Here is a 71,729-nt window from a genome sequence, read left to right as displayed (position 1 = left end):
CCCTCTGGGGCCTCCTGGGGACACGGCGTCCTCACCCTGCCAAGTCACGACCCCAGAGAGAACCGCCCACCCGTCAAACGGGCCCAGCTCTGCACTTGGCAGCTCTGCTCCGTGGACCAAGAGGCAATTTGCAGGGAAGGGCTCAGAACGACGTCCTGTCAGATACTGGCCGTTACCCAAAGCCAGGAGATTCTGCTCCTTGCTCGGCCCCTTTGCTGGCCCCTCACACGCCCCTCACACGCCCCTCCGCTGCCACCACATTCCCCCCCCCCCCACCGGGGAGAATGTCAGCCCACAGCCCTGCTTGTCAAGACACAGACAACCGTCCCGGCAGTGACACCAGGGAACGGGGGTGTGTCCGCCCGGACGTCAGCAGCGTCTTCTCAGGTGGTACCAGCAGGTGCTGTCAGCTGCATGGCCCTGTGCCCAGCCGTGCCTCTGCCGGGGACTGAAAATTAAAGCAAGCAACCCTCAGAACTCGTAGAGACAGGGATGCGGCCCCCCAGACTGGCAAAGGGTCCTACAGCAGAGAGGGAGAGCATGTTTTGTAGCCAAACAGCTCTGGGCCCATCCACCGGGACTGATAGGGTTCTCTGCCGCCTGGCACCGAAGGTCTGACCGCTGGGGTCTCCTGATGGGCCCCTGCGACACGTGTGTGTAGGAGAGAGTAGCAGAGAGCAGAAAATGGAAAGGCAGCCCAACGTTGGCTCATGCTTTTCCTTCAGACCTGTCAGATGACATATAGTAGATACTGATTCTCATGGGTGTCTGTACCTGTTGAACCATCAGATTTCAGCCCCCATGCCTGCCGCGGACCCACGTCTGTGCCCTTCCTCCCATTCCACTGACGGGTCCCACTTGACCACTACGTGGCGCTTGACAGCAGTGACTACTTCTTTCTTGAAACTGGCTCCCCCGTGGCTTCTACGAGGTCACTCTTTCCTGATTCTCCCCTGGGCTCTCTGGCCGCTCCGACTCAGCCCTCTGCCTTCCCTTTCCATGTCGATGCTCTTCGCGGTCTGCCTCGAGCCCTTCTCCATTCACGCACAGCCACGGCTCCACACATCCCCTCTGCCAAGGACTCGCACCATTTCTCTCTTCCCTTCTTGAGTACCAGAGGGGTGTGCCCCCAAGGTCAACCTGCCCCCAGACTGAATGCCCCCCCACCCTGCGTCTTCAAGCTCAGCCAAGAACGCTCGTTCCATCCTGTCGCTTGGGACGCCACCACCGTCCTATTTAGGACCCACTCCTCATCAGGGACCTGCCTCTTCGAGCTCCATAGTGTCTTTCAAGCCCATTCCTCCCTCGACATCCACACTGCAGCCCCCTGACCTCCAGCCTCCTCATTTGTGTCCGGGCTCCTGCGACGGTCTTCAAACAAGGTTGTCTCCTCCAGACACAGCATCCACCGCCCTTCTCCGCGGGTCACCAAAGCAGCAATTCTAAGGAGCAGACTGGATGTGCTCTTCCTCAACCCGCCTGCAAGCCCTGCACCGGGAAGCAACGCTTGGGTCTCTATCTGTCATGATGTCGTGAGTCTTGTTGAATGCGAGCAGGAGCGGGGGTGGGGGATCAGTCAGGGTCCAGCCAAGAAAATGAAAACTACTCTAGATATTTCCAGCGGAGGGAATTTAATACAGAGAAGTGGTTACGCAAGTGTTAGGGGGTCCAGGAGACAGCGAGGCAATCAAAGGATTAGCAAGAAGGAGGAAGCGTGACCCAAGCCCAGAATCCGGGGCCACCCAGCAGAAGGGATATCTTTAGGCAGGAGCCTAGAGGAGAGAGTCACTGCTGGAGGAGTTGCCTGGAACAGAGGGAGAACAGAAAACATCCTGCTTCTCCCAACTCTTTCCCCCCAAGCTCATGCCAGCCCCTCCTATTGGCCACACCAGCCGGAAGTCAGCTAAGGAAACCTGGGACATGCAGTTCACTGCAACGCAGAGCACAAGGGAAGGGTGGAAAGTAGATGTGACTATTTAAACAAGCAAAGGACTAGCATAGATATGTAGGGCATTCATACATCTGTTGGGGGGCGGGGGGTGGTTTCCCAGATAGAAAACTCAGTTACAGGACTGATTGCACACAGGACCTCGGGAAACCTGCCACTTCTTCAGCAGCCATGGCTTGTACAAACTTACCTTTCCAAAACTGCTTCAAACCAGGCAGCTCACATATTTGTCCCCTAGACATGGAATGAATTTTTCCTGGGTCAGATCCTTTCCTCCTGCTTGGAATAACATTCTTGCTCTCCTTTCTTCCTTAAATCCAACGCACCTTTGAAATCCTAGTTTACTTTCTATCTCTTCCGCTAGCATTTCCTGACCACTACCACCAGCACAGGGTAGACGCGTGTTACCAATTCTAGTTGAACGTGGTATGGCCGCAAAGTTGCAGGATACACAATTTAAATCTACTCGCTGTAACATTTGAGGGACTTCTGATGTTTCCGCCCATGTGACAGGACTTTCATGTAATTTCTGGCCTCTCTCCACCTCTTTCTCTCTCTGTCCAAGAGAAGATGGAGAGGTTTCTGAGAAGAATGTACTAGGTATGCTTGGCTCAGCTTCACCTTTTCTCTCCCGGAGTTGAACTTGACTGCAGGCGCCAGGAGTTCCCGGCTCCTCCACACTCTCTCACCTGGTCCTTGCCCACACGAATGTGGGGTAAGGATGTTGAATTTTGGAATTATTTTGCAGTCCACTTAGTTCTCCCGATGATCTACGCCTTCTAACTCAGCCTTTAATAAAGGACTATTGAGGCCCCATCTGCTACTCTGTCTCTGTTTTTTCAGAACTCGAGCAGGTTAGAGGGGAGCTCTTTCTCTGTCCCCCTAAGAAACTCTTACATGTGACTTTTATCTCAGACTCCTAGCCATAGATTCTTTGATATCCGCTTTTAGTTTTTTAATAAAATACATCTCAATCTCTGACCTACTTCTTTCTGGACTTGGGCTCTGACTTGGCATTTTTCTGTTTTGAAACATCAGCAAAGTAGACCTTCCTCTCTCCCTCTGCTATGATTACTCAGGTCCTGAGTAATCATATGATTACTATGATGGCTTCAGGTCCTGCTTCCTTGCTCTTTACTGGAACAACCAACCCCAGGGGGACAAGTCATTTCCAGCCCACAGGGATCTCTGGCTCTTTTGAGACCTTGGTGAGGCATCATAGTCTGGTGGTTAAGAACATGGGCTCTGGAACCAGACTGCCTGGGTCTGAACGGCTTCCCCACTTAACAGCTGTCTAGCCCAGGGCAAGACACTTAAACTCCCTATACTATGGCGTTACATAATAATTGTTCTTCATAAAGATGATGCGAACCACCAAGAAAAAGTCAAAATCTGTCCAACGTGCTTTGTTTAAAAAGGTAGAAAACACATTCTAGAAACATCTATATCTACAATGGTTTTCAAACTGCTGGTGCTTAAACGAATAAGCTTTGATTATCTTGAAAAACAATTTAGAAAGGATTCATCATTTCTTGACACAATTATATAACTGAAGCTCAAAAGCTGGAACTTTGAAGAGTCAACTTAGTACAGTGGAAGAGGTCTAGACTCAAAGGCAGACCTGAAACTGAATCCCATCTCTGCCACTTAGTGTGAAAATTCAGGTAAGGTATTTTACTTTCCTAAGCTCATACATAAAAGCGGGGATAGAAATTACTACCTTGCAAAATGGTCTTGAGGCTTAAATGAAATAATGTAGGTGCAAGAAGGCATGTGGGTGGGGAGTCGAGTGTTCTTAATGACCACACCCCCAATTCATTGAGATTTGGGCCGTGAGTGCTGTTGGGTGGCTTCTGTCCATCTACCTATTTGCCGCATAGAAACAGGAATACCCCTTGAAGAAAAAGAGGTCTCTTCCCCTTATAATTCAAAACCATTGAAGTTTGTCAAATGGCCTTGAAAGCACCAACCAAGGCCTGATTACACAGAGTACAGGATACTAATGTCCCTGAGAATGCTTCACGAGGGTAGGAGGAGGTGATTACAAATGTAAGCCTCTCTCTTATCAAGGGTAGAGAAAAGGTGACGAGCATTCACTCTGCGTCTGTGAGGCTTAAGCACCATCCTGACCCAGCCACCATGGTGACAGGCTTATGCCTAGATAAGAGGCCCTGCACGTGAATCTGAAGAGTTTTAATGAAGCCATATGAAACCCACAGAGCGCATCCAAAGCAGGGCTCCAAGGGAAATGTATAGCCTTAAATACAAGAAAACATGAAATAAAACATTGTTTGATGCAGGGAAAAGCAGACAAAAGGAATTAGTAAAGACAAAATAAGACATAAATTTTAAAGGAAAAAATCATAGAACTAGTAAATATATCAAAGAGTTGGTCATAGGAGGAAAAAATCCCTTTTTTCTATACCTGTTGGGTATGAATGTATTACATATTCAAAAATTAAATTATCTATCATGAAATCAAGAGAGATAGGTAGATAGATGATATGGACAGATGAGAGAGAGAGAGAGAGAGAGAGAGAGAGAGAGAGAGAGATGATAGATAGACAGACAGGATAGTTGTAGAGCTGGGACCCAAGCCTGGCTTAGCTCCCTTGAAGGAGATCCGAAATAAAAGAAGAGACAGTCCTGTCTTATTCTTAAACATGTGCTGCTACCATCTCGGCTTGCTAGCACAAACCCATTTTTTCAGGGGGAATGATTTCTTGAGGGCCCAACTAATGGGGTGGCCAGGCCAGCTTCCATCCACTTCTTTCTTTCTCTCACACCCACATCCAATCTGTCAGGAAATCATTTCTTCTGTACTTTCAGAGTATAAGAGAATCCGACCACTTCCCACCACCTCCATCACAGCCTCGCTGGGCCACCGTCTTCATCTCTCACCTGGATTACCGTCATCCTAACCAATCTGTCTATTTGCACCATCCACCTCTTGTTAACTGAGTGTACTAGGCAGGGTTCTCCAGAGAAACAGAACCGATACAATAGACGCAGGTTCACAGCAGGACCAGTATCATGAGGGATTTGGCTCAGGCCAAGACGGAGCCTGAGGAGTCTTGTGATCTTCCGTCTACACTCGGGAGGCCCAGGAAAGCGGCTGGTGTAATTCCAGTCCAAACCCAAAGAGCATCTGAGAGCTGGAGGGGATGGCCAACTCAGCTCAAGCAGGGAGAGTCAATTCACCCTTCCTCTGCCTTTCTGTTCTATTCAGGCCCTCAAGGGATTGGATGATGCCTGTCTGTATTGGTGAGAACAGTCTTCTTTACTCAGGCTGCTGATTCAAATGCTCTTCTCTTCTTCAAACGCCCTCACAGACACACCCAGAAACAATGTCGTACCAGGTCTATGGCCATCCCTTAGCCAGTCAAACTGACATATAAGATTCACTGCCACACCAAGGGAATAGTAATCATAATATATTTTTCCCATAGCAGTAGATGCCAGGGAAAACCTCTCCCAACCTCTTGTCCAGTATAATAATAGGATAACACGACAACAGAACAAATGGTCCTTTTGGTTTTTCACCCTGAAGCGTCTTTATAAGCTGATGTCAGATATGGCCTTTTTGGCCGGTAGAGGCAGGATCATTTCTGTCTTGTCTCTACAACCAGATTCTGAACATCTTGGTACGAGGCATCGTATCTCAGACCTTGTGCAAAGCTCTAGGATTTGATATTGGGCTCAGGGCATCACAGGAGATTCAACCATGGCATTTCTTTGGATTTATAGTTGGATTGGCTTTTCTCTGAAATCTGTCCCCGGACTTCTTGCTGTAGGAGACCCCACAAGCAATACAAAGGTTATAGCCACGTAATGATAATTTTTATATAAATTTCTAGGGTTTTCTGGTGTTGAAAGTCAAGAAATACGGGTTCCTGCCTCCAAAACTTTGAGAAATAAATGTTGCTGTTTAAACTTAAAAAAAAAAAAAAAAAAAAAGAAGAGGACTTCCCTTGTGGTGCAGTTGTTAAGAATCCGCCTGCCAATGCAGGGGACTCGGGTTCAAGCCCTGGTCCGGGAAGATCCCACATGCCACAGAGCAACTAAGCCCGTGTGCCGCAACCACTGAGCCTGAGCTCTAGAGCCTGTGAGCCACAACTACTGAAGCCCACGTGCCGCAACTACTGAAGCCCACGTGCCGCAACTACTGAAGCCCGCGCGCCTAGAGCCCGTGCTCTGCAACAAGAGAAGCCACCGCAGTGAGAAGCCCGCGCACTGCAACAAAGAGTAGCCCCCGTTCGCTGCAACAAAGACCCAATGCAGCCAAAAATAAAATGTAAATAAATAAATAGATTTATTTTTAAAAAAAGAATTATAACAAAAAGAAAAAGGAAGGAAGAAAGGAAGGAAGAAATATGGGTTCCACTGGCTCCTTCATGTCAATGATTTATCTGCCCCCTCCCCCCATGTTAAATACAACAGAACAACCCAGATCCTAAGCAAAGTCCTCATGCTTTAAGGAGAGTCTTGAGAAGCAAGAAGGGGGCTGGAAGAGTTTGAATCGGCTTTCAAGCCTACAGAGTAAAGATCCGTTTGACCATTTGGTTTTATTCTGGGTCTGAGTCCGCTGCATAATTCAACTCTGACCCCAGGACTGGCAACCTGAGTCCCTCCCCACCCCCAGCCCTCCCCAGAATATTCCAGCGCTGCTCTCACACACACACACACACACACACACACACACACACACAGACAACAAGGAGACACAGCCCAGCTGGGAGGCCCTGTGCTCAGGGCGCAGCTCACACCCCAGTACAAAATCCATTGTTCTCTTTAGAAGAGAAAATCTTGCAAACTGGAGGAAAACTGGCCTTCAAGAGGCCTCAGGCAGGCAGCTCTTCAGAAACAATTACCTCCCACACTGTGGAGGCATGTTTTTTTCTTTCTACTCTTTGGCAAGAGAGCCTTTAAGAAAAGTGACTTACTGTTGCCTAACAGGATTAAATTCTTAACTGAAGCATTTTCGTCTAATCCATCCACTACTTTCTAATCCCCTGTGAGTCAGAATGTAAGGAAAAGTTTCTATCTTGACTCAAAACCCACATTCTTAGAAGTCCTCACACCCCGGCACGCTTCAGACCCTCCTTGCTCAACAGAGCGACCCCACCGGCCTCTCCAGCTGGAGGCCTGGGGAAGATTCACAAAGGCTCTGGCTCCCCCCAGCCTCTCTGCTCTCTGTCTACCACCCGACCTTGCCTTGGGCCTTGACTTTTCTCTTTTCTTTTCGTTTTTTTTTTTTTAATGCACACACATCAGAGATGTTCCTTCTTGAGGCAAATAACATTCCAGGGGTCTTTAAAGGAAAAGGCCCCCTGGAGGAGGGTAGGTTCACTCCGTGTTTCATTCTGTGATACAGATTTTATTTTGAAGGTCTTAACCAGAAACATAAAGCAACACCAACTCATTCAGAATTCCCTATTATTAGAAATGTAGCCAAAATTGTATTGAAGTCGGAATTAAAACATCTGGATTTTTAAGCCCAGTTCTCCTACCTACCAGCTGAGTCACTTAATACATCTGAACCTCGGTTTTCTCAGCCATAAGAAGGGGCTAATCATACCCACCCAGGAATCTTCACAGATGGAGAAGATGATCACACTAGCTTTTGTATATGAAAGCATCTCCTAAGCTGCAAAGCACTCTGCAAATACAAGCCATCCATATTTTCCACTCTGAATTCTGCTCTTGTCTAAATTGTGTGGCGTCCCCTTCGCTTGATGTAAACACAGACTGTTATTCTAGTGTGATCTTCTGCAGGGTCTACCCGTCCACAAAAATCCCAGTTATCACGGATCCTCTGGGCCATCCTGCAGGCCTCCAAAAAAATAATATTAATGTTATTGAATCCTAGATTATCAAGCGTTTTCTGTTTGGCAGGTGTTACTGCTGTGTTGGCATAATGTTAGACTATTAGGCAAGGTAAATGTTTTACAGAAGTATTTATTTCTCTTGCAGAGCAGAAATTTGCACAATTAATTCACTGGAGAGATTCACATTGATATACACCATGAGTCTTCCCCTTGAAATATTGCCATTGCAAAGCAAAAAAGTAAAATCGATCCTTACTAATTGAGAAGCATTTTGGAGTCCCATTGAGGCAATGGGAGGGAAGAGAAATTTGTTCTGAATTTCACAAGTGTTGCTAGAGACAGAGTTCCTGGCCTTCTCTGTGCTGTACTGAGCGCTTCTTTTCCACAGGACACCCAGGGGCCTTGGTGGTTCCCAGCCTCAGACTGAAAGCACACAGACCCGTGTGCCTTTTTGCAGCAACTTTTCACCAAGGCACTTACAGTCCTTGAGAACAAGAAAAAGCACAGTGACAAATGGCAAAAGCCAGGCCACCAGGCCAGCAGGTGGTGTGTCCTGAGGTGTTGGGGCCCGGGTGTTCTTGCCCTCCTCCCTCTGGTTGGATCAGAGAACATTCTGGCTGACTTATGGGTGCATTTATCAAAGGACAAGATCCAGAACGTCCCAGCCACATTCATCACCCTCGTCCCCCTCAGCTGTGGAAAGACAGGCTTGCAAATTGTACTCATGACAGGTGGAGAGCCATGGCCTGCGTGTGTCTTGCAGAAGTGGTTAATCCACTTATGGAAAGAAAGTGGATTCACTTTCTTTCAGATGCTTCTCGGAATTATCATCTGATAATTCAGATGCTCTGGAGAGAAGCCATTTTACAGGAAAGGCAGGTCCCACGTCCTTTCTAGAGCCTCCTATAGGTTAATAAAAGTTGCTCTGTCGAGGCCTGTGGGAAACCTGTTCTGATGTCGAGGTGACATAAATCACACGTAGCCTCGCCATCATGTGTCTGTGCTTGGTGTTTCTCAAAACCTGTGTGTTCTCTTTGATCATCCTTCCCTCAACGATGGGCAACGCATAGTTATCTTAGCAAAGGCTGTCAAATATGCAAATGTCAGCTTCAGTCCCACGTCTTTTCAACCTGATTCATCCCCAAATCTGGCTTTGGGAGGTTTAAATTAATGAGGTTTTATCGTCTTCCAACCAGTGAGCGCCAGGAACCCAGTCTATGTGCCGAGTATTTACTGTCAGATGGTAAAGCGCCACATGAATCATTGATCCGTGTGTCCTAAGGCATGTTCTACTTTGTAGGCTACATGAAATTACTAATCCCTACATCTTTTAAAGGCATAAAATTTAAAACCCACAGATTGTTAATACCGGGTTCTTGTTTATTGTTTCATTATTTCTGAAATTGTGCTCTGGAGCAAAGGTTTCCAAATATATTTGTATGACTGTGCCGCCCTGGGAAGAAAAAACAAAAGTGAAATGGTCCTCTCACGACAATATGTGGCACAAGAAAAATCAGTTCCTACGGAATCAACCCCTGTAACGATTATCCCCTGATGCCTGTTTTGACTGCAGAACTGGTAACTGCCACCCTTCACCATCCTTGCCGGCATTTTCTTTGCTTGATTGCCAAAATCTTGCAAACAGTTACAGTCTACAGATGTTTCTTTTGAACTGCTTTTTATGATGGTTTCACCTGAGCCCATTTTTACCACAATATAGTCTGTTCCCTTATGTAAGAAAGATGCCAAATGCCTGTGGACCTTTCTGTGTGGAGGCAGAGAAGGTGGAGACTGAGGGGTCTGTCTTGTCCCCTCTAAAATATGCAGATGAGGAGAAAAGCCAGTCCCAGAAAACAGGGGCAAGTTTGCCTACGGAGAACTTTTATTTTTGATTCAAAGTCTACCATAAAACAGAAGGAACATGCCTCTCCACATAGGGCCAAGCCTGAAGTAGAACAGGTGACAGAAGCGTCTTTTGGTCTATTTTGTAGAATTCTCAAATGTCCAAAGTCCAAAGCTCCCAATTTAATGTCTTAATCTATTTTTTTCTTACCATCATTTAAAAGCATTTTTGTTGTTCATTTTGTTTTGCGATAGGGGGAAGGAGAGAAAAAAGAGTTGTACTCTATCAGTCTTAAAATTAGACATAGACATAAAATTCAATTTCAAATTTTCTGCTGTCTAGTAATCTACAAAAATTCCCTCGTTTAAATTTCTGCCTTGTCACAGGCGTTAATGCCACCATGTTCTAAGCTTAACTTTCTCTCACGCCAAGTATTTAATGACCTAATGTACAGCACCGCAAAATTCCTTCTTGGCTAGAATCTGCATCCAGCCATTACATCTGTCATTAACAGACTGTCAATGTCCATCGATAAGAGCTCCCACTGAATAGCTGCTACAGGTCTCAGGAATAATTCAGGTTCTGGCTTGTGTCAGGGTTGGCAACACACATCAGTGGAGACAAACACTAAACTAGATTTGATCAACAGGTAGTTTCGAACCTCATTTTCAAGCACCCAGGCAATCTCACCCATCTCTTGCCCGTGCATAAACTGGAATTAAACCCACAAAACAACTTTTTAAGAAGATTAAAGAGGAAGGTAGGAGGCTAAACTCTTAAATAAGACTTCTTCTTGCAAACCATGATACCATGTACCTACCAAAAACATTATTCCATATGGAGAAAAGTGGAAGGATTTATGTATTGCCTCATCAAAGTTGAGAATATGGATTACTATTCCGTAGAGTCCGTTGTACCTTACAAAGAGTGCATATCACTCGTTTGGATATAAAGTTTGCTAAGTCAAAATGGTCCCCTTAATAATTAATAACATATGAAGATGCTTTACATGGGAAAAAAAATGAATTCTTCCAGCATCAAAGGGAAAACTATAATTGTAGAAATGTGGCCAAGTTCATCAACTTGAAAAGTTAATGAACTTTTGGTGGATTGTATTGACTTCGTCTGTGCTCCTCCTCCAGAACGAGTTATAAACATTAAAGATTCTGCAGCTAAGGAACCAATCCAGCCTCTTAGTCATCAAGAAGGTGCGGGGGATGCGAGGGCGTGTTCTTTCTTCCAAGCTACCAGAGTAAAGTGATTTCACACCCTGAAAAATCCTCCAGCATTTTGAGGGGAAATGCCTGAGCCAAAGGAAAAGAAAGACATTTTTTAATTAAGAAGTCAATGTAACAGCGAAATGCCTTTGGTCCAGCTTCTCTCCCAGTCGCTAGGCGACGAGGGGACATGCGTGAGGGCTGAGCTACCTTGAATAATAACCCAGATCCTCCAGCGAGCGAGCCCCTCCTGGGTGGGCTTGCCTAGAGCCCCTCCCCCCTCCGCAGGAATGCGCGGTGACCCCTCGCGGCTCACCTAGGGGCGTCGTCTGCAGCCGGGGACGTGCGCAGGGGCGCCTCTCGCCGGGCGGAGAGGGGCGGCGCGGAGCAGGGGCTGGGAGAACGGCACCCGCCCGGGGCGGGATGCCCTTGGCTGTGACGCTGGGGGAAGCCGGGCCTCGTTCCCTCCGTCACATCTCGGAGGGATCCCGCCCCGCCCCCCGGACCCCTTTCCGCTGCTGGGATGGGACGTCTCCATCCAGCCTGGCAGGGGGCGAGGCGGGACCCCACCCAGGGCGGGGGACGCGGGGGTCGCGCCCTGGAAGGGGAGGCCCCGCTGTGTCTTCCAGATGCTGCGGCGACCAGCCTGGGAAGTTTCCTTCTGAACTAGCCTTCCCCCGCCCCGCCCCCGGTACTCCGAATGAAGTGAACCCGTTAATTGAAAACACAGCCCCGAGCTGCTGCCGGCCTCCGGCCCCGGCAGACGCCGCCTGGCCTTGGGAAGCCCGGCCGGCTCCGGGGCGCTGGGCCCGTTTCGGGAGCTTGTCTACACGGCTTCCAGCAGCGGCTCTCGCTGCAGGGAGAGACCCACGCAGACAGACAACCCTTTCCCTGACACACGGCAATTTGGGAGCATCTGCTCCTTTTTTTAATCATTTGGACTGTAAAGTAATTAGAGGGAGAGACATTCCCAAAAGAAAAAGATCTGCAGCCGAGCTTTCTAATTCGACCGTAAGCACACATCTCATTTCAGGCTCTCCCAAGAACCGAGGGCAGGTACGATTTCAATAATCAAAGCGCTTTGCAGACCTTTTCTGAGGCTCACTCTGGCCCCCGGACTGTTGTTTTTGAACTTCAGAGCTCACCGGTGGCACAAAGGGTGGGCTCGCATCCCCCTGCCGTCTCCAGGCTGCTTCTCTTCTGGCTCACAGCCGTGGTGTGCTCTGACCCACCCCGCCCCGTCCCCCAAAGCACTGCACGAGCAAAGGAAAACAGTGTTTTGGGGGGCAGAGTAAGGAGTGGTAATTATATTCCTAATCACATGTAATTTAAGAGAAAATGAGTAGCTGTGAGAGGCCTTGGAGCCCTTGCCTCAGTGTAATCCCACAGCCTGGGACCACAGGCACCACTGTCACCTGGGTCTCTCAAAGCCACCCTCAGCCCAGCAGCCAAACGGTTAATCACCACAGAGGCGCTGCCCCCCAGCGTCTGCAGGCCTGGCTGGGGAAACTGTCCTTAGACAACAAGGCAACCTTTCCCCAGACCGAGCCTTCCTCCCCAAGTGCGGAAGCCACCAGGGATGGAGGGAAGCACAAGAGTAGCAAACACAGATGCAGCCCACTTTGGGCTAAGGGCCTGTTCTAAGGACCTTAGCTGTGGAACACAAGTGGTTTGCACAATCCAATCAGTGAACAAATGGATAATGCACTGAGCACCTACTCACACGGCAACACCCTGCAAAGCAGTCATCTATGCTAGTTCACCTGGGAAGCCAGTGGAGTCCCTCGGCGGGGCTGCCGGAAGGCCAGACAGGATGATGCAGGAACACTGGGCCACCGCCCACTCCTAAGCGCCCTAGTAAGCGCTCCATGTTAACACTTCAGGGTCAGTGAGTCTTAAGTTGTGTGTCCAGTGTCTTCTACTTAGTATTTACAACAATATTATGAAGAAGATTCTATTCTTGTTCACATTTTACAGAAAAGAAAACTGAGGTTTAGAGAGATTTGAAAAGGTGCCAAGGTCCACTTAGAAGTGGGATTGGAACTCAGGAAACTTGGCTCAGCAGCCTATTATGAAATCAAAACATTATTGCCAACTATTACATATAGGATGGATAAACAGCAAGGTCCTCGTGTACAGCACAGGGGGCTATATTCAGTACCCTGGATAAACCGTAATGGAAAAGAATATGAAAAGAATATATATATATATATAAAACAATTACTTTGCTGTACAGCAGAAATTAACACAACTTTGTAAACAACTATAGCTGAATAAAATAAATTTTTTTAGGGACTTCCCTGGTGGCGCAGTGGTTAAGAATCCGCCTGCCAATGCAGGGGACACGGGTTCGAGCCCTGGTCCGGGAAGATCCCACATGCCGCGGCACAGCTAAGCCCGTGCACTACAGCTACTGAGCCTGCGCTCTAGGGTCTGCGAGCCACAACTAGAGAAAGGCCGCGCGCTGCAACGAAGACCCAACACAGACAAAAATAAGTAAATAAAATTTAAAAAATAAAATAAAACAAATGTTTTGAAAAATCAAAACATTACTCTCTTGCTTTCTCTCCCTCCCTGATCCTGCCTCTTTCTTATCTTCTACGTATAAATATACGTATAATGTCAAACATCTTTAAATGAGAAACCTCACACAAACGACCCTGTTGTTATTGGAACCTAAGGATTATTACTTTCCCTCAAAGAAATTCGCTTTTCTGAACTCACGGAGCATTTACTATCTCTCACATTACATATATATACGTGTGTGTGTGTGTGTGTATACATAGAGATTTATACAGCTATAAATCATGCATAGATTTTTTAATTACGAATCATGTTTTATTTGTATGTGTCTTAATCTCCAAAATCTTTCTGACCCCCTGGAGCAGCGGCATGTCTGTCCCTCTTGGTACACAGCCCCACACCTGGTACTTCATGTGCAGTAGGCGTGTGCATTAATTAAATTCAAAACAAATCGATAAATACGCATCGAATGCCAGTGGAAGGCACACTCACCATTTTCTTTTCATCCAAGGAATTGTAACAGACCCAGATATAAAAAATAAAGAGAACTTCCCAGCATTTTTCGCACTTGGAACCAATGCCAGAAGCCCTTAAATAAATATCATTCTTTACTTAAATGATGATAATCTTTTAGCTATGGGGGGACATGTGATACGGAGGGGATCCAATAACTTCAATCACAAATATTTACCAAAACTTGCACCCATGGCCGTGCACTCTAAGTGAAATGCTAATAATCCATTGATTTCCATGGAGAAAAAAGCAGGAAGAGGTGAAAGCGGGGAGCAGTAGGCATTTGGTGTTGCCCTTGTATGTTATGGTGACTGAAAATAAAGGGACACTATAATGGTAAAAGGAAGGACCTGTTTATTCAATATGTAAGTATCGATCATCAACTACGTCTTCCACATCGAAGGGGATGCAAAGACGTTTAAGACATGATTCTAGTGTTTACAAAGCCCTTTCACATTTTATTATCTGACTTCAGTACAGGAGAGTAAGCTGATCTTTCCATGGGCAGAATGAACACGGCAGCTTCCAGGGCTTTTCCTTCTTTCAATTCCAAGGAAGCTTTGAATCTGACCATGACAGTGAGGCTTTGCTCCTTGGCCATATTCCGGCACAGAAGGCAAAACAGAGGCTGTGTGCTATTACTAGAGGCCAGTGGTCTGGAATCCTCCGCTTGAGCACGTAGATTGAAGGAAGCCCACCCAATGTCCTCCACGCATTAATTAAACAAACATTTCTTGAGCATCCACTAAGGCAGCGATGATATCAGAAGATGGGCACATGCCATGAATAAGAAACCATCCTCTGCTCAAGGAACTCAGAGTCCAATGGCAGAGACGAACAATGACGACACAACGTGGTTGGTTGACAGAGATCGAACAGAAGGCCCTGAAAGTACAGGAGAGGGTCCCCTCTGCACTAAGAAGCTTGGCAGAGGAGGGGAAATTTTAATAGGGTCTTGAAGGCTCTATAAGAGCTGGCCTGGTAGAGCAGGAGAGAAGAGCATTCCAAACGGAAGCAACAGCATGAACACACAGGGAGAATAATACTGACGAAGCACTCTCACATTCATCATTTCATTGAGCGACTGCAGCAGTCAGAAGGACAAACATTATTATCCCCCATTTTACAAAGTTGGAAGTTGAGGGCCAGAGCACTTCACTTCCCTAAAAATTAGTAGCAGCAGGGCATTTAACAGCAAGTGCAGTGTTCCTTTCTCTAAGATAGACGTGAGCCTCTGATACAAAGGAGGAAACGTTGTTCCTGAGAGGACCATCTTAAATGTTTTAAAGTTGGAATCTGTCAGTGCTGGAAGGGACAGAGAATGTTCATAATTTAATGGGGCTTAATCATGTTATGGCTGCAGGTAGCGGGGGAAGGGTCTCTGGCTGGATGTGACAGCTGCCTAACTCTATACCCAGGTGTCAGAAAGGAAAGGAGGACCACTTCATCCGCTGTGCTTTCAGGACTCCCCGGAAGGGGCTACACTTTGAAACAAAAGGTGGTTTTAAGTCCATGCCTTTCTTGGTTTTGGCCTCGGTCCAGCCAATAACAAGTTGACGTTACCCGTCCCTCGCTTCCTCCTCAGCACCTGCAGGCGCTTCTTCATTTCTTCATTAATCATCCTCGTTCAATGCCTTCAAGAGCTGGATAAATAGATACAACACACATTTTTTATCAGTCAATGCAAAAATGAATTAAGCCCTTTATCACACGCCCGTGACACTGGAGTGGGTTTGATCTGGATTCCACTAAATCAAAAGTAACTTGATAAAATGATCCTTTGGCCGTCAAACAGTGATTCCTCATTACAAAAAAAAAGCTAGCTCAAAAAAATGTTGTTCTTCTCAGGTGATACCTCAGGAGGAAAATTCCATCGTTCTTCCCCAAATTCCAAGAATTTTTGCTTAAAATTTTACTTTCGGGGCATCAGAAAATTATAGCAAGGGTTTCTTTCATTTAGCTTTACTGAACTGTGAAACTTGCTCCAAAGCTAAGTTTTGCCATTGAAAGATGCCATTGTCACCTGCACACAGAGTAAACAGACCCTGCCGCATTGCTGGGAGGGAACCTGTCGTACAGACTTTACCTCTGTTCCAACCAAACGTCTCCAGACGGGGTCTAAGAGCTTGTTCCCAAGATTAGAGAATGAGTTGAAATAAAATTTTTAAATTGCTCATCCACCAGTGAACCCATTTTGCGATAGGCAAGGCCAATCCACTTTTTTTCAGACGTAGAAAACCAGTATTGCGGTCCACGTGTTTCCGAGCTGTACTTCCTGCCTTCGAATTAAAAAAAGCAATTCTTGTGTTCTTCTAGAGGAGGGTAACATCAACTTCATACAGCAGCTAGAAACGTGATAAATCCACCAGGGCCACGGCGATTCCTGCCTAAACTAACAATTCATTTCATTGCCACAGTTCACTGCTGTTGTCGTCACTTTCATGCCTCTAATTACCTTCCATCTGTTTCACGTTTGAAGTTTACAACACTTGCCCGCTTTGGCTGTGCTAGTTTACATCTAACGCCAAACACATGTTTATGTTTACCACATACCAGTTTTGCCTTCTTGGACTTAAAATTATGTCAATTTATAATCCCATTAATGGAAAACTTATGAGAAGGATTCGGCTCCTTTAATGAAACTAGAAAGAACAACCGTTTGGATGCTGTTAAGTACAAGTCCATACCGAAGGCCAAATGCTGCAATTAGGTGTGCCCTGCTCAGATAAGCGGGCTTCGAGAAACGCTATCTTGGCCGCTGTGTCCAGAGCCTTGGGCTGGAGGAGCCTGACGATCTTCCATTTGCCGGGACTCCACGCTCAAGCCCCCGTCTTCTGTGGCAAGATAAAGACTGATCAAAGTGAATCTGGGTGTGCTTTGTTCGAAATACATCCCATTTGAATTGGCATCCTTGAACTTGGCATTTTTAAGGTCAAGTTTGTGAACAAAAAAGGTTTTCAACTTGGAGAATGGAAGGGGAGTCCAACGAGCAGTGGGTATTAGCAGCTGGCGGCAGCTTCCCCATATATAGCTCCCTAAGACGGGGCTGCATACGTGTCTGGACATCTATATCTACTGCTGAATGGTTTCCAAAGAAAACCGCAGATAAGAACATTATTTGGATCTTGGACCAGTTCTAAAGGGTTTCAGCTCTAATAAAAAAATTTTGAAAAAAAAAAAAAAAAAACTTTGGGAAGTCTAAGGGATTAAATTCTGCTTCCTTCCATTTAAAGGAGAAACTACACTTTCCCTTCAACCTACTTTGTGAATTTCAATCCTTTTGGTGAGGACCTGGCATCCTGCTCTCTTTTAAAGCCCCACATCTAGTAACAGGAAACCTGATCTTCAAAACCAGTAAATAAACAGGAGGTCTGATGACCTTTTGATGATCTTTCTGAATAGCATTCCTTTAAAACAAAAAATAGCCTTCTGTCTAGAATAAACAAGTGGGTGGCTGCTGGTCTAGAAGTCTGGATGATAAGAGCAGTAGAATCTTGAGGGAAATGCACTTTGCAGTCTTCTTCAGCCTGCAAAGATGAATAAGCATTGCATCTTCTGTCACTGCCTCCCCTGGACGGGCAATGGGCCCGAGGGGCATAAGAATTTTACAATAAATATCACAGGCATCAAATGAGATCAGGGTTTGTCCACTCATATTATTCTAAGAAAGTACTGGCCGAAAAGCCACTCTGGGTCTGTCGGAATTTTATGGTCAAAAGCGTTTTCCTCTCACCTCATGGCCCACTCCACCGACACAGAATCTCAGCAGCTTCTCCACCCTGGGATGGATGGTGGGCCTGCCCATCTCCGAGAGGACTCTGCAATTCCTCTTCTGTGGGAAGCATGCTTCTCTGGGTCCTGTTCACCTTGCCTACCTATGCAGAGCCAGCTCCCAGTCAGTCCCGAATAAAGATGTCCTGGGCAGCACAGTGCAAAAGGCTGGAGGGACAAGACGGAGGGGACAGGTCCCTCTTCATTGCACTCGGCAGCCTGGGCCATGGGAAGGGGCACCCAGGCTCGTAAATCATGCTTGCAAAGCAGTATCTTTTCCTTTCATCTGGGATCCTTTCCTTACACCTTGGGGTTTTAAGTGGGAACCAGAAGATCCTTCCGGAGCCTATAGCCCTCTTAGAAATTCTGCTTAGACCTGAGAGACTATCTTGGGCTGTGGACTACTCAGCAGAATTCCAGTCCGGTACAAGTTTGAGCCTCACAGTACTTTATGAGACACCGTATAGCACTGGTACCCCCTATAGCACCTCGAAAGCACCCTTCCCCACCTTCCCCTCTTAGTGAAGGTGCATTCACACACACACACACACACACATGCATCATTCTTTAGAACCAGATGCCACACCCAGCCACCTGCAGACTCCTGCCAGGGGGTGTAAACGGGTGGAGCTAGCCCTACATCACACTCCTCTCTTAGAATGGAAAGCTACGCCTCAGCTCCAGAGAACAGGGCCTTGCAAAATGGACCCAGAGGTAGCAGGTCTTACACATGTCAAAGACATGCTGAAAATTTGAATTTGTTCATGAAATCTCCTGAGTTTAAATGTTGGCTGAAAAATAGCAAGCACTGTGCAAGGCAAACAAAAGGTATCAGTAAGCTGCCTCGACTGGGTCTTGGCCTGTCAGTTTTTCACTTTTGCTTTCAAACCTGGAGGCATTTTCTGGGAGAATCACACCTTTCAATCTCTCTCTCTTTCTTTTTTTTTTTTTTTTTTTTTTTTTAAGGTATTATCGGAATTTATTCTTTTATTTTTTTATTTTTTTTTATTTTTGGCTGTGTTGGGTCTTCGTTTCTGTGCAAGGGCTCTCTCCAGTTGCGGCGAGCGGGGCTCACTCTTCATCGCGGTGCGCGGGCCTCTCACCGTCACGGCCTTCTCTCTCTTTCTTAATAATAACTATTGCTGTTTATAACCTACTGATGATGGATGTGATGCTTTCACATGTGTGATTTCATTTGAACCTGACAACAACCCTACAAGTCAGTTGTTTTCTTTATTATTGTCATTTTCAGATTAGAAAACTGTGGCCCTACAGGCACAGGACATAGTGGTGGCCCACAGACTCAGCCGGGCCTCGGGCAGACTTACCAGTTACTAACTGGGTCACGGTGGCCAGTGTCCTCTGCGTCTCGAGTTCTAACATGGGGCTATCGTACAAAGTAGGGATCATGTAAAAAAGAACTTAGCCAGGGGCCCAGCACAGCATGGCTCATAAATGGTAATGAATGGTGGCTATGATGATGGGGACCAACCCCAAGGTCACAGAGCGGGGTCCGGTGGACCTGGGACTCCAGATTAGGTCTTCTAGCATCAAAGCCCTACCCTTCAAACGCGGGCCCACTGGCAGAGGCTGGGGAGGTGAGTAGCAACACTGCATTCTGCCAGGCTTGGTACCAGCAGCTAAGAAAATTCCTTGACAGTGAAGACTTGCCCGCTGCCTTACTGTCTTAGTCTATTCTGCCTGTTATAAGGAAAGACCATAAACTAGGTGGCTTAGAAACAGCAAACATTTACCTCTCACGGGTCTAGAAGCTGGGAAGTCCGAGATCATGGTGTCGGCAGATTTGGTGTCTGCGGAGTGCTCACTTCCCAGACTCCAGCGGTCTTTTTGCTGTAACCTCATGTGGCAGAAAGGGGCAGGGGAGCGTTCTCGGGCCTCTTTTATGAGGGTGTGAATTATGTCTGTGAGGACCCTGCCTTCATGACCTAATCACTTCCCAAAGGGCTCCCCCCTTCCTAATCACCTTGAGGGTTAGGATTTCAACATATGAATTGGGGGGACACAAATCTCCTTTCCACATAATTACCAATTGTGTACATTGAAATTTGTATCGATTTCTTCTAGATCTATTATATTTTACATAGAAAGATATGTATAATAATACACTGATCATTGAAAAACAGCTTTCCAAACAGCTTATACAACATGTAACCATGTTGCTTTTTTTACGTGTGTGTGTGTATGTGTGCGTGTACCAGTGTGTACATAAAAAAGATCTGGAAGGACAAATATCAGTGTTAACAGCAATTGTCTCTGGGTATTGAGATTACAGTGTTTTTTTCTAATTTTCTTCTTTTTATGTGTCTGTAATTTCTAATTTTGCTCAAATGCTCATGTAATACTTTTGTAATAAGAAAAAAGTTATTTTATCTGTTGAGAAATGTCTCTAGCGTGGAATTTCTGCCCAGCGGAACGCCTCAGGTTGGAGTTGTTTACAGGCACCGTGAGATTTTTAGAGTTTGCAGAAACTTCACTGTTGGTGCCAACTAAAGCCCTATCCCACGACACTTAAAAGGAAGTGGAACACAGCACCCACTAGGAAGACTTAAAAATCCTCATTTGAGACTCCCCAAAAGATCCACTTCCAGAAGCAGATTTTGTAACGGAGGGAGCTTCTCATAGAGAAGATCTGCTGCGAGCATCTTCGTGCTCGCATAAAGCATGAAAGCAGCCTGCCCACAAGACACGGTGGCCGTTCCCTTCCACGTCTGTCTCTGTGTCCCAAATGACGAAAACAGCCCCCGGAATCAGGGATCCGGGTATGGAGCTTGGCTTCTTCTGTAAGGACTCGCTCACTGGGGGCTCTGAGATTGCCTTCAGGGTGTCTTTCAATGAAAAGAACGCGTGACAATATTAACGAAGACGTGTCCTGAGCCCCCGGCTCTAAGGTGATGGGCTTGGGGTCCCTTTGGGGAAAGAACCAAGCTTCTCTGAAGGTCTCCAGCTCAGGCTTGTTGCTCAGAGATCCCCATCCTCAGGGTAGTTCCTCCTGCTGGATAAAGGTCTCCAGAAAGAGGACCAAGTTTATCCGCTGTGCTCATCCGTCCACCCGTCCAGCAAACCTCCTCACCTCTGGACACCTTCTAGCAAGAGCGCCAGAGCCTTGACACCATCTCCGCCCTCCCCTCCCCACTCTGCACGTCCTAGATCTAGAGCGGCTTCCTCTTGCCCTTTCTGAACCCCCCTGGGTCTCTTTCCCCTCGTCAGAATTCCAGCTCTCAGCTGACTTTCAAAGAAGAAAATAATGACCTTGTTCATTCTGAAACCGCCAATGACCAATGTGGGTTTATGGGTACGTGTTCTAGGGAAATTTGCTCTTAGAGGGAGAAAAAAATGGGAAACCAGAGAGAGCCAGGCCTAATCCTAAGAAAGGGGGGCTGAGGTTGTGCATGTGGGCATCTCGGGCGGGAAGAGGAAACTTTTGCCCACCTGCGGGGTCCAGGACCCTTGAACGCAAGCCACAGCGGGTGCCCGAGGTGCCCTGCCCTGGACACGGCCACTTCACGCTCGTGCTGCAAAGCCAGCTGCCGAGAGGACGCTGAGGACCCTCCTCGCTGCCAGGAGCTACGGGACCCTTAGCGAGGCCTCTTCCGCCCACTCCGGGGACAGCACGGTGCGGGAAGAGTCACCAGGCTGCTGCTGACCCGCCTCTGCACCGAGTCCACGACCCCGCGGGAGCGCGACGGTCTTGACCCTAGACCTCCACCGCAAAACGGAGGGACGGCGCTAAAGGGTCCCCAGACTCTCGGCTTCTGTAGCAAAACTTTAAAAAGAAAGCTTTTGGGGGGCTTCCCTGGTGGCGCAGTGGTTGAGAGTCCGCCTGCCAATGCAGGGGACACGGGTTCGAGCCCTGGTCTGGGAAGATCCCACATGCCGCGGAGCAACTGGGCCCGTGAGCCACAACTACTGAGCCTGCGCGTCTGGAGCCTGTGCTCCGCAACAAGAGAGGCCGCGACGGTGAGAGGCCCGCGCACCGCGATGAAGAGTGGCCCCCGCTCGCCACAACTAGAGAAAGCCCTCGCCCAGAAACGAAGACCCAACACAGCCAAAAATAAATAAATAAATAAAATTTAAAAAAAAAAGAAAGAAAGCTTTTTGGGAAAACTTTTATTTTGTGTCGAAAAAGATACTTTTTAAAAAATCATCTAATAAATGAAGGTATTTTATACCAAAAAGAGGAAAGAACAAAATCTGAGTCCAGATTGGTTCTTTGAATTGAGTAAATGTAGTTGCTTGGGAAAACCCACTATGGCCTGAATTTGGCTCTTTAGTTGGGAAAGGTAGACACTCTGGCCTGGAATGACCCCCGAGGGCTTTGTATCCAAGAGAAAGGAAAATGAAAAAGAAAAAAGAGAACCTTTAGGGCAGAGGCAGAGCAGTTCCTTCAAAGCCCAGGAGGATGCTTTAGAGCTATAGAGAATTTCAGGCTCTCCGTTTCAGCAGAGGCTCTGCAATCCAGTAAGACTTTAAGAGGAAGGATTTAAACATCCATCTGTTTGCCTTCGGGGGCTCGGAGCCAGAGCACAGTTTCAAGCCGATGGGCCCATGATATTATACCGTATTCATTAGGCAATAAAGGATAAGCTAGATGACTATATGTTTGAGGGTTACTCCAGCCTCTCATTTATACAGCTTTTAGGAAACTCACTTTATATGCCCTCAGCTGGAATGGCTCCTCCAAAGTCATCCCCCAGATTGAATAATTGTTCCTTAAATGTCTGCAGGAAGGCTTCCATCTGTAGTCACGAATCCCCATGAACATCTGTGGGAAAATATCTCTGCTCTTTCATTACATCTAAAATGTGATCACCCGATATGAAAACACAAAGAATGGTTACATTTTAAAGGTGAACTACAAAACTAAATTGAGAGTTGACTTAATCCCATTTTTATGGGCTGATTAATGTCCCGAGTAACCAGGCTGGGGAAGAAAGTTAATGCCTATTTCCTTTCATGGAATGCACCAGGCTTCTTGGCTTGTATCATGACAGCACGTCGCTGCCACTGTGAATTTGATACAAACAAGATTCAAAGCCATTGTCAGAACTTTCCTTGTGCCAAATGGAGCCCGAATGAATCACTCACCAAAATTCCTACCAGTCAAAGCTTCAATCCTTAAGGGAAAATAAAAAGTAAAATAAATCAGAGATTGAGACATCTTCACAAGAGGCTAAACAGGTATGTTGGCTAATGTGTATCTTTGTGAGAGCTTGAAATCTGAATTATGGTGAAAAGACGAATAAATTCTGCCTCCATAGTAATAATAATAATTGCTTGTCCAGTAGCTATTCTGTTCAAGGAACTGGGCCAAGTGCTTTGTGCTTTTCCTCGTTTAACCTTCTGAGATGGTGGGTACGAGCCCTGAGGAGGGTAAGCAACTTGCCCGAGGAGCAGAGCTAAGCCTGCCAGATGCACAAGGCCACGCGGGTCCCCTCCTGCTGGCTCCTGGGCTGTGTTGTCTCCACCTACCTGGGTCAACTTAGCTTACCTGCCCTTGAGCAGCGGTTCAAAGAAGACATCCTTTCACTCCTTCATTGATTCATCAGCCAAGAAGTAGAATTCTTCAGAGCTCCTTCCAGAGGCAACATGGCCAACAGCAACTTTCCTCCACACCCTTGTCCCCTGCCCCCAAAATTTGAAACATGGGGCTTTTCATTCCACCTTGAGGAAGCACGTCCATAACCAGCAGGCCACACTCATGCCCATTTTGAAAAATATCAGTTATCACCATAGTATCACCAAAACTTCTTTATAGTGCTCTACATGTCGAAGAACTCTTTCTCATCAACTATTTCATTTGATAAATTATCTTGAGCAGAGAGTGGAAGCAAGGAGATGAATTATTCGGGTGGGGATGGGTTCGGGTGAGTGGCCCTCATACAGAGTCCCCAGGCACACAGGGCATAGGAATGGCTCAGCTGGGTTGTTACGGAATTCAGTATGGTCACAGGTTACTGTCACTTGACTGTATAGTATTTTGGTTTCCAGGAGCTCCTACATTAGGCTAAATTGGGAAGGAGGTACCTACCATCTTCCAACACACCGGCCTTTGAACTCTGACCTTTTTTCTCCCAGGGTCAGTATCTCCAATATCCATCCCACCCCAACTCCTTCCTCTACCCTCCAGTCGCCTTAAAACTCACCTTCAAGAAAGAAGAGAACCTATTTGCACTAAAGTATAATAACTGGCAACAGACCAAAATGTTAGCTCTTGCCCCAGAGTTTTTAATAGGAGTTCAATGTCTTAATCTAGAGGAGTAATTTCTAAAGATCAACAGCCAGTAGGGTAGGGGAACAGAGGGGAGCGAGCAGCAGGGCTTCTGCAATTACCAGACGCACAGCTGCTGAGAGCACGGTCCAGTAGCAGCCGGCAATCTGCCTCTGATCAGGGGAAGCACGCCTGGTACCATGCAGAACCGCCAGCGAAGACCTAGCCAGGAGCCAGTCCACGGGCTCTGTCCGCGTCTCCACCTGCCCTGGAACTGACGGGACCCGGAGAGCAGGGCTGCTTCAGGCTCACAGTGATCCAGCATCCCTGTTGACCAGGATTTGGGGCAAAAAGGGACACAGAGCACTGATGCTACCTGCCATTTCCACCTCAATTGGTTGTTTTACAACAGTGGCAAATAAGAAGAGGTTACATCAACCTTTTTTAAATCAATGGTACCCTTAAAAAGAATAATAGTCCATAATATCTAGCATGTATTTAACATTTACTATGTGCCAGGCATTGTTCTAAGCATGTGGAATTCATTTAATCCTCTCAACAGCCCTTTGGTGTAGGTGTTATTATTGTCCACATTTTATAGATGATGAAACGGAAGCTCAGAGAGGTTAGGTGACTTTCCCAAAGACACACAGAAAGTGACAGCTGAGATTCAAAGGAAACGTAACTGAGTTCCAGTCCTAGCAATTCCCCTAAGTAGCTGTGTGACCCTGGGCCAGTCACTCAACCTCTCTGGGCCTATGAGAAAAGGGCATTGGACTGGTTTACCTCTCGCCATACTTAACTCTACAATTTGATGAATCTAAGATCCTTTGAGAAGTCCTTCACGCCACCCCTGAGAGCTGGATGGTAATTCATTCTCTTGGTAGGAGGTGTGAACCAGATCCTCCTGTTTTAAAGCCCAGTGGAATCCCAGGCATGACATGCATTCTATAAATGTCCAGTTGTTATCGCTATTACTACCGCTTTAATGGGAAACACCAGCACTAACTTCCCCTGCCCCCTGCAGGGCCCTGTCGTTCCCCTGGATCCTTTCTCATTCACCACTTAGATGATATCAAGGGCAAAGATGTTATTATTTGTGTTGAGCATCTGGCTTTGGGCTCTCTCCCCTCCCCGAATGGCCTCCACCTGCCAGCTCCAGTGGTGGATGATTTATTCCCGTACTGACTGCTCTTTCCATCCTAGGCTTGTAAAGAGGAAGCCGGCGTCATGCCCTTCCAGCTCACACTCAACCGTCTGGTTCATTTTCTCTTTTCTAAGTGTTTCTTCTCTCTTTTTTCAAGCAGCATCTCTGCTTGAAGAGTCGTACCCTTTGGCCACCCGTGAAGATCCCATGCCCAAATGTCTCTTTTATCACTTTTATATAATCCAGGTGAATCAGGGTCTAACTAAACTGAATGCGAAGCACACTGTGTCCCACGTCGGTCCTGCATTTGTCCCACTGGGGCTCTCTCTGCTGGCCTCCTGCCATTTCTGCACCAGGTCTGACCAGAATGAGGTCCCCCTTGGGAGCCCCATCCAGCAGCAGTTAGAATCTGGAATTTATTCTGCCATAGTGATGGTTAATTGCATGTGTCCATTGACTGGGTCACAGGGTGCCCAGATATTTGGTTGAACATTATTTCTGGATGTGTCTGTGAGGGTGTTTCCAGATGAGATTAGCATTTGAATTGGTGGACTGAGTAAAATAGATCATCTTCCTCAATGTGGAAGGTGAATTTGCTCTCTCTCTGCCTGACTGCTGAGCTGGGACATTGGTCTTCTCCTGCCTTTGGATTGGCACTCACACCATCATTGCTCTTGGATCTCCAGCTTACAGACGGCAGCTTGTAGGACTCCTCAGCCTCCATAATCGTGTGAGCCGATTCCTATAATAAGTATAGATATTTTTATAGATGCCTGTTTCTCTGGAGAACCCTGACCTATACATCACGCATGACCCATAGGCTGTATACATCCAGGTGTGCCCTAAGCCAGCCAACGGTGCCCAGGTGGCTCTCACACTCAAGTTAGCCGTCCATCCCTCTAAGGACTGGAAACCTGATCCCACCCCCCAAACCAAAATCATAATTTTATATTTTACTTTTTGAAGAACCACCAAACTGTTTTCCACGATGGCTGCACCATCTTACATTCCCATCAAACATGCACTAAGATTCCAGTTTCTCCACATCCTTCCCAGAAGTTACTTTCCACTTTTTTGTTGTTTTTTATTTTAATAATAGCCATCCTAATGAGTGTGAAGAGATATCTCATTACGGTTTTGATTTGCATTTCCCTGTTGGTTAGTGACATCGAGCATCTTTTCATGTGCTCATTGGCCATTGAACACTTCATTTCTCACTTACCTGAAGTGTTAAAGCACCTGAATTTGTCCTGAGAAGAAATTTTATTTTAAAGTTCAGAGTTAGAACGAATTTAATATACCATTCTCCCTGGGCCTGCATTTTTAAGTCACTAATAACAATCATTAAGAAACAAAGTAAGATATATAGAAGGACTGAGAAACTCCATAATGAGTCTTCCCTTGCCATCAATCAATGAGATCTATGTATTCATTCAACAAATATTGATCTATTGAGAATTATGTGCCAGGTAATACTGTAGGTCATAGAATGATCACAAGTGTGATCAAATTGAATAAAGTTCTGTCCTCATGGAGCTTTTGTTGTAGTAGACAAGCAATAAAGATAAAGAAAAGCATGTCAGTGACCAAGAGTGGGAAGCTAATCCAAATGCTGTTTCCCCTTTTGTGGTATGCAGCCTCCAAGGTGGCCCCAGTGATTCCCACCTCCTGAAATCCATGTCCTTGTGGAATCCCCTCCCCTTGAGTGTAGACTGGACCTAGTGACTTGCTTCTAACAAACACAATACAACAAAGTGATGGGATATCACTTCTGAGCTTAGGTTACAAAAGGACTGTGGCTTCTGTTATGGGCATGCCCTTCTGTTCTCTCAGCTGGCTCACTCTGAGGGAAGCCAGCTGCCTGTTGTGAGCTGCCTGATGGGGAGGCCCGCATGGCAAGGAACTGATGTCACAGCCACTCTGGTGAACTTGGAAACAGCAACTCCCCAACTTGAACCTTGCACTGACCGCAGCCCTGGCCAACACCTGGACAGCAGACTTGGGAGAGGCTATGAACCACAGGCACCCAGCTAAGCTGTCCTCATTACTCTTCCTGACCTAGAAGAAACGGTGAGATAATACATGTTTATGGCTGTAAACTGCTAAGTTTGTGGGCAATTTGTTACACAGCACAGGATAACTAATACACTTCTCATACTCATCAGCTACAGGGTATCTGATGTCACCCTTGAAAACTGGGTGAAAATAAACTATATTCTTATATCCGTCTAGAAGAGGATTGGAACCACACAGAAGTAGCCAAGGAATAGTCTAATCTCCCCATGAATCCAGTACCTGGTGCCCTGCCCCAGGACTGGGAAGGAACAAAGCAAACCCACCTGCTAATACCCTCATCCTGAAGGAGACTGGTTGAGGCACAATGAACTGGGTGCTGTTACACATGAAGCTCTCATATGGAATTTCATCACAGAATAAAACTCCTTGGGGTGATGTTTCAAGGTCTATGAGACCAAGATTCATGCCCAGCAACTTCTCTCCAACTGCCAGGTACAGGTCCCCACGGTCTCCCTCACTCCAGGGCTAGCGGCTCCCATGGGGCCTCGTGCACTGTCATTGGTGCCACGCCTGACACCTGGCCACTGCCTCCTCACAGACCACTGAGTTCATCTTGGTCTCATTCTTTGCTGCCCACAACATGGGAGCAGGGTTCACAAAACCTTGCCCCAGGGAGCAGAGCTTCAGTGTCTTCTGCTTCTCCTCTAAAGCAGCTATCTCCAAATTAGGGGCTGGGGCACATAGGATGGCAGGAAGGAAAGCAGGGAGGAATAGTATGATTTCTATTTTATTTTATTTTTAGCTTCACTAATATATACAACATATAGATTGATGGTAGTCATATGTATAATTTAGAAACAATTGGAGGATATTCGACCTTCTGGGTCCTTTGGATTCATCTTATTCAGAAACCTCTGGGCTTCCTAGATCTGCATGTCTGTTTCTTTTCCCAGTTTAGGGACGTTTTCAGCTGTCATTTGTTTCAATAAGTTCTCTGCCCCTTCCTGTGCCTCTTCTCCTGTGAATATTGGTCCAATTGATGGTGTTCCATATGTCCCTTAACCTACTTCACTTTTTCACTCTTTTTTTTCTTTCTGCTCCTCTGATTAGATGAATCCCACTGTCCTGTCTTGAAATCCACTGATCCTTTCTTTTGCTTGATCTAGTTTGCTGTTGAACCCTTCTATTGAGTTTTTCAGTTCGGTTATTATACTCTTCAGCTCTGTGATTTCTATTTGGTACTTTCTTACATTTTCTCTCTCTTTGTTGAAATTCTCACTTTGTTCATGCATTGTTCTCCTGTCCTCAGTGAGCATCTTTATGACCATTATTTTGAAGTCTTTATCAGGTAAATCACTTATCCCCATTTCATTAAGGTCTGTTTCTGGAGTTTTATCTTGTCCTTTTTGGGGAACATATTCCTCTGTTTCTGCATTTTCCTTGCCTCTCTGTGTTGGTTTCTGCACATTAGATAAAGCAGCCATGTCTCCCTCTCTTGACAGGGTAATCTCATGTGGGAGATGAACCTTATTGTTCAGCCCAGCCTGAGCTCTTGGTTGTCTCTCAAACCTTTGTGATTGTCCAACCTGCCTGCTTTGTTCTTAGTGGTTCCCCGTAGTTGGGGAAGTGCCAAGACCCATTTCATTGTGGGCCTTTTCTCATTCACCTGATGTGTGCACATCACCTAGTTTCTGGACTTCTTTCAGAGGTAATTATTCCATGGGCAGGTGTAGATTCAGTGTGTCCATAGGAAGAAGTGAGTTCAGGAGCTTCCTATGTCATCATCTTGCGTTTTTTCAAGTCCACACACCCAACATTCACCAATATAGGACATATTCTGGGCCATAAAACAAATTTTAATAAATTTTTAATATTGAAATTATACAAAATATGTTCTTAGACCATAATGGAATTAAATAAGAAATGAATTAAAATATATACTGGTAAAAATCCCCAAATATTTGGAAATTAAAAAACACATTTCTGTATAACCCATGGATCAGTGAAGAAATCAAAAGAAAAATCAGTAAATAGTCTTAATTAAATGGAAATGAAAACACAATATATAAAAATTCATGAGATACAGCTAAAGTAGTGTTTAGAGAGAAATTTGTAGCATTAAATGCTTACATTAGAAAAAGAAGTCTTAAATCAATTACATAGGCTTCCACCTTAAGAAGACAGAAAAGGAGAGCAAACTAAATCCAACACAAGCAGAATGAAGGAAATAATAAACGTTAGAGAATTAATGGAATGTAAATTTTTAAATAATAGAGAAAACCAAGGAAGCCAAAGCCATTTTTATATCAATAAAACTGATAAACCTCTAATCAAATTTAATGAGAGAAAAGAGAAGGAAGACACAAATTACTAATATGAAGAATAAGAGAGAACTTTACTACATATCTTACAAAAGTTAATGGGATAGTAAGGTAATGTTACAAATAACCCTATGCCCATAAATTCAACTTGGATGAAATGGACAAATTCCTTGAAAGACATCAACTCCAAAGATTACTCAAGAAGAAATGGGTGATTTGAACAGTCCCATATCTATTTAAGCAACTGATTTCTTAGCCTTTCAATTTAAAAAAAAAAAAAAAAAACAGAAAACAAAAAACCTCCAAGTCCAAAGCGCTTCACTGGAATATTTTACAGAACATTTTTAAAGAAGATAAATACCGATTCTACACAAACTCTTTCAAAGCAGCACTTCCCAACTCATTCCCATCTCCCAGCATTACCCAGATACCCAAACCAGACAAAAACATTGCAAGGAAAAATAACTACATACCAATATACATTATGAACATAAATGCAAGATCCTCAACCAAATACTAGCAAATTTAATTCAGTAACGTATAAAAATGACAACGTATATGAATAAGTGGAGTTTGTCCTGACCATGCAAAGCTGACTCAAAATTCAAAAAGCAATGTAGTTCATCATATCAGCAGACTAAAGAAGAAAAACCGCATGATTATCTCTATAGATGCAAAGAAAGCCTTGATAGAATTCGACATCCATTCAGGATAAAAACTTGCTGCAAATTAGGGATTGAAGGGACTTTCCTCAGTTTCATAAAGTACATTCTTCAAAACTACAGCTACTATCATACTTAATAGTGAAAAACTTAATGCTTTCCCCCTAAGATTGGGAACAGGGTGAGGATGTCTGCTTCCATCACTCCTACCCAACATTATAATGGAGGCCTTAGTCAGGGAAATAAGGCAAGAAAAAGAAAAAAGGTAATACAGATTATAAAAGAAGAAATAAAACTGCCTTACTCTGGGGTGACATGACTATCTCTGTAGAAAGTCACAAGGAATCTATTAAAAAAAACTACTAGACCAAATATAAGGTCACAGAATACAAAGATAACAATTTAAAAAACCAGCTGTGTTTCCGTATATTTGTAATGAACAATTGGAAATTGCATTTTTTAAGTGTATAGGAGTCCTAAAACAAATATGTTTGAGAATCACTGCTCTAAAGAATGCCACTCACTAGAGGTCATCGTGGCTAACTGCACTCTTCAGGGTGAGAAAGGTGTGACCCTCTTCTGCTTCATAAACTCCATCCACATTTGGAAGAGGGTGAAACCTTTTCCCAAAAAAATTATCTCCTGGTTCTCCAGAGCAGTGACTCTCAAACCATCTGTGATATAAAGCCATTTTTTTCCCAACTTATATCACAGACTGATATTTTGTAAAATATAATCAAAATAAATTACTGGCTGAAATTAAATTAAAACCAAAGATATACAAAATGAAGCCCTATTTTTTTTATTAGATTCAACAAACACAAAATGACTCCATCAAATTGTTAAAGAAGTTGCTAGACGCTTACTCCCATTCTGTGCTCATCTCATCATGAAGATGCAAAACACTTCACAGACCAGCTCCAGCCATGGATAACACTTCAAGTCACCTGGTTGTACAGTTTTGCCAGTGGAGCCAAGGAAAATGAAAGGAGCTATAAAAAATGGCGAGGAACCCAAGAGTCTAGAAGGGCCAGTGTCTAACTTTGCTGCAAATCAATACACACCCTGGGGAGAGAGTCTTTGTTGGCACCCCTGCATCTCTTTACACTGAAGTCTGATCGCTCAAAGCTCTAGACGCCAGATTTAATTGCTGCTTGGGAGCCCACGTGGGACCCTGGGGCTTGTTTTATTAAATGTTAATCTGTTCCTTTTGTTTCCTTTTTCCACGCCCAAGAAAAAAATTTAATTTCCTCCTAGTCTTCTAATATTCCTGTATGTTTTCCTTCTTCCCCCTCATTCTTTTTGTTTGTTTGTGTTCATTTCATCTCTCTCTCTCTCTCTCTCTCTCTCTCTCTCTCTCTGGATGTACATGCAACCATGGAATACAGAAAACCAAGATGAGGCAGGTCTGCGTACAGAGCACATGAAGTCTTTTTGTAAACGGTGCTTCTCATTCTCCATCCAGAGCACCTTTGAATGTGTCGATAAAACCAACCAAGAATTTTCTCTCTCTCTCTCCCTCTCTTATACATTTAATTTAAGCAAAACTTGGAAAAGTTAAACATTGACCTTTTATATGCTAGGCATGCTGGTGACCCTTTGTCTGTTAGACTCCATGTAACCTAACGTCTTATCTTTCTGATTCTAGCATTTTATCAGCACCTGACAACTCTTTTCATACTGCTTCACTTTAGTTCTGAAATATCAAATATTCATCTTTCTGTGAGGGGCTAAATGTCACTGGACTTTTTGATTATTCTGGCATGGAATGCTACTCTTCCATGAGTTGGATTGTATAAAAAGTTACCTATGTTGTGATCACTGACTGTAATCTGAAAGGAAATACTTTTCAGATAGCGTTATAAGTAAAGTGAATGAAGATGTCAAAGCACGACTGTGAAGAAAGCTGTTTGAGTCTCTTGCTGAAAAAGACACTGTCCAGATATAATTACAGTGTCTGAGTGCTACTGAGGCTTTAGAAATACAATTTACATGAAGTTTGACATTATATGACTTTGCAAAATATATCCTGATACTATTCACTGAAATTGTACCAGGAACCCCTTGTTCTTAGCAAAGAATTAAAAATCAAGACTAGTAATAAATTCAAAACATCATTTTTTTCCTACAAGTATGTCTATGTTTCCAAGGGGGAAAAAAATCTTTCAGGAAGGTTCACTAATATAAACCACAAAGGTCACTCAAATCAATAGATTTCTGCCTCTTTTGGCTAGAAGGGTGGTTTGTAAGAGGTAACCAGAAGTAAGAGAGGGGATGAGACTTTACTTTTACTCCCTCTGTCTGCTCCTCGCAAAGGCCAGAAAAAGGCAGGTTAAGAGCGGCCTCTCCTTATCTCCAGAGTGAGGGGGTCATCAGAGAGAAGAAAGAAAATACTTTCCCCATTGCTGCCAGAACAACATATAAAACATGGGCTCTTCCCTCGAGGAATTAAACCTGGAAAGAAGAGAAGAAACTTCTCCTCATTCCCCAAACCCCAGAAATAAGCTAGGCAGACAATTCCTTCCTGGCTCCACTGGGAGGGATGAGGTGAGACTTGGCAGAAATAATGTGGTTTGGGTTTAATGTGGTTTTGCCTTCCTGAAAGGTAGAGCCCCTATTTCACACAAAGTGCCATTGTCCAGTTTCCATTCAGAAATAAAACTTTGTGAACTTGATTTTATTTTTCTCACAATCTCTCAGGACCTGTTAGGAGAATGTGACCCAGGAATGTAGTCCTAGGCAGAAATCCCTGTTCACGGCATTTGCCTTGGGCAAGCCACTTAGTCAGTTTCTTCCAACTGTGGGGTAGGCAGAAAAAGACCCCAATCTGCAATATTTAAATATTAAACACTTAGGTGTAAGTGAAAAGAAAACATAAATATTTCTTCTTCTTGTTCTAACCATGACACAGTCTACTAATCTTAACATTTCAGCTAATTGTAGAAAATTTTCAAAAACAAAAGACAATTTCATCGCTATATAATATTTGCCTTAAGTAGCGGAAAAGTACAAAGGTTAAGGCGATTTTTAAGCAGAATTCTAAGGTTTTTGTTTTGTTGTGTCATCTTCTTTTTCTTTCCTTCCTTCCTTTTTTTTTTGGTTGTTGTTGCTGAACTTGATGTTTTGTTTTGTTTCATTTTTATTCAGGACATTAAGAAAAGTCAGCATGTTTGGTTCAAACTATACTCAGCGGTGCTGCTACCACTTTTGATAATTATACTGTTTGGACTTTTCTCTCTACCCACCTTGGCCCAAATTCTAAGCCTGAGGTTTTCTGTAAATGTAAATTCAATTAGAAACAATACTCCAAACAGGTAATGCTTGTATTGGTGGAAAAAAGGAAAGATGGCCCTAACCTTGTAACTGCTATGTAAACCATGTTCTGTCTCCTTAAAGCAAATTTTATGGTTTCATTATAAATATTAGCGAGAGGAGAAATGATTCAAAACCGATATTGAAAGAGTAATAGAACAAAAAGTATAAAAGAAATAAAAATACAGAAACACGAGAATCTTTCTCTTTATTTCAAAATAGTACCTTAACAGTGATTTTTATTTTATAGTGCCTTTCCCAAGGAGGTCAAAGGGCCTTGCTAGTCGTGCAGAATTCCCATAGCACACTTCTAAGGTGGGAAGGAAACAGTGTTATTGTGACTCTCATTTTACAAATGAAAAAAAAGAAGCCGAAAGATGGCATGATTGACTCAGTCTCACTAGTCAGTGTGGAATCTTTGAACAAATGGCTTCTTTTTCAAAAACTGAAAACAGACTTCATCATAGTTGCACCATAGTGAACAGGGGCCAAGAGAAAGATGTTAGCAGAGAAACAGCAGTGGCCGTGGTAGCTTTCATCGATCCCTGTGCTGTGCAGGGCATCGTGCTACCCGAGGAACGGGCCGGAACACGCAGGAAGGCTCTGCAGCCCCTCTCCACGGGTTGCCAAGGCTGCGGTGTGTCCTGAGGCCAGCGCTGCCCAGACCCCACCTTGGCACAGGGCATCAAGGAGCCTGCGGCAGAAGCCCGTGGGCTTTCTGGGGTGCACATCCCCACTAGGCCTGGCCAGGGCGGGGTGCTCACCCCCTCTGACAGCCTGGGCTTGAACCACCCCGCCAGGGGAACCAGGGGCTGACAGCCTGACCAGCTGCCTCTGTGGGCCAACAGTTCGGCCAGAAAACCTGTAACATCTCATCCAACCAGACCCCGCTGGTGGTTCCTGGGCCTGTGAATTCAGGTTGCCTCCAGCCACGGGGAGCAGGAGCTCTTGGGAAGGCTCAGGTTTCTCCCTTTCTCCCAGCTCTACCAGGAGCGCCCCCTTGACGCCTTAGCGAGGCCTCCCCGGTGGGTGTGGAAGAAGACTTACTCCTCCTTCTCACGGGCAACTTAACAGGCTGGAGGGGACGGGAAATGCCACCGACCCAGTTTCATCAGAGAACCAAAGAGTGGATGAGCCTAAATTGTTCTGCCTGCAGCAAGAATTAGAGCAATTATAACAGATTTCAGTGCAAACCGTCAGACCAGGGCCTGGAAAAAACGGACACCCCCTTGTGTGATGAGCTCAGGGGCCACCAGAGAAACTGTCAGTGTGTCCTCACTCCCAACGGCGCGGGTCTCCTCCCTCAACCACTGTCTTGGCCATGAGGACTCCAGCTTACCTCTGACCCCCTAAGTCCACAGGGTCCAATCCTACACTATCATTGGGTAAGGAACGCCCACCAGGAAATGTGGGGTTAGGTGTGTCTTGATGAGGTTAGTTAACATGTGACTCTTGAGTGTGAAGCCCAGTTTGCGTCTAAGCAAGAGTCCAGTGTTTCCAGGCCCAGGCAGGCAGGGTGGCTCAGGCCCGGTCCGGCACTGGTTGGCCAGCTTGACATCACGGCACCAGGGCTGACACAGAGAGCAGCCCAGCTAAAGCCGCAGTCAAAGGTCTGTGTCCAATCATATTACTGGAAGACAAACAGGCTAGGCAGAAAAGCCAAACCCAGAGACATGCTCACAGGAGAAACAGGACATTAAGTCAGAGCAAAAGGGCTCGAAACCGGCCCGATGCAGAACCCAGACAGATGGCCTGAGCTGTGGAGCGTCACAGACAAGACACCCCAAGCCTAGGGGGAGAGATGGGGGCCTGACGTTAATCATTAACAATGCAAGCCACATCCAAGGGGGTCTGAAGAAACAAGGGGCGAGACCTAGGATGGGGGGAACGGTTCCAGAGCTAAAGAGAAACGTGCTGCACCTGCCATCCGCGTCTCGCACGCAGGCGGTCCAGGAAGAGGCTGGCGCTGCTTGAAGGCGCTGTGTCGATGGACGTGGGACACACAGACAGAGCCCTGGGCTGGGGAAGCCCCGCTGACCTGTCAGCTTCTTAAGTGACATGCCCATGAGGCTGGCCTACAGGAACACTCAGAGACACAGAACGACAGGTGTCACCACATTCCTCATAAGGAACAATAAATGACAAATTGGTAGGTTTATGATTGGTTCTCCTATTATGAAAGCTGCAGTGTGTTTTTTTAAAATAAATATATTTATTTATTTTTGGCTGTGTTGGGTCTTCGTTGCTACGCGTGGGCTTTCTCTAGTTGCGGCAAGTGGGGGCTACTCTTCGTTGTGGTGTGTGGGCTTCTCATTGCGGTGGCTTCTCTTGTTGCGGAGCACAGGCTCTAGGCGCGCAGGCTTCAGTAGTTGTGGCTCGTGGGCTCAGTAGTTGTGGCTCGTGGGCTCTAGAGCGCAGGCTCGGTAGTTGTGGTGCACGGGCTTAGTTGCTTTGCCGCATGTGGGATCTTCCCGGACCAGGGCTCGAACCCGTGTCCCCTGCACTGGCAGGTGGATTCTTAACCACTGCGCCACCAGGGAAGTCCCTGCAGTGTGGTTTTAGGCCAACAGATTTCGTAGAAGCACAGATTCTCATGAGAGCAGTCCTCACTCAGCTTATGGAACCCAGGAACGGTCCGGAACAAAACCTTAATTCGCCTCTCACCTTCCGTGGGGATGATTCTCACCAGCTCGCGCACGGACCCCCGAGCGGCAAAACGGGGCCAGGCCACGTGCTTGCGCTACCTGGGCTCGAAGCTGTGGACTGCGGCCGGCCCCTCTGTCACTAGGTCAGCCGGGCAAAGCAGCACACTGAGAGGTGTGTATTCATTAACAGAAAGTGCAGAAACAGGCATCTGCCGTCAGGGAGCAGACAGCATGCCCTTCCGATCGTGGGGAGCGTTACACAATCTGCTCTGCGCTGCGGAGACGTCATAATGGCTCCTAATAAGTAACCTTTTCCCACAAGGGATAGTGCAGTTTCCATGTTTTTTTCAATTAAAATGAAGTACTTTCCTACTGTCCTGAGCAAACTATAAACATGGAAGGTTAACCTGGACACATTGAAGACACACATATAAAAACGACGTCACGTCACGGGATCTTTGCATCTATCCAGTCTGCGTCTCGGCCTGTGAGGTGGGCGTGAGGACCTCCGGGCCCCTGTGCGTCTGTTCTAAAAGCATCGTGAGGGTTTACGAAGGAACAACACCTCGTCCTAATGGCTAACATTTACACCTCCGCAAAGGACTGAGCTAAACCTTTGTTTTCGTTGTCTTAGTTAATCCTCCCAACAGCCCAAAGCGCTGAGAGCATTATTATCTTCGCGTGTCAGTGAGGAAACAGTGGTTAGTTAGGCTGCGGTCCCACCACGGGTAACAAGCCAAGTCGGGATGCAAACCCAGGTCCCTCGCAAGCCAAAACCGTACCACCCATGGCCCCTGTAAAGACGATTAAAACGTCAGGACGAGCACTTGGAGCGACTGCTTTTGACTAAAGCAAGTTCCCACAAAGACCCACCTAGGGAGAGACTTCACGGCAGATCTTCTTCAAGCCCGGGAAGGAGGGGCCTTTTCCCAGAATAGGTGGGGAGAGGAAGCCAAAGGAAATGGCCAATTTATTTTTTTCCAGACACAGTATTTATGTGATGGATATTCTGAGGACAGGAGTTTTTCCCCTTCGGTTGCCTGCTGCTTTGGTGGCTCAGGCCCAGCCGGGAGCACAGAGAGGAGCTCTGCCACCTGAGAGCTGGCAGGTCCTGGGGGCCCCTCCGTCCAGGTCAGTCCAGGGACCGGCGGCCGCTTCCACTCCTGAAGGCCAGCGTGAGAGAATGAAAAGGCCGAGGGTGTCAGTCACTGCTGGACTTCCTTCACTGCTGAGGGCCACGAATAAGAGCCCCATAAATCTTCCCCCACCGAGAAAAGGCCGGGCTTCCCACGTTGGGATAAACAAACTGAACACTTCAAAGCCACTGGTTAGGTACTCGCCCCAATTTGCATACAAATGCCAACCAACAGCCTCCTGTGGTTAAACAAGGTGGGTGAGGATGTCAGGGGTTTATGGTCCACCTCTAGTGCTTGCCACAAACCAGCGCCTGGAAAGGCTGACCTCCTAACCTGCTTCACAATCCAGTGTCAGGCCCGGGAAATGACCCTTGACGTTTAGCATCCCGAAGGGATGGACAACCCCCTTCAGACGGCCCCCGACAGCAGTGCCACCTCCGTGCTTTGTCCTCCTGTGACATCGTAGCGGGACACGAAGAGTCCCAGGGGAGACCCGCAGGATCGCTGCCACGGAGGGTTTTGCAGAAAATTTGCCTTTGAAAATGTTGGCCGATAACAGTGCTGCTTTTGAAGAAACGGCGCTCCTGTTTCCCACACTTCATTCGTATTTCTAACAAACACTGCTGGAAGCGGGTTGATGTTGCTTTGAGCCAGGACTCATGGAAAATATAAATACGGGTACATATAAAATGTTTTTAAATAAATAAAAGGAATATGGGAAACTAGAAATAATGTAAGGATTGGAAAGGCATGAACGATCACCCTCTACACATACATTTTTAAATTTACCTTTGGTTATTTAAGTTATCTATTTAAGTTATCTAAGTTTCTTAAGAGAAATAATATATATATAATAAACTATATAATAATAAAAAATAATGAAATAATAGAAAATATCAACTATATTATATATTATATTATTAATATATTTATATAATATAATATTAATAAAATTGTTATCAATGTTATATTAATTATATCATGTTATATTATATTGATTATAATATCAGTATAATATATAATAGTATAATAATTATATTAAAATAATAAAAACTATATAATAATGTAATAAAAGAAAGCTATTCAAAGTCTAAATTATAAAACTGTAAATGGATGCACCAGAACCACTTGACTTTTGAAGTAAAAGCATTTTCAGATGAAAATGCTAAACGCTTGAAGGGGGCAGGTAATTTATTTATAACTTTTGGTGTGTCCTTGAATAAAAAGACACAGCAGACTATTCTTTGCTGTTATTACAGCATCTGGTCAGAGGCTCATTTCCAGGAGAAGAAAAAGAATTCGCTAAAGTTGCCCCAGCGGGGCTGAGACAGGCCGTTGAAGATGAAACAGTGTATCCGCCTGCAGATTCCAGATCCTTGAGCTTTGCAAGGAGCCCAATTCTCAGGCGCTTATTCTTGACTCCTTAGAGAAACCATACTTGATGAAAATCTTGGATATTTAAAAATACTAACATGAAAGCACAGCTCTTGGTTTCATGGCGGGGGAGGGTATACTTTTTGGTGAGACAATCAGTTTCCTTCAATTAACCTGGAGGCCGTGCTAACGTTAAAAGGCGCCTGAGCGGATTGGGCCACGCCCCAGTGGTTTCTCCCTTCACTAGCAATCTGCTTTCCTTTAGGCTTCCCATAGAAAAAAAATTACACATCTGGGAAACAGTAGTTTGGGGTAGAGAAACAAACAGAAAGACAATGTTTCTTTATTTACTGACAGTCTAAATTCAGATGCCTGTTGACAAGAAGCCTTGATCTGTCCTTCATCTCACTCTCTCCCTGGATTGTGGAAACCTGCAAAGGTGACTGATGCTAGCTCCTGCCCGCTAGGAGTTCACAGTTTAATCCCTAAATCCAGGTGAGAAGTACCCCATTTGCCAAGGCAACAGTGAGTCAAAGTCTATGGTATCAAAATTACATCCACTGCATTTAGTAAAAAAGGTTTCCACCTGAATGTCTAATGCTTGAAAAGGCAGAAATGGCTTGAAGTGTGGTGTTTCTCCATTAGTCCCCAGGGAGATTCCAAGGGGAAGAGACCAGGGATAAGGAGTTTTCTGTATTCCTCTTGGTTTTGACTGCTAACACAATTTTTGTCCCATTAGGTTTGTAACGTGAGATCTTTCAGAGTAAACCCACACGACAGCCTCTGACTTGATTAATTCATCACAACTAACATAGTCTTCAAGTGTCTAAAAACAAATCACTGACAAATTCCAACATCTACTTACACGCCCCCCTGAAATTTGTTAAATGTAAAATCATTCCAGGATTACAAAGACCATTTGGCTGGCATGGCCTGTGTGTATACTTATGGTGTGTGATAAATAGTTATCGACTCATCTTACCAGGGTTCTGCTCAGGCTTAGTCCAATAGCAATCTACTCTGCAAGATACAGGCAACTAAATACACTTTGAAATAGCCCCCAGAGGCCATCTGGCCGCTGGCTACTAGGTAGACGGAATCTCCCTGAAGTCTTGAGGAATCTCCTTAAATGCCTTGAGATGTTACCTAACTGCTCATTCAAAGTATCTCCAAGATTGCTCATCAATACCTATCTGGTTAGCCCCGTTCATGTTCACATAAAGGGGAACGTTTGCAGCTGTAAGGTCGGTAGCCCTCCCCTAGTAACAAAAACTTCTAAAGGCTACAAAGCAGAACCACTGGAAAAGTGCTGCCTTGCTGCAAGTAAACCCTACTATCTGGTTAAACTCAGCTCTGTCCCCCTTCCCAATTCTATCTCCAAATTTCTGGAATGGCAGACAAGTGAACGATACCACCGCACTGCGGAACCGTGCAGTGTTAGCAGATTAACAATTAGAGGCTCTAAGGTTGTGGTTAGTCTAAAACTGTACCTCAAATAAAGAGTTGTCAAAACTTGAAAGAGCATTTAATTTCATTATTGCATTGGATCTCAAATTCTCAGACCGAGGGTCTGTTTTTTTTTGTCAGCAGACTGAGGGCAACATCCACAGAATGAATTGGGTGGAAGGAAGGGAGTGAGTTGGTGTTGCAGCAGTTATTTTTCTCATGATGACTGTGACCCACAGAGTAACTAACTAAATTAACTTCATCCAGGGAAATTAAGTAGATTGTTTACTAAGTAGGGTGCCCCCCCCAAAAATTCACAAAGTCCTCCAAAGCAGTGGAACCACTGTATTTTGTCGGGAACACCTATGGGGCAAATTGTAATTGATAGTAGCACTTGCTCAGAATGCATCAGACACAAACTGTTCAAGCAATTCTGACACACTCTGTCACCTAACTTGGCTTTTGTGGTTTTTTCAATGGATGAACCACCTGGAGCAGCTGAAACTCTAAGAGAACTTCCTTTTTTTTTTTTTTTTTTTAATAAGAATGTCTACTTTTTTAAAAAATTTATTTATTTTTATTTATTTTTGGCTGTGTTGGGTCTTTGTTGCTGCGCGGGCTTTCTCTAGTTGCGGCGAGCAGGGGCTACTCTTCGATGTGGTGTGCAGGCTTCTCATTGCAGTGGCTTCTCTTGTTGTGGAGCACAGGCTCTAGGCTCACGGGCTCAGGAGTTGTGGCACACGGGCTCAGTAGTTGTGGCTCGCAGGCTCTAGAGCTCAGGCTCAGTAGTTGTGGCGCACGTGCTTAGTTGCTCCGTGGCATGTGGGATCTTCCCGGACCAGGGATCGAACCCGTGTCCCCTGCATTGGCAGGCAGATTCTTAACCACGGCGCCACCAAATATCCAACGGAATAGGTACACACAGTGAAAATGTTCTTCTCAGTAGCCATCTAGATTATTACAAAAGGAAACAATTACAAACCAACATGATTTGTAGCTAGGAGAGGCTAAAAGCAGTCAATTGAAAGTGAATATTTAAAAAGTTAAATCCAGTCTGCAGGCAACTGAAGGGCTTGCAAACCTCAAATATGCAAAGATCTGAAATACTAAAGAGTAAAATAAAAATATCCACTGTATAAATAATAGGTACCAGTTCTCCAATTTTGAGGATTTGGTGGTGGGGGGGGGACTTGAGTTCATCCAAGACTCTTGTATTAGCAGGAATACCACCTCCTACACCTCCTCCCAACAATCACATAAAGTGTAATTACTGCCCCCATTGTGTGGGTAACCGAACTGAGTATCCAAAGAGCCTAAGTAATGTGCCCAAGTTCACACGTCTAGTGGAAACAGAGGAGCATAGGAACCCAGGCTGCGAGACCCCCAAGTGCTCTTGGCTGCTACCTTGGATGAGTTCAACCTCATCACACCACATAGCTTTTGTATGTTTAAAGTTATTTGGGCTAAGAGACACAGAAGAGGAACAATTAGAGGCTCTAAGGAAAAAAAGCTGTCCTGGCCCCAAAAAGGCTAGTTCCAGACTCACGATACTAGATGCCACTGCTTTCAAGCTTTTAGTCTATAATCAAGCCATATTGAAACCAGATTTACAAGCTCTTCAGAGGAGAGCTTTGTGATTTTCTAAAGCAGACATGTTTGGTATTTTAGGAGGGAGGTCAAACCCCCTATGGTGCAGTGTTTTTAATAAAATCAGTTCAGCAGAAATTAGAGACACACCAGTCAATTTCTAGGAAGCCTCTGAGACATTCAAAATAAGGGAGGAAAAATCACGTAAAAGATGTAACCACGGACAGATCGATTTTTTCAAAAGGGGCAGAATGTTTAAGGGGTGTACATACAGAAACATCATGGCAAATTTGGTCCCATTTGTCTCTGGTTTGGGCAAATTTCCACTTAGAAAGGGAAAATTACTTTTGGGGGGAGTTCTAGGTCAATATTAAACAAGGACCGTTCCCGGTAAGGCCAGCCGTGTCCTGACACCTCAGAGTAATGGCAAACATCTCTATGAGGGAAAGACAAACAAATCCATCACCATCCTTACATCACCGAATCAGCTAGGTCATTATTTCATGAAGGGTCCTTTATCTCCGCTCTTGGCAATCTCTACACTCTCGTAGGGAACCAAAAGTAGACACTATATTTAGTTCTTAGAAAAATCAAAGTGGAGAAACCTGCAATATTTTCGTCAGAAGTCCAAGTTATGTGCAGATCCGACTTTAAAACTGGTGGCAAGAACATGTACAAATACTAAATAAGGAGATAGCAAAGGGAGAGGGTTTGTTATTACGGAAAGAGACAGGCCCCGCCTATTACGTGGCTACAACTTGAGGACACCCTGAACACAGAGCCACCGTCCCACCAACAGGGAGGTGTAAACAGCCTCCTTTCCGGAAGAATGAACAGGAAGCAGCTCAGCCCAAACAGAACCACGTGGAGACACTTTGTATTCACCTGCCACTAAACTTCCGTGATCTTAGCACCAGCCCAGACCCAGGCCTTCCTGGAGGACGGAATTCACTGATTTCAAAGTGTTTCTTTCCAAGAGTATAAATTTCAATCCTTCACTGTTCTATTTATTTCCTAATGAACTCCTGAGTTCCTAGTTAACTGGTATTTGGAAGAAATGGGGTTTATAAAGAATAAGAGCAGGGCAAGCAAGGGAAGAGGCCACTTCAGAATCATGAGACTTGCACGACTCGCTCCCCGACATGAGAATGCAGAAGGGGCAAGAAGTCTTTCAACCTTCAGGCTACAAAATTACTGTAATTTGATCTAAAGCTTGGAAGAGGCGGTGAGGGTGGAAATTTCACCCACTGGCCATTTTGATCCATTCTCTTCTCTTAGGTTTGGAGAGTTAGGCCCCAAAATTCTTTGGCTCCCTCAAAAATTGGCACACATAAGGGCTTCCCTGGTGGCGCAGCGGTTGAGAATCTGCCTGCTAATGCAGGGGACACGGGTTCGAGCCCTGGTCTGGGAAGATCCCACATGCCACGGAGCAGCTGGGCCCGTGAGCCACAATTGCTGAGCCTGCGCCTCTGGAGCCTGTGCCCCGCGACGGGAGGGGCCGCGATAGAGAAAGGCCCGCGCACCGCGATGAAGGGCGGTCCCCGCACCGCGATGAAGAGTGGCCCCCGCTTGCCGCAACTGGAGAAAGCCCTCGCACGAACCGAAGACCCAACACAGCCAAAAATAAATAAATAAATAAAAAAAAAAAAAAAAAAAAAATTGGCACACATAAAACTTAATACCTTTTATAAATTGTAAGTCATGCGTGCAAGAATTGTCAATCTCAAAAAGCACAATACGAATGCCATTTATTAAAACGCATATTTATTCCATAGCCTAATTTGTTTGGGGCTGTGGTCCATTAGTTACTAAATAACCTAGGTATTCATTTTTAGACTAGTCATTTCAACTTAGATTCTTCCATCAACTGGGCGACTGCACCTGTCTTCTTAAGGGACCCAAATTATACTGATCATAAAATATCCCAGAAAAAAATGCAAAAAATCCTTTAACATTTGTGAAAGAAAACCCCACATGTACTCAAATATGCAGGCTATATGTTAATTTTTAAGCAAAAGTTTCAAATATACAAAAGAATTGAGAAAAGAACCTACAAATTATTCTCACATTTAAGATAACAAAGACCTATCTGGGGGGAAAAAGTAAACAAATGTGGCATGGGTTTAAATTCAGGCTGGGCTATATTGCCGAAGTCCTCCAGGAGTGGAAACACTGTTATATAGTGTGTTAGTGGCTAAAATCAAGTCTATTTGATTATATTAATAAAAGAATCATTTGGGGAGGAAATTGTTATTTAAATCTCGATATATAACGTTCACTCTTGAAAATCTTTCTAAAGATTGAGAAGTAAAAAAAAAATAATAACACTGTGTGGAAGGAAGGCTTAAAAACTAGGAACATGGTACAATCATGTTTGGCTAATTTGGGGTCCAAAATATTTAATTAGGTTTGAGACAGAATAAACTGATGAATTAAGAAGTAAAAGTAGACAGTGACTAACTTTACCAAAAAAAAAGTTTCATTTAGTAAGCTTTTTTCCTTTTTTGATTGGAGGTAGACACATTTAAAAACGTATTCCAGAGCACCTAGATCAAGTTGATAAATACCACTCTTTGCTAAGGCAACTTCAGAAATTCATCAGTGATATCTGACCTGGTATAAGTAAGTTTCTGATTTCTATTAGATGAAAGTTAAAAACCAGCATTATCTTAATAAAAAATTGTGGGTAAGACACTGACACACGTGCCATGTAAGAACAAACGAGATCTTGGTCTTGTTTAAAAAAAAATAAAAATAAAAAAGTTAAGCCAAAATCTATAGTTGAGATCCTGCTCTGGGCAATGATAGGTCTTCGTTTGTATAATTAACATGTAGTTCCTTACCTTTCCCGCTTAGTTTTTAATTTATAACAAGACACCGCTAAATTTCAGACAAAAAAATATATATATATATATATATATATATATTTTTTACTCTCTATGATAAATCAAGATGTAGGAGCTTACATAGAGCACACTTTCTTTTATTTAGGTACTCGATTCCAGCTCCCTCTGGATGCAAATAACCCTGGTAACAGTGTACAGAGTCTTCTCTTTGCTTTTTATACTTTTAAAGCAAATAATACATTTTGTCTGTACTTAAGTCTGTGCAAATAATCCTTCAGAAGAAATATCCAAGATTCTGTTTGCAGAGGTCATTCTATCTCTCGAAGGTCATGACGCGAGTTTGTTTCTCTTCAGATAAAGTGCTCCCGTCCAGCAGAACTCAAAGGGTCCCAGAAGTCGAGTTCCGGGAGACCCCGTCATACGAACTCCAGCTTCCCGTGCCCACTGTACATGCCCCAGTGCACAAGCGACAGGATCCGGTCGTGGCTGAGGTCGGCCTGTCTCATCTTGTCGCAGGTCAGACAGCAGTTCTCGTGGCCGGTCACGGGCACCATGCGCTCCAAGTCCAGCTTTGCCACCTGCCCCGTTTTGGAGCGGTGTCCGTGAAGGCTGTAGTGCAGGCGGGACAGCATCTGCTGCCGCTGGTCCTGCAGCCTCCTGCTCTCGCTCTGCAGCATCCTCAAGGCCAGCATAACCAGCAACACCAGGATGAGCCCCCCGGCGATGGGAACGGCGATCACCGCCGCCCGGAACCACAGGTCTTTGGAGGACGTCAGCTCCTGCACTTTGGTCATGAGGTTTCTGCTCCCGTCGTGCTGGTGCCTGTTCCCTTGTCCTAAAGGGACACAAGCAAAATGATCAAGCCCTCCTGGAGATATTCGCGAGTTTTCAACGGGGCACCCCATTAAAGAGAAGCTTACAATTCGATCAACACTTAGAACAGGAATGTCGCCGGTGTGGCAGAGAAGCTTCCAAAAACATTCGTTTGCGAACTGTCATTACTGATTAGTAATGGTCTCTTAGTGGCTTCAAAATGTTGGAAAAACAGGCAAAACCTATGATGCAGACAGACATCTAACGCTCGCGCAGACACGAAAGCTACCCAGTAGAGATGCCCCTTTGCACCCAGCCATGCTTCTCCCTCTGCTATCCCTAATTACATTAACAACAAAATCAGTAGCAGGCAGGCCAAGTCATGGCTGTCACAAGCCTAGAGACCAGGCAAGGGTTCGGTCAGAGGGCTTCTCCCTACCTGAGGCCTCCCCCTTGGGAGGGGCGAGGACGTCCTGCAGCCCCCTGTAATTGCACATGTCCTCGTGGCAGCACTCCAGCGTGGGCGCAGTGCTGCCAGAGTGGTTGTGGACCTGTCTGGCTTGGCAGACGTCTGCTGTGCTCGCGAGAGAGTCCAGGCAGCCATGCGTGAGAGGGGAATTTGTGTTCTGAGGATCAAGAAGTCTGGAGAAGCAGGCGCTCAGCTCAGATTTACACATATAACCGGTAGCCACGCAGTGGGCGGCGTCGCAGTAGCACCTGATTTCACCTGAAAACAAGGGGAGACTGCATCAAACTGCTTCAGAGACCAGATGAGGCGTCCACTCAAGCAACTGCTAAACCCGCAACCTCGAAGACACTCACTTTAGAGAACATTCAGCTGAGGGCTTCGAAGGGCAGTCCACGTGGACGGGGAAAGCCCTTTGTGCAAGCCGGTGCTTGAATCCCAAGCCAGGGAAATATCATCTTAGAAATGTATTAATCCACGTAGCAGAGAAAAGTTCAATTTAGGATATAAGTTAGCAAATAATGAAAAATAACACTCTTGTTTCTGAAGCAAAATAATCATCACCATAATTTCTCCTACCGTAAGGTAAATTACATTATTTACTCATTTAATCCCACGTGACCGTACAACATGAAATGCTAGGCTTTTAGATTCTGTCAGTTAAGTATTTGATCGCAGCTGCTGAATTGGTTACTACCTCAAAGGGCTGCACCGAGATGTAAGAGCTTTAGCTAACACCTCATAAAGCTACTAACTAGAAACACAGCAATCTAGAAGTTGCTCTGGTCAGGGGGTCTGAAAACTATGAAACTGGGTAGCTATTTGCAACCTCTCTAGAAAAGGCAAACTTTGCCTATAAAGATCTACGCATGCAGGGGAGCTTTTAGTCAGTATATTGTAAAACAGGAACTAGGCAGTTTACAATTAGTGGTTTGCTTGCCAAAGTCAATTTCTTTCAGCCCAAATGGAAAGGCATAAAACTGGGAGCAGGGAGGAGGGGGTAAAACTGCAAGGCTCACTACCCCCCCACCCCCCCACCCCAGACTCCCCAGTTTTATGTGTAATTCAACATGGGATCTAAAAGGGGAAACATTGAAACTGAAAAGCCTCTGCTGGTTGAATGAAAAATCCTTAAGGAAACCTCAAATTTTTCTACAGGAAGTGATTAAAAGTTTCCTTTATAAAACTTAGTTTGTGAGTTGCAAGTCACAGTGCAAGAGCTGAGGCTTCCACGTCAACTTCTCGTTGAAATAATCTGGCTCTGGGAGCGCTCGCTCACACGCTATCTGACCCGGTGGACCGCGGCCACTGTCACCTGCCACGGCCGAAGCTGCTGTGAACTGAACTCGGGTACACACCTCTCCCCGGCTTCCTCATCTGAAGTTCGGCCTGGTTACAGAAACCGCCGCCCTGAAATTGAACACCAACACCAACACGGGGCACTACCGCTTTACAAACCTCTTCCCAGCCTCGCCTTTCTTCCTCCCTCCTCCCGTGAATGCCTGAGTAAGAGGTCTCATTTAACTATCTGTCCAAATTCCAGGCCACCAGACCAAACGCTCAGCTTTCAGCAGCGTCTGCTAATGCTTCAGGTCTAAAAAACCAGCCAACTAAACACAGATCTTTGGCAACCTGAGTGCCACCACGCAAAGCCGGAGGTCTTGCTCCTGTCCTGTCTTGCTGCTTTCCTGGTCTGGGCCCAGGTCCCTTCTCCAGTAAGTAGGACCTTCCAGTCAGAAGCCGGCTTTGCAGAAGTTCTTTTACTCCTCTTTCCCAGCTTGCTCGCTCTTTCGCATAAAGCTCACCGGTCTTAAGTGGTGATGACTGCAGATCCCTAAGTCTGACAATTTCCACATACAGATTGAAAGTAGACATAAAACAGATTAAAAGTCAGTTTTGATCCCAGTCACTTCAGACCTCGTGCAGAAAAAAAGAAAGCTGAATACAGCAGAATGCTGCTTCAATGTTTACGAGAGCCTATTTGAAAGGCTATATTTTCAGTGACCTAAAACAGTCTAATAAAATTTTGACAGGTAACTAGGAAAGCTCTAACAACTTTTTTTTTTTAATTGGAGCCACATTTGAGCAAGTTGAATGGACTTTTGTGTTACTGTATTAAAACTCTATTTCTGCCGTTTCATAAAGTTTCTTCCTGTGGCACGTGGAAGGCCAGGAGGGGACTGGTATTTTGAAAGAGGGAACAATGCTCTTCTGTCTGCCCCCCTTTCTAGTTACTGTATGCGGTGATTAAACAAAAATGTCTGCTTCAGTCCGGACGGCTACAGGAGAGACTAAGGGCTTCTTCCAAAGCTTTTGAAGTCCGCAGCAGTCAGAAACCTCTGATCCCCTAATTATATCATTATCAGGCACATAGTTTCGGTATCTGCGACTTATGTCAGCCGCAGTCCGGCCCCGTTCGGCCGGCCTTTGATAGGGCCAGGAGGCTCCCCTCTGCACGCCGCGAGGGCTGTTATTTAGGGCTGATTACAGCCTTCCTCGCAAAGTAAATAAATACTGTAGCACATCATCCTCGCTGGCCTGGCTTATCCTTCAACCTCATGTCTGCTACATGGCAATTAGAGGAAAGGGGGCGTGGGATGCGGGGTGGAAAAAGCTAAAAATGCTTCCTATTTTCTAAAAAAGTATCTGTTCGCAGAGTAAACACCAGGGAGAGTTCCTGGCGAGGGAGGCTCGGAGACCTTGAAACCCAGAGGCAGTTGTTTGGGTTATTTTGACCAAAACGGCGAAAACCTGCAGGAAAAAAAAGAAACTGACCGCTGCTTTTTTTTTTTTTTTTTTGAGTAGCGTTTATAACATATGAGGTGAGTGGGAAACACGACCGCTGACAGACCCCACACCTCCCAGCCCCTGAGAAGCAACACAGCCCACACTCCTGCACACACGCACGCCCCTCGGACGGCACACACGCCCGCGGGCTCACAAGCACCCTCGCTCGGAGACACAGACACACACACACACACTCACGGACAGAGACACTGCAGTACAGACACGCACTCGCAGCAGAGACAGACACACTCAAATACAGAGCCGCGCAGACCACCGAGACACACACTCACGACGGAGACGCGCACACGCGGGCACAGGGCGACGGGGGCGGGGTCCGCCGTCCCTCCCGGCCGCCTCCGCCCCACACTCGGGCCCCGCTCCCCGGCTGCAGCGCTCGGAAGTTCACGACGGGCCGACCTGCACAAACACTCTGCCAACCACTCGCCCGCAGGCTGTCACTCCACCTCCGCGCGTCGGGCCCGGGACACCCGGGGGCGGCCGCGAAGCCACCGCCGCGACTTCTAAGGACTGGGAACTTGTCGCGACCTGCGTGCCCCGCGCGGGAGGCCACCTCCCCCGCCGCTAACAAAGCCCTGGCGGCGGGCGCCCCGGGACCCCGCGCGCCTCCCCGGGGAGCGCGCGCCCCGCCGGCTGGCCGGCGGGCACCCACCTTTGGTGAGCAGCACGGCCATGGCGCAGAGTTCGAGCTGCAGCCAGATGAAGATGTAGCTGGAGTGGCGATCCATGGACGCCCCCCACGGCCGCGGCGCCCCCGCCGGCTCCCGGAGCCGCGGCGCAGCTGCAGCCTACGGCTCCCGGCGCGCGCAGGGCATGGGTGCTGCCCGGGGCGCGGGGCCGGGCCGCGGCCGGAGCATGGAGCGCGGCTGGAGGGCGCGCGAGGCAGGGTCCGACTCCGCAGGGCGCGCTCCTCCGCTCCGCCCGCTCGGCGCGGCGATCGGGGTGGGCGCCCGGCTCCGCTCCCCGCTTTCGGCCGGCCACTCGGCGAAGGCGCGAGCACCGGAGCGCGCAGACACCACCCGCCGCGAGCTGCCGCCTACACCCGCCCGGATCAGGCCGGCTCCTCGCCGTAAATAGCGCCCCGCGCTGGGAGCCGGCCGGCGCCGCCCCGCCCCGCCCCGGCCCCGCCCCGGCCGCGCCGGCGCCGTCCGATTGGCCGCCGGGCTCCAGCCGCCCCTCCCGCAGCCGGGGGGCGGGGCCGGGCGCGGGCGGAGGGCGCTGCCCCGCGGCTCCGAGCGGCGCCGGCGTCTGGGCTGCGGCGGGCGCCGGCCGTCTCCCGCGCTCCCCCTCGCGGAGGCCGCGCGCCCGTGACCTTCGGGAGCGGCGGGTTGAGCCGGGCCTCAGGCCCTGCTTCGGGCCCCCTCCTCCGTGACCCTCACCGCCCTGCCTCCGGCCGGCGTGCGCCAGCGCGTGGCTTCCTTTTCGTTCCCCGAAACTCGCGAGGGACCCGCGTGGCCGCCTTCGGACCCCTCCCGCCGCGCGGCGCGCCTCGGGAGACCGGGGGAGCGGGGGCGGCCCCCGGCGTGGGCCCCGCGGGCCGGCGCGCACCCGGGGAGGGCGGCAGGGCGGGAAGGGGGCGCGTTCAGCCCTCCCCCCGCCCGCTCCGCGCGTCCGCCCCGCCGAGTGATCAATAAGGCCCAGACAGACAGGCTGTTGATGAGCGGGAGCCGCCGAGTTCTCCCGGGTAGACGGGCCGAGTAGCCGGCCACAGACACTTAACGAAAATTAGCAAATCCAAAAGCGCCCGGCGCCAGCGAGACGACACTGGCCGAGACTGACACTCAATTAACCACCCCCCGGACAGTCGCAGGCAAACACACCGGCTGACCCTGATCAGTACCAGCCCCGCGGGGAGCGCCCTTCTGAGATGCTAATTCACTTACTAGGACTTGGGGGGCTGCCCGCCACACAGTGCCCAAAGGCGGTCCTGGGAGGGTTGCTGTTGTTTTTCTATTTTTTGTGGAGAGGAAATTCAGTTTAAAACTCTTATCTGAGGAAAGCTCTTCTCTCCCCTCCCCCCCAAACCTGGGGTTAACAAAAGTCAACCATTTGCAAAATTTCCTTTTAGGATCAGCCAACTTTTTGCGACCTGATAAAATGTCAAGGGGTGGGGCGAGGGGGAAAGGCGCATTTAATGCTAAGGCAGGAGGAGCAGTCAAACCCTTGAGGACTCAAGAGTGCAGAAATTAAGACTAAGAAAAGAAATACATATATCTATAGATATATTTTTGTATACATATATCTTTGTGTGTGTATATAGATACACACACATACATATATATGTCTCGACTGAAAAATCAAAGCCAACCTTGTAAATGAATGTTGTTGAAAGTCCACAGAGCTGCAGGATGTAGTTAATGAAATTGCCTTTGAAAAATAACGTGTATATGCAGAAAGAATAAAATAATTTCATAAACTGCTGTTCTGCCCATTACCTCACGGGATCAAAATTGCATCTAAAAGGAGAGGAGCGCCAGCGCAGCAGAAGCTTTAAAAGGCAGTTAAACTGGTTAGGGCACCAGGTAAGCAGCAGCGGGCGTTTCTTAAGTGGGGGGCTGCCCAGCAGGTCCTGAGGGGAGGTTTGGCTGGTACTTCCTGACATGTGAGTATTTGACAAGTTAACAGCTCTAAGGGGTTTATGCAGACAATACTTGTCTTGTAATGACACACTCTCTTTTAACTCTAGAGAGTCCATTATTAGCCAACAGGAAACTTTTCGAGCATATTCATTCAACTATTTTGGAGCACCCGCTGTAGGCCAGGCTCACAGCTTGCGGGGTCCAAAAGATGCCAGAACCTAAATAGTAAATCACAAACAAGGGATGATAGAGATTATGTGCACAGCTATGATGCGTAAAGACAGCAGAGATAACTAGCCCAGGAAGGGAAACAAGTCCAGAAGGTCTGCTGGAAGCAGTGACATCCGCCATGACGCCTAAAGAATGAAAGAATTGGGAGGGGACCATTACAAGCACAGAGGACCACAGGAGCTTAGGCGTGAAATTCGTTGATCGCACGGGGGCATATGGGTGGTAAGTAGGAGGTGGGTACTTGGGTCTACAAGCAATTCTTTGTTGCTGGATCGTAGACGTGAAGCAAGGAGTGGGCAGAGATGCACCAGAAAATAACCACATCTACCTGTGATGCAGATAAAAATGCCTGTTTCGTGGAAGAGGGTCTGGGGCACGCGTTGATGAAAGTCGTATTGTAGTAAACACTGTGAATGCCTTCCCAGCCCCCTTCAGAGAACGTCCCCTTTCGTCCCCTAGGCACGTCCCCTAGGGCACTGTGCCCCTCTGGCCATAACTAGTCACATGACCCCAGTTGGACCAATTAGGTTCTCTGTTCGGGATCTTTAGACTGAGGTGCTCTCAGGTGGTCAATCTCTAGAGGTCACTTCACGAGAGACAGACAAATTCAGAGTCCCCCTGTCTGCAAAGCAAGAAAAAAAGGACAGAGATGTGCAGGGTGGCAAAGATAAGTCCAAATGGATTCCCGGTCCTTGGCTTAACTTCCGGTCCTTAAGTTCCATCTCAGGGTTAACTCGGGCTCCTCGATAAGGTCCTCTTGTTACTTAAGGTTCTTTTACTTTCAACCCAAAGGGGTCATACTCTGATACTTAACATTTTACTGAGTTAACATCAGTTGTTGTTATTCCAGGATGTGCACTTTTTTTGTTCCAAATACAATTCAGAATAAGAACACCGTGATCAGACAGTGATTCCGCCTCTTTTGTTTTCATTATTCGTTTAATGGGCAGGCTTTTTAAATGGCTAAAAATTCATTTTAAGAGAAATAAGTCTGCACTTTATCTAAGGGTTTTGGAGCAGACATGGACTTTTCAACTAAGTGAACAAGAGTGTTTGAATCAATATGGAAAATCAAAATTGGTTTAGGGATAATATGTCAACTATGAGGCCATATCAATAGTTGAAAGAATAAGCAACCATTTTAATTCAATTTAAGGCTCAAGGAAAATTGCTTCTGTACAGAATTTTACTTGTGTTTTGTATGTAATTTGGTTATTACTTTCCCACAGGTAGGTTGATAAGTAGAGGGGAAAATAGTACAATCTAGTGGGATTTTTTTTTTTAATCAACAAATGAAATCAATGACCAAATTCTTTTTATTCTTATGAAGGAAATTGTGAAAATATAAGCTGGGAACCAGCTATCTATACCCAAGAACAGAAAGCTGATTTTAGACCTAAAACCCGAAATAATTAAACATTATAATAGTTTTATTTTATTACCTTTAAACAGTGTTCTAGATATGATGTATATGAACATATATATACTATATAATCACAACATGCCACTATGATGTACTTTCATGGTTGTCCTATACACAGAAAAACTCTAAATTTTATTTTTCTTATAAATAGGGAAAAAAATACTTCAAGGGTTTTTATGTCCCAAGTCATTTTGTTAACAAAGTTGTAAATACTCTAGCAATCTCTGCTTACCCAAATAATGCCATTGTTCCCCAAAATTATATGTGATACCCCATTTCAGCAATTCCTCTCTCCACGATACAGATGAAAAATAACTCGGTACATTTTGTTCAGAAGCAGTTGTGTTCAAGTTCCCGGCTAGCATACAAACTATTGCAGTCTAGAGATAGAATCTAACATTTCTCCCTGTTATACAAATCTTCTACCAACCAACAATACACAGAGGTTAGATAACACTTTGAATTCCCAGGAGCAGTTTTGATTTTGTTTTTGTTTTTTTTAAAGTCATTTGTTCTCAGAAGTTAGGAGTGCAGAGCTAAAATTTACTTTCTTTGGAATATGGTCAAAGGTGAGAGATTAGCCCAGCCCAAAGGAATGAGTGTCTAGTGAAGTTTTTTCTCTTCTTCTTTCCTCCAAAATGGAAAAGGAGATAAAGGACAGAGTGCAGAGTCCAGGACATAGTGTGATAGGACCTAGAAAACAAGGGAAAGACTGAAGCCCACATTCCCAAATGCCCATCCTCCTACAGACTAGCAAAAACGCTATTGAGTTTTACAAATACCACAGAGTATCTGTTGTGTTGAGAATTTTTAAAGCAACTACGTTTAGAATACAGTAAGAAACGGATTAAAAGAACATCATGAACTTAAAAATGGACATTATTTATAATCAAATAGTATCAAATATATTCTGTGTGATCCTTGATATAGCCTTTGTTCTATTGACTTATATTAATGTAATCTCCAATTAAGCCAGTAGAACTTTTAGAAATTATTCAATAATTTCTGCTAGTTTTGCCTACCTGGTGTCAAATAACAAGGTTGATTCCTTTTGTTCTTTTAACTAAAATGGTAAATTAATCTTTTAAAGCAGAGAAATTATCTTAAATTCCTGCTTAAAGGAACATCCTTGACCCAGAACGCTGTTCAGATTCAAGCAACGAATAGTATTTGGCATTCTATCTCCTTAGCTGGCAACACTTGTCTTTTTTTGGATTTTTTTTTTAATGTTCATGTACAAACCATTAAAATTAAAAGCTTTGATATTTTCATTAGACAATCAAATATTTAGGCTCTTGCTTGACGTTGGCTGAAACCTTGCATCCTGGCCCACCGCCCAAAACCGGCCTGTGTTTCCACTGCTCTACCTTTCTCCAGGCTTCCCTGGTGGGGGAGGTGTCTATGTTCCAAGACCTTCAGTGAATGCCCGAGACCTCAGATAGCACTGAACCCAGTATAGACTATGGGTTTTCTTCCTATTCATACATACCTACAAAAAGGTTTAATGTATAATTTAGGCACAGTAAGAGAATACCCGAATTGCCAGCATCACTCTTCTTGCCCTTTGGGGCCTTTATTAAGTAAACTAAGAGTCACCTGAACACAAGCACTGCGGCTGAGACAGCCCGTCTGATAACTGAGAGGGCTACTAAGTAACTAAGGGATAGGACACAGGGAACAAGAGGATGATTCACATCCTGGGCGGGACAGCGCTGGACACCACGAGATTTCATCACACTGCTCAGAATGGCATGCAATGTAAAACTTATGAATTGTTTATTTCTGGAATTTTCCATTTAATATTTTTGGACAATTCATCAGGTAACTGAAACCTCAGATATAAGAATTGCAGGAAAGGGAGGACTGCTGTAATGACTTCTCCTCAATCCATTCTATTCTAACACTGCATCTTCCAAACTGAAATCTCATTAACAGAACAGAATGAGGTCTTTTGCAGTGGAACTTTGAAATTACTGATATTTGCCATCATGTTTCTATCCCTGCCACTGTTTTTATTTCGCAACAGTGTCTGAGGCAATAATTAGCTATACAGTATTTGTTTTGCCGTTTACAAAGTATCAAGATGCACATTATATTTGATGTATGTGTCCAACCCATGAAATGAAATGCCGTCCAAATGAGCATATCTTCTAATATTTAATGCATTTCAGTGAAATGTTTCCTGCCGGCAGAAGTCATGAAGAGAGCTGCAGGGTTGCACTGAGATCATCACTGAACAATCCTTGTTTTTATCCTTGATATTAAGAGAAGAACTTACAGTGCATTTCCCCCCATATTCGATAATCTTCCTTTGTTCCATTTGGTCACCTAACACATAAGCTCCTATTCTGCTGTGCATTTGTTTAAACACGAGTAACCTTTCACTGGCCCATTCATAGTTTGGTGTCACTTACCTATATTTTTAGCCTATCATTTCAAAGATATCATTTTAAAATATGCACATTTATAGCTCAGTCAAGCTTGTTTAATTAAAAGAATGAGAGACCCACTTGAGATGACTTAATTTAGGAGGGGTTTCTTGGGAGGATACAATAGGCTTATTGTAAGGATACAGCCAGTTGGTAATTTACAAGCATTACTTATCTTCCCGCGAAGCCAGTATCCCTGAAACCAGAAACTAGAACACTTGGGTCTCATTTTCCCAGGGTTCTCTTTGCTTCTCACCTCTCTACCAAACAGCTGGCATCCTTTCCCTACTTCTAGTTTTTGCTCTTCATAACTTCTGCTTGCTTTTATACAATCATAAGCCCCCGTTACACAGGTTGCTGTTCAGCTTAGGGAGAGATCATCTCAAAATGCTCAGTTTATGGTCCGATCAGCTAGGGCAGGGTCCTGGCTGATATAAAACACGACTGCTGCCCGTCATCAAGGTCGTGGACCAGGAAGACCAGAAGATGTGGGCAGGCCAGCACCATAAGGCATATATATATATATATATATATATATATATATATATATATATATATATATATATATATATGGCATATATATGATACACACATAAAACAAGGTTATCATTTAACTTGCCTTTTTATTTTTTATCTTTATTTATTTTTTGTTATTGTTAGAATTAGGCTTGAAAAAAAGATTCACACATTGTAATTGATTGATATGTCCTTATAACTCTTTACATTTATCGGTTCCACCTCCCCTCTGTCTTTTCTTTTTTCTTTGCTGGTTACTTATGGAAACAATCAGATCATTTGTCCTATAGGGTTTTTTGTGGTCTAAAATTTGCTGATTGCATCTCCATGGTGTCACCTAACACGTTCCCCCTTCCTGCTATTATTTCCTGTGAATTGGTTGTTAGATCAAAAGTCTCCATCAGATTCAGACTCAGTTGGTAAGACTACCTCCCAGATGATGATTGTACCTCTCTCAGAAGTTCATTCTGTCTCTTTGCCTCTATTTGTGTGATGTGAAGTTATAGATAATCATTGCCTACATCCATTATTTCAGTGGGGAATGCAAAACCGTGATATTCTATTATTTTATGTTCATTTATTGGCTGGAACACTTCTATAAAGAGAAACTTTCCCCTCATCATTAACTCGCCTTTTGAATAAGAAAAGTATTAGTGAGTGGAATTAAGGTCATTCCTTTAAATTATTAATTTAGTGTGAGTTTATCATTTGAGTGTTTGCTGTCATCAGGATTTTAGTTGCCTGACCAGGGGCTGAACCCGGGCCCCAGCAGTGAAAGCGCCGAGTCCTAACCACTGGACCGCCAGGGAATTCCCTCATCAAAAATAAACTTAAGGGACTTCCCTGGCGGTCCAGTGGTTAAGACTCTGCCCTGCCACTGCAGGGGGCATGGGTTCGATCCCCTGTCAGGGAACGAAGATCCCGCATGCTGCACGGCACGGCCAAAAGAAAAAAGGACAGAGACTCAGTGCCCCTGTGGCTACTGTCAAGTGGTCTAACATACGTGTAATTGAAATTCCAGGAGAGGGGCTCAGAGAAAATATTTAAAGAAATGAAAGTTGAAAAATGTCCAAATTTTAAAAATAAAAGTAAAAAATGAAAAACTTAATGTAACCAAATGAAGGTGGCCCATCTTACATGGACTAAAGACTCAGAACATTTCCAGAATCCAGGATGGAAAAACCACTTTGAACTTGGATTATTTTTAATAGACAACCATCTTGAATATCCTGTCTTTTCAGTTGACTGCGGCAACTAAAAGAGCTTTTTTATCAGTTTCCTGAGCGAGATGGGTATTTGGGGTAAATAATCATCTAGCTTTCTCCACACATGCACTTTGGATACCAGAGGCCAAGGTGCCTGCCAGTCTGTAAGTAACACGTGAGCCAAATCCATCAGCTTTACAACCAAAAAGCCAAAGTAGTCACTTGCTTCCTTAGAGTTCCACCCGCTCTGCCCTACCCCATGCCACTTAGCTGTTCCTCATAAAATCACAGGAGTATGAAGACAGCTCTCTAAAGAAGCAGCATTGTTTTCTTCGTTACTAAATTTTCCTTTTCTACCTGGCTCCTCAAGGAGTTTATAAACCCTGAAAGACCAGAAAACCCATCTATCACTCCTTTATTCCCTTTGATGCCTTTCACAGTATGGTCCTGAATACATCGTGGGGTTTTTTTTGTTTTTTTTTTAATTAATAGCTACTTTATTTATTTATGGCTGTGTTGGGTCTTCGTTTCTGTGCGAGGGCTTTCTCTAGTTGCGGCAAGCGGGGGCCACTCTTCATCGCTGTGCGCGGGCCTTTCACTATCGCGGCCCCTCCCGTTGCGGGGCACAGGCTCCAGATACGCAGGCTCAGTAGTTGTGGCTCACGGGCCCAGTTGTTCTGTGGCATGTGGGATCTTCCCAGACCAGGGCTCCAACCCGTGTCCCCTGCATTAGCAGGCAGAGTCTCAACCACTGTGCCACCAGGGAAGCCCTACATCTTATTTTTAAGAAGTAGATGCCAATGAGTGCATTTCCAGTGGAAAGGCTGTAACTTTGTAGATGAGGAAACATCACTAAGCAGGAGACTGAAGACCTGAACTTGCACCTAGGCTCCATCATTCAATGTGTGATCACGGGCGATGAATTGTCCCCTTTGTGCCTCACCTCCCCCTTCCCGTGAGGGACAGCAGTGGTGCGTGGCCTAGCTGCCTCTGATATTCCTGCAAGAAGAACATGAGACCATCTCATGAAGTTTTAAGTGTGAAACCCTATAGAAATGTTACATGATTTTCCTTAAAATCAAAGGCTTTATTCAAATCCATGTTTTAATCATCTGGATACACTGATGATTGCTTCAGGGCTTTCCAGCTGGTTTTAGGATTTTCTTCTCCCCGGAGCTGAGGATCGGAGGTACGAACGATGCCACAGCCAAGCCAGGCTGGCAGGGTGATGTCCCTCTAAACACAGCAAGACTCTTGCCAACAAAGTTTACCTCCCAAGAATGTAGGTAGTCCAAGAATCAGCCGAGACAAATTGGTGGGCTAACTTATCATTACACAAGAAATATAGCTGCTCCCAGGAGCCATAATTCATGCCTCTGGTCTTCTGGGAAAGACAAGAAGAATCTTGCACCTTAGCATAGGACTCCTTTGGATTATCCAGCTCCAGTTCAACAGCATTTTCCAAAAAAGCCCGATGCTGCTTACGCACTGTCAGAAGGAAGCATTTCCCAATAAAACCCTGACTGATTACGGATGTACTTGCCACGAACGACTCATGAGCCACGCTCTTCTTTATGGAGGATCAGTAAGATTACTGAAGAGCCTCCTGCCCTCAAAACGCTTTCAACCCTGCCATCCTTCTTTTAGGTGACTGTCTAACAAATGTTTGGAGAAACTGGGGTGGTGGAGGGGGGGCTGACATGCTGACGTTACTTTCTCCCTAATCCTTCAAGCCATCCCCGGAAGCCCTGCAACTTTTCTGGAAATAGGTGAGTTCAGGCCCTTGATAGATGCAGATAATGCAGAGAAAGGAACCTATGTTTTCATATTTTTGTCTCGAGGTGTAATCAAAGCCCTTTCAGGTCTAAAATCTTTTCGTTTCCATCACGCAGCCAGGAGTCCAGCAAGACAAGGGAGATAAGGGGGCGGGGGGCGGGGGATGGGTGGTAGCCGCGGAGGGGATGCGGGGGGGGGGGGGGGCATCTTCCATCTTGACGGGTCCAGGAAGGTTCGGGAGCGTTAACCCCAGGCTCTGCACGTTTGTCCTGGTTCCCGGTTTACTGGAAGCAGAGGAGTACCTGGAGATATTAGTGTGAGCAGAAAATAAATGCTAATGCAGGTTTCTCTGAGTTTCCGTTGCAAATAGAAAGAAGTAGCAGCAGCGTCGCCGTGTGGGCCAGTCGGTGGGATGCTAGCGTCTGTTCTAGGGAGGCCTCGGGCCGCAGAGGGTCGGACAGGAAAAGATGGAGGAGGGGAGGGCGCGTGGGCCCCGGGGAGGGAGCGGGAGGCGGGCGAGAGAGGAGGGAGCGAGATCCCTGGGGGCAGCGAACGCGGAGAGCCCCGCATCCTCATCGAAGGTACCGGCGCCGAGGCCGCAAGCAGCTCCGCCGCTTCGCGTGGCTCTGCAGGGACCCGGCGCACCGCACCAGCGCCGGTCCTCCCGCTCCGGGCCCTCGCGGCCTCGAGGTCAGGGCCCCTGCGCCCCCGCTGCCCGCTCACCTGCCGGCTCCTCCCGGCTGTTCTCTGCCGCCCCGCCCTCCCCGCCGCCTCCTCCCGGACTCTTCCCAAAGTAAACAAGGGGCAGACTCTCCTGGTCTGGACAGATCCCCCCAGGCTAGAGTCTGCAGGGATTGGCGATGCGACCCTTGTGCCATCGCCCCCCATCAGGCTGGAGTTCTCAGTCCTACCCGCACCAAAACCTCCTTCCCTTTCCCCTTTAACGCAGGGAACAGACGTGGGTCTTCAGAACAAGCCCGGTGGAGCGGGGGAGAGAGGAGGGTGGTGGATGGGATGGGAAAGGGCTTTATTGTTGTCTAACTCTTGGTCAAAATGGGATCCGGGAATCATTTAATTACTGCAAGCAGTCGAGGGTGATGGGATAGACGTTCCTGACTGGCACCCTGCGGCTGTAGAGACGAGGCCAGGGGAGTTTACGTGGGTTTGGAAAAACCACTGTTTTATATAAATATATTTATAAAGTATATATATTTTCCTGATTGCAAAAGTTATGCATCATTGAAGAAAACTTGGAAAACACAGAAAAGAAGTGTGAAACTTCTGTGGCCAGGGCAGGTGGCGGGGCACTGTCCCTGGTCAACGTCCCTCAGGAGCTCCCAACTCAGAGAAGAGGAGGGAGGTGTTCCCTGCCCCTGGGGCTCTGCATAGGGCTCCGGCCAGCAGTGTGTGTTTTTGGCCAAACATGGACAACCCTCCCCAGGTCTATTTTGTCATGCGTCAGGTATGACCAGTAGAATGATCTCTAAGATCATTTCCAGATTCTGTGGAAGAGCCTCAAAAGTGAAATCAGGGTCCAAAACAGCGAGGGCCACCTTCTTTATCAAGTCAAATAAAGTGGAACTACTACTTTTCAAGAAATGCTTTATGAAGGCCTCCAAAAAGCAGCCATCTGACCCTATCCATCATTTAGGAGCTCTGTCCCTTAAAAACAGATGCAGATCATAGCACAGGTATTTGACAAGGCAACTTGGTGCCAGTGCCAGTTTAAAAAAGTCCACCACCAAATTATGACTGTCCTACTGGAAACTGCACTGATCAGACCATTCTAGAACGTTAGCTTAATGCACCTTAAAAGGTGTTTGGAAGTGATCAAGTTGGTAAAGGCACTCAGTGCCACGCTTAACAATAAACGTGAAGGGAAAACTTTCAATGATAAAAAAGGAGACTTGCTTGTATAACTGCAGAGGGCACACCAAGGACCAGTGGGCACCAGCACTAAGCTGTCAGGAGGACTTAAAAGTAAGGAAGACCTTCCTAGCATGATTGCTCTCGGGAGCCGGGAGGGGCCGTGGTTCTCCAGCACCAGAGGAAGTCCGGTGAAGGACGTGTGAACCAGTGGTTTGAGCAAGAGACCCTTTAAAATCTCTTTCAACACTAAGATGCTAGAGTTACAGCCACAGGTTCTGGTTATAGATGAAACGCTGTGTCATTTTCCAGAAGTAGGGAAAATGCTGGGCCTTGGAACTCATGAAGGACTAAGGACTGAAGAGTCAACTCAGACTGTGCCAAGCTGTTTCAGACCAAGGACGTCCCGCCGAGGGGATGAGTGAGGGCTGAGGTTCAGCTCCCATCCCCAGAGCCACCGCGCACCCTGGGGTTTGCCCTGACTGCCTGAGAGGAGGTGCCTTTTTCTAATTCACAAAAAAAGCATAGTACGACCCAGCCCTTACTAACCTGGCAGGTCTAGTTCATTGGCAGGGAATCATAGCGTGGGCTGCAAAGGGCAGATGGACCACAGGAAGGCAGCCAATAACTGGGCTGTTGAGTCAAGTTTGGGATCCACACAAGACCAAGGAGAAAATCTCAAAACCACTTCAAACTCATAGACATTCTCCCAAACCTGCATCGTGTGTTACTGAAAGCCACTTCCTTTCTCTCTGTCCTGACAGAGTCCATCTTCTTTCACTTGACAAGTGGACAGATTTAACTTTCTATGGGGATAAAGACTCAGCAGACCTTAACAAGCTTCCTCCAAAATCATCTCATATCCATAGCATAATTCGAGACCCACCCCCCCCCCCCCGCAAAAAAAAGGCAGAGGAGGGCGGAAGGAGAGATGGGGGAAGAGGAGGCAAGCCGGGGATCCCACATCTTTCTTCACGGTGGTGCTGTAGTTTATTTTCCCAGCTTTTGCTAACACGTTATTTTTTTTTCCATTCTTTTTTTAAAATTGAAGTAGAGTTAATTTACAATGTTGTGTTAACTTCTGCTGTACAGCATAGTGATTCACTTATACATATACATACATTCTTTCTTTATATTCTTTTCCATGATGGTTTATCACAGGATATTGACTATAGCTCCCTGCGCTCTACAGTAGGACCTTGCTGTTTATCCATTCTCTATATATAATAGTTTGCATCTGCTAATCCCAAACTCCCACTCCTTCCCTCCCCCACTCAGCCTCCCCCTTGGCAGCCACAAGTCTGTTCTCTATGTCTGTGAGTCTGATTATCTTCCCTAGAAAGGTTCATTTGGAACATGTTATTTTAAATTCTTGATAAGTCGGCCTTGAGATGTTCCTGGGACTGGGCCCTGCAGAACCGGGAACAGAACCGCCAAGCCCAGGCTGTGCCCTTCCTGCTGTTGAAAGCGCTGACCTCCCAGCATCCTCCCCGTGCATCATGGGCCCCTGAGGCCAGAGTAGCAGCGCCGGGAACGGGGCCTCTGCCCCAAACCACCAGCTGCTCTTTTATCACATGTCTGGGTTCTTAACTGTGCATCATTCAAGTTATTTAATTGTGTTCACTCTCTAGAGAACGTAAAAAATGTTTAAAAATGAAAAAGCAAGTGGAAAACCCACCGAGGTAACCCTTTATTCCTAAGCCAACACTGGAACGTACACAGCCATGATCAGTTTTATCTTCCAGAGAATAAAGACGCACTGTCTTTGCAGCCCAGAGCTTTCTCCTCTTGGAGGGGACACACCCTCTGGCCAGAGGGTCCGGCCTGGGCTTGGGTCTTTCTCGCCCTCTAGTGACCAGAGGGAAGCAGCACCCACCTGGGAGGACGACGGCTGCCCTTTGCTGTTGACACAGAAAGCGAGGTCCTTCTAGGGGAAACGGAGACTCAGTGTTTCAACGAACGTGTCTCAGTGTCAGGCGGTGACCTCAGTAAGAGGGCTGTGAGCCCTGTTCCCAGAAGCTCCCTAGGGCCTCGGACAGTAACGGATAGGCTCCTCTGGGCCCGAGGCCGGGGAAGCTGGTGGCAGCAGGCACGGACAGCTGCGACCGCCGTTCTGAACGTAGCACCCTTCCCCGTGAGGGCCTGTGTCACCCGCCAGCAGGCCAGGGCGCCTCCCAAGGAGGAGGTCATATTCTGGGCCGCCCTGGTTCATTCCTTGGTTTTTTGTCTTTTTGATGGAAATGCGTTTACTGAACAGAACCCCCGAGGGGCATTGCCCTAAACCTCTGAGCCCTAAATGTGTGCGTCATTCCTACAAATCCACAAACTCCGGCCAACTTCAACTTTCAAAAGCAAATAGAAAACCTCCAAACACATGAATTAAACAGAGATCCCCTCCTCTCCCAATCCACGCAACACCGAAGGAAGGTGACTGACATTCCCGGGCACTGAGGGTGGCATCGCGCTGCGGACACGGCCTGGGGCCCCACTCCCCGCCCTCACGCGACCTGAGGACCTGACTCCCATTTGGGTCGAGATCAAAGCCAAGAGGCTAACAGGATAATTCAGGCTCCAACTCCACATGAGTTGCCAGTCTGGACTGATCAAATTAATCAAACAGCTCCTCTGGTACTAAGTAAGAGCTACGTGAGGCCATGTCAGCCTCTTTTAAATGAAATCATGGAAATGATCACGTCTGTCTCCGGCTTCAGAGCTGAGGAAGCCGAGAAGAGGTTCACCCCCCACCCCGGGGTCACGGCAGCTGAGGCCCCCACGGAGACTCTAGGCTCAGGGAATCACCGTCCGGCCCGTCTCAAAGGTAGAAGCTGTGACGGGCCACCACGTTCACTGTCGGTTTCTCCTTGAACCAGGGTATGGGTAGAAATTGTGAGCATTTCTGAAAGTCCATAGCAACATTCTGGTGATATTGAAAGGCCAAATTACCTCTTGACAAAAGGAGTAATTTGAGGGAGAGGGGAAAAGGAGAAGAGAGAACTTCTGCTGCTTAGAATCGGGCTGTTTACAAGTTGATTGAACCACCGTCACACCCAGACCTCACTCACCTCCTCCGAGCCTGAAGTGAGGATTTCTGGGAATGGGTTTGGGGTCGTTCTTGGATTTCAGCTTTCGTTGCAGGAACCAGCCTGCCTAGGTAGCTGTCAGTGACCGTTTTCCCTGATGCTTGATTTCATTTGCAATCTCCCTCTGCTCCGACCTTGGCCTTTTCCTGTAGAAAATGTTCCCTGACCCTGACCCTGACCTCGGCGTCATTAGGTACATAAACCAAAGCAACGAGAATCATAGCCTTCACACCATCCAGGATGCCCACGCCCACCAGGGAAGTGGTTTCCAGGGAAGGGACCCCTCAGGGCTCCTGACTGAGGTCCATACCTGATTTCCCTCTTGAGGAGGATGGTGGGAGCCCCACCAATCACTCCTGGAGATGACGTCTCTTCCAGGCCACCAGGAAGGTAGCCGTGACCTCTCCTGGGGCCCTGCCCTCGGGGGACCCAGCTTCCCACCTGACCTTGCTGCTCCGCGGGGTCCTTCCTCCTCTGAGTAGCAAGTACTTGGAACTTTGTGATCTGGATGCAAGAAAGGCAGTGGGAGAAGAGCCCTGGGCTGAGCGTCACCTTGACCCCAGCTCTGGGTTTGGATCAGCTCTCACTGAGCCCCTTGGGGTTGCAGAATCCTCAGCTACAAAATGAGCCAACCTGAAAACTGGCTTCTCGAGTCCCGTGAGGCTCTAGAATCCAGAGCCTCCCTTGTGATGCCCGCTTGTGTGGCGGAGGGTTAGTAACAGGCCGGCAAGGTGGGGTCCTTCAGGCGGAGAAAGACAGGTATCATGGGGTAGCGCTCACGCGGGGAGTCTAATTTAAAAATTATACAAATGAGCTTACTTACAAGACAGAAACAGACTCGCAGATTTTGAAAACAAACTCGGTTACCAAAGGGGAAACACGGCGGGAGGGATGAATTAGGAGCTTGGGATGAACATACACACACCACTATGTATAAGATAGATAACCAGCAAGGACCTGCTGTAGAGCCCAGGGAACTCTACTCAATCATCTGTGATGACCTATATGAGAAAAGAAAAAAAGAGTGGATATATGTGTATGTATAACTGAATCACTTTGCTGTACACCTGAAATTAACACAACATTGTAAATCAACTAGACTCCAATAAAATTAAAAAAAAAAAAAAAGCGGGGCCCTTGTTCTTGGTTTCTGCAAAGGCTCCAAGACCTAGTTTACGGTTTTCAAACATGAGCAAGTGTCGGAATCATCTGGAGGGCTTGTTAAAACAGACTGATGGGGGACTCCCCTGGTGGCGCAGTAGTTAAGAATCTGCCTGCCAGTGCAGGGGACACGGGTTCGAGCCCTGGTCTGGGAAGATCCCACATGCCGCGGAGCAACTAAGCCCGTGCACCACAACTACTGAGCATGCGCTCTAGAGCCCATGAGCCACAACTACTGAGCCTGTGAGCCACAACTACTGAAGCCCACACGCCTAGAGCCCGTGCTCCGCAACAAGAGAAGCCACCTTAATGAGAAGCCTGCACACCTCAACAAAGAGTAGCCCCCGCTTGCTGCACCTAGAGAAAGCCCGCATGCAGCAATGAAGACCCAACAAATAAATAAATTTATTTTTAAAAAAATTTTTAAAAAACCAGATTGACGGGCCCCAAGCCCAGGGCCTCTGATTCAGTAGGTCGGAAGCGGGGCCTGAGAATTTGCATTCCTAATAAGTTTCCAGGTGCTGCTGATGCACCTGATGCTGCCACACTTGGAGAACCTTCGCCCTGAGCTTCACGGGAGACGCCAAGTACCACCCCCAGCCCACAGCCCCAGAAGACGCGGCGAGAGACGGTTGAGGGATTGTACACCTGCTCCACCAGCAAGACGGAGGCTCCTCCAGGCAGACACTGAGACCTACACCTGCCGACAGGTTCCCAGGTACCCTACGAGCTGTCTCCTGGCGTTAGCCTCACGGAGAAGTACGTAGTGACAACTAATGTTTATGTAACGCTTTACGGTCTCTGAAGAGTTCTGCTTTACCTCATTTGTTCATCCTGACCATCCTATGATACAGAGAGGGGAGGTATTATTATCGCCATTTTCAGAAGAGGAAACCGCAGTTCCTAGTGGTCCCGTCTTTGATCTGCATCACAAAGCTAAAAGGCAATGGAGCAGGGACCCAGGACCCACCCAAGGCTTTAGAGTCACTTTACCAAGCCACCCTTCCAGATACTCTTCTGGGTAATTGGGGCACTGTTTCTAACCAAATAATTATTTCTTTGAGGTGCTAACTTGGTATCATCTTAACACAGGCAAAGCCATATTATTCAGAAAGTCCTTTTCTCTGGCCCAACTGTCATAACCCAGTAGAAACCTGAGCGGGAAGCCTTACTCTTGCATTAGAATGTCAGCCACTCTAGTGAAATAGTAAATTAATTTAGATCATATTTCAATCATCATTAGTATCAAATAGTTTTTCTGCGCTGCCCCATGTGCTAGAGAAGGGCTCCCCAGATAAGATTGCCAGAGGGAAAATTTGATACTTAGTTCTCAGTTTTGATTTTTAAAATCTCTTATCGCTTTCTGGATTCCTTTCTGTGTACACTTAACTTGGTTAACAGCAAGTCCTCGGAGACAGTTGGCAGACAGGCGGTATAAAGTGATGGCTGCAACTGGAGGGAATGAAGGCGCCCTCCCCTGGACACACCCTTCACCATCAATGGCGATGAACTTCCCAAGTACGTCCATCATCCCTTCGGGGAGCGCTGCCCGTGATGTCTTTCAGGCTGAAAGCTCCCATGCGGCCACGGGGAATGTGAGCCTATTTATTAGGATAAAGGAACCACACCAAAAGAAACCACCCATCATCTTAAATGTTTCTACTTGAGGACAAACGGACTGCCTTACAAGGACTCCACTGTGCTTGCTGTGTTTTGAAACATTGACTCGGGATAGAGCTTTGGCAAGAGAGATTAAGAACCTTGCTCCTTCTTCCTGAGATTCTCACCCCGTCACAGGGTCCTGCATCCCTCATTAGCCATGCGGCAAGGCTGGCTGGAGCCTAGGTTCTGACCAGTGGGATCTCCCAAGTCACACGGTACCGAGAGAGTTGAGCTTTCTGTCTTACAATCAAATCCCTGTCCAAGCAAGCCTGAGGCCCTGAGACAAGATTCTAAGCAGAGAGGGAAGGACAAATATCATTGGCCTCCTGGCCGCCATGCAAGTTGGATAGTCTCCAAGCACCAGCTGGAAAGAGATGGGCCTGGGAGAACAGCAGTGGCCGAGCAGAGGAGGGCCAAGGCTGGGTGGGTGTGTGGCCTGGGGTGTGAACGGTGCTAGCCATAGGGAAAGGAGCAAAAAAGTTATTAAGATAAGTGTTTAGTAAAAGCTTATTAAAGAAGTTTCAGCAAAATGACTTCTAGCAAACTGGCTGAGAGCCACCCAGAGATGCCAACTGGTCTCTCCCTTGACGTCTTCCTAGCCTGGGTTTTACAAACTCAACCAACTACCTTCTCACCTAAATTTGGTAGCAGTTATGCCTCTTCTTCAACTCTTACCTTGGTTTAGGATACAAAGCACTGGCTTCTGAGTTCACGGTTCAATGAGGACGCTTTTCCGCCTGTAAACCTCCCTGGCCTCACACCCCCTAAGTGTCTCTCCCCCAGGGTTTAGGGGGCAGTGGACTGGGGTGAGGAAGGCACACTTGGACCCCAAACGCCACCTGCACCCTGGCAACACCGTGACTAGGTCTGTGATTCCTCCAGTCTTTTATTTTTCTTAATAAAGATGGATTTAATGGAGCTGTTTGTTTGTCATACACTTGGTGGCAGTCTTCACGTCTTCCTAAGCCTTTATTTTTTCATCTGTAAAATGGGAATAAAATAACCATTTCATAAGGTTACCGGGAGGAAGAATAAGACGTTACGTGCAATGCACGTAGCACAACGCCCCTCATGGAGGACGTGCTTCCTTGTTATCTGAGTATCTGGTGAGGGCAGCCCTAGGGTTCCGAGGGTTCTGGCCAGGAGCTGTGTGCTGCACAGGTTATGTGATCTGAGAAGTGATGCCAAAATGTGTTTCCTGCTTCAGTGTCTCCCTCCATTTTCTCGATGACCAAGTGGAGGTCCCGACGATAATTCCTGCCGCCTGGGAACATCGTGAGGGTTAACTAAAATACGACGTGAGGGGCTGTCTCCTAAGCTGTAAAGACGGGTTCCTAGTACTCTAAGGGGCTGATATGTGAGGAGGGACCATGTCCAGGAGAATGAGGACGAAGAAAGAAGAACCAGGAAGACACTGAATACAGACTTTTCCCACCCTAAATCACCCCCAAAGGCTACCCCAGCTGTCTTTGAAAAGTCCAGCTCCCCAGATACGGTTGTGCTGCTGCAATGAACGGGCTTGTGCCAGAGGCAAACAGTTCACCATCACTTACTCTTTAGATTGAGAGGTTCCAGACTCACTGCTCATATTCCTGGGTCAACAGCATGCAGATAACGCCGGAAGCTACGGCCTCCGGAATGCAGGGCCGTGGGGCTACAGAGCGCCTCCCTCACTCCTGCTACAGGATCGTCCTTCCCTCCCCACGCCCACCCGCACTGGAGAGACGGGATGGCCAGGGCAGCGTGGACTGCAATTTCCCCTAAGGCACTTCTGTTCCACCAGCCAAGGCCCACCAAGCAAATGGCAAAGTATATGGACACTTGCTGTCCTGCCCAGACTGACCTTTGAACACATGAGAAAATGAATAACCACAAAAGAGCTAGGTTATCACAAGGTTCATTCTCTTCTGAAGTAACAAAAGTCACAACCAGTGTGTTGAAGTCTGATACCTTCTCCCCCTCCCCCTGCTACAGGGTCCTCAGTAATAACATTACGAGCTCAGGCTGGAATGTCAACTTGAACTTTAGCATTGGCGGCACAACCAACCATAACTCCGTTTAAGCAGACTTTTTTTATTTGATTGAGCATTCCAATTTACTCTGCACTTCCTGAGGCCCTTGGGTTAAAACAACATGATCTAATGCAATGAAAACCAGCAAGAAAATATATTCCTTACTTCCAGTAGCACCAGGCCAATTGAATCCACCCAAGCACACTTCAACGGTGTTAATCAGCCTGGAGATGAAATGGTTTTCTCTCCTTTCCTTATGTCCACACGTTCAACTCAGAAGCCCGCCCCCCATTCCACTCAGTCTTTTGATGGTATATAAACGTTCACAGTTTCAGGAATAACCCAGCATCTCTTGGAGCTAAAAGGTAGTATCACTGAATAGTTTTGAGGCATATTAGACCAAGAAGAAAAGAAGTTCAGCCTTCAATAGTTAATTCTAATTCTATAACTTCTGCCAGGAGTGTGCGGTATGAGAACTTTATAATATTCTTCTTCTTTTTTTTAATATTTACTTATTTATTTATTTTGGATGCCTCGGGTCTTAGTTGTGGCATGGAGGATCTTTCCTTGCGGCATGCGGGCTCTTCAGTGTGGTGCACGGGTTTCTCTCTAGTTATGGTGTTTAGCAGTTGTGGCATGCGGGCTTAGTTGCCCCGTGGCATGTGGGACCTTAGTTCCCCAATCAGGGATCAAACCGGTGTCCCCCTGCATTGCAAGACAGATTCTTAACCACAGGGAAGTCCAAAACTTTATAATATTTTTGAGGACATAAAACCAGGAAAGGGATCAGGGAGAAGTTGGTACTGACTTGGGCTTTAAAGCAAAGATAGGACTTGGTAGATGAAAAGGAGAAAAGAGGATGAGCTGGCACACGGGGCCACACAGTGAAGGCAGGTATGCACAGGTAAGCACGGCACGCGTGCACTCAACAAGCGTTAACAGGGCATGTTCCGTGTGCCAGGAAATGGGCAGATCCGGGAGCCATCAATGAACGCAAATATCTCCTGGAATTTGCACTCTCGTGAAGGCAGACAGACAACAAAAAAATAGGTGAATAACATGTGGAGATGCCAGATGGTAACAAGTGCTCAGGGGAAAGGACAGAGCCAGGAAGGTAGCGGGGAGCTTGAGTCACGGAGTCACTTTTCCCACAGAGTGACCGAGGGATGCCTCTCTGAAAAGTGACCGTCTTAGTAAGACCTGGGGGAGGTGAGGGAGTGAGCTCGACAGCTCGATGGGGGAAGAGTGTTGTGCACAGAAGGTACAGTAGGTGCAAAGGCCCTGAGGTAGAACTACCTGCAAAGAGTGAAAGCACACATTCTCAACAGGGAGACATCGTCCAAAGGGGCAGAAAATTCACTCTTGGAGGATGAAAACAACTTACTCTTTTAATGTGTGAAGCAGGGGTCCCCAGCCTCCAGGCCATGGACTGGTACAGATCCGTGGCCTGTGAGGAACCGGGCCACAGAGCAGGAGGTGAGCGGGGGGCGAGCGAGGGAAGCTCCATCTGCTGCTCCCCGTTGCTCCCCATCGCTCGCACGACCGCCTGGACCAAGCCCCCCACCCCGTCCATGGAAAAACTGTCTTCCACGAATCCGGGCCCTGGTGCCAGAAAGGTTGGGGAGCGCTGGTGTAAAGCACACACATAGAGACGGTAGATAATCAAATGTAGTATATTTATGGCATTAAGACTTCATGGGGTGGTGTAAGAGGGTCATTAGGAAAAAAAAATCTAAATAGGCATTTCCCTTTTGCTCCCGGCGGGGGCAATAGTGAAGAAAAGTCAAGAAACAGAGTTTAAAGGGGCCAAGATGGCTAGAATGGAGTGATCAAGACAAGGAGTAGAAGAGGACAGAGCAGTTACAGGAAATGGCCTGATAGGTCACTGTAAACCCTTTGACTTTTACTCTGAGGAAATGAGAGACATTGCATCACAGAGGAGTGATGCGACTTAGCTTTGAAAAGAACACCTCTGGCTGCTGCGCTGAGAGTAGACTGTGGGATGACCACTGCGGGCGGTCGCTGTGGCCCAGGTGACAGGTGACGCTGCTCCGTCTAGGATGTCCAGGCGAGGTGGTGGGAAGCAGTGGGTTCTGTGTCTGCTGAAGATGAGACAGAAGGAGACGCATGGATTGAATGTGAGGGTGAAAGAAGGAGAAGAGTCAAGCATGACTCCAAGACTTGGCCGGAAGGCCAGGAAGGATGGGGCAAACGGTGAGCAAGAGAAGGAGGATGAGGAAGAGCTGCCATCGTCTTAGAGGGGACCATCGAGAGGAGAGCAGGAGACGGCCGTCAGGAGACGGGGTGTGGTATGAGTGTGAGACGCCTACTGGGTGCCCAAAGACAGACGTTGAGGAGAGAGTTGAATTTCGAAGTCTGGGGTCCAGGGGAGGGGCCCGGGCTGCAGATATAAATCTGGTCCGTGAGGCCTGGCAGTGAGATCAAGAAGGGTGTGAGGTGGGGAAGAAAAAGGAACAAAAAGAGAGTAGACAAAGAGAAAACAAATTCAGTGGTGGATCCAAACGCAAGTATGTCAATAATTACGTTAAAGATTGACGGATTAAACACTCCAGTTGAAAGGCAGAGACTGTCAGAACAGAGATTCTATATATATGCACTGTCCAGAAGAAATGCAGGTTAAATATAACAACACATGTAAGCTGAAAGTAAGTGGATGGAGAAGGATACATGAAGCAAAGAGCGGCCACGAGACGGCTGGAGTGGCTGTGTGACTACAGAGAAAATAGACTTTAAGACAGGAAGTACTTCCAGAGGTGAAAGGGGACATTTCATTGTGATAAAATGATCGGTTCATCCAAAGTCGTAACAACCATAAATGGGTGTGTGTCTAACTACAGAGATTCAAAACACATGAAGCAAATATTGCTATAATTAAGGGGAGAGGGAGACCTCTCCGCAATTCCAGTGTGAGATTTTAACACCCCCCTCTCAGCAATTGACAAGATTGCTAATAGAATAACTAGGCAAAAATCAAGAAAAACAAGAAGATCTGAACGCTACCACCTACGTTTTTAGGTACCTGACAAGGGCAGAACACCGTTCTTTTCAAGTACTCATGGTACCTCTACCAGCATAAACTATACGCTGGGCTATAAAAAAGTCTCCATAAACTTTAAAATATTGAAATCATATAAAGTATGCTCTCTGACTACAACGAAATTAAATTAGAAATCAATAATGAAAATATAACTAGGAAAACCCCAAATATTTGAAAATTAAACAACACACTTCTGAACAATCCACAGATTGAAGAAGAAGCTAAAAGGGAAATTAGAAAAGGTTTCAACAGACTCACAGACATAGAAAACAAACTTATGGTT

General features: G+C 46.4%; 1 protein-coding gene across 3 annotated transcripts; it reads right to left on the bottom strand.

The window, feature by feature from the left end:
- Window positions 1-43,260: 43,260 nt before the first annotated feature.
- On the bottom strand, window positions 43,261-68,097 carry BAMBI (BMP and activin membrane bound inhibitor). 3 transcript variants are annotated; one of them, XM_057544257.1, is made up of 4 exons: window positions 49,101-49,527; window positions 46,000-46,101; window positions 45,617-45,904; window positions 43,261-45,199 (listed from the first exon to the last, which is right to left on the bottom strand). In XM_057544257.1, the coding sequence occupies exons 3-4, from the start codon at window positions 45,852-45,854 to the stop codon at window positions 44,781-44,783; spliced, it is 657 nt and encodes a 218-aa protein (XP_057400240.1). In that variant the 5' UTR covers window positions 45,855-45,904; window positions 46,000-46,101; window positions 49,101-49,527; the 3' UTR covers window positions 43,261-44,780. The 3 variants fall into 3 exon arrangements, with proteins under 3 accessions (XP_057400240.1, XP_057400241.1, XP_057400239.1); XM_057544258.1 differs by lacking the exons at window positions 46,000-46,101; window positions 49,101-49,527 and adding an exon at window positions 67,930-68,097; XM_057544256.1 differs by lacking the exon at window positions 46,000-46,101.
- Window positions 68,098-71,729: the final 3,632 nt, after the last annotated feature.

The sequence above is a fragment of the Balaenoptera acutorostrata genome, chromosome 3 (genome assembly GCF_949987535.1).
Source record: "Balaenoptera acutorostrata chromosome 3, mBalAcu1.1, whole genome shotgun sequence".
Taxonomy (NCBI): domain Eukaryota; kingdom Metazoa; phylum Chordata; class Mammalia; order Artiodactyla; family Balaenopteridae; genus Balaenoptera; species Balaenoptera acutorostrata.
This window is presented reverse-complemented; position numbering and strand designations above follow the sequence as displayed.

Excerpts from the sequence above, each read along its gene's own strand:
- BAMBI (XM_057544256.1), bottom strand. The coding sequence starts at position 49,176 with ATGGATCGCCACTCCAGCTACATCTTCATCTGGCTGCAGCTCGAACTC. Across the intron at positions 45,905-49,100 it reads GGCCGTGCTGCTCACCAAAG|GTGAAATCAGGTGCTACTGC; the intron begins GTGGGTGCCCGC and ends CCTTGTTTTCAG. Across the intron at positions 45,200-45,616 it reads TCCCAAGGGGGAGGCCTCAG|GACAAGGGAACAGGCACCAG; the intron begins GTAGGGAGAAGC and ends GTGTCCCTTTAG.